Source organism: Aythya marila, assembly GCF_965140915.1.
Source record: "Aythya marila genome assembly, chromosome: 2".
NCBI lineage: Eukaryota > Metazoa > Chordata > Aves > Anseriformes > Anatidae > Aythya > Aythya marila.
Window position 1 is genome coordinate 153,531,940 of NC_139043.1, and position 70,207 is coordinate 153,602,146.

The 70,207-nt window shown below is 51.9% G+C and overlaps 1 protein-coding gene across 2 annotated transcripts; it reads right to left on the reverse strand.

The window, feature by feature from the left end:
• Window positions 1-10,971: 10,971 nt before the first annotated feature.
• PTP4A3 (protein tyrosine phosphatase 4A3) lies at window positions 10,972-48,639 on the reverse strand. 2 transcript variants are annotated; one of them, XM_082753870.1, is made up of 6 exons: window positions 48,490-48,639; window positions 19,509-20,297; window positions 18,020-18,112; window positions 14,590-14,720; window positions 13,933-14,007; window positions 10,972-13,423 (listed from the first exon to the last, which is right to left on the reverse strand). In XM_082753870.1, the coding sequence occupies exons 2-6, from the start codon at window positions 19,611-19,613 to the stop codon at window positions 13,306-13,308; spliced, it is 522 nt and encodes a 173-aa protein (XP_082609996.1). In that variant the 5' UTR covers window positions 19,614-20,297; window positions 48,490-48,639; the 3' UTR covers window positions 10,972-13,305. The 2 variants fall into 2 exon arrangements, with proteins under 2 accessions (XP_082609996.1, XP_082609997.1); XM_082753871.1 differs by lacking the exon at window positions 48,490-48,639 and adding an exon at window positions 46,143-46,291.
• Window positions 48,640-70,207: the final 21,568 nt, after the last annotated feature.

Below are 70,207 nucleotides of genomic sequence, written 5' to 3' on the forward strand. Positions count from 1 at the left end.
TGAATTCAGAGCAGGGCTGGGCTCTGTCAGAGCCATCTGTGGAGGTCTGCAGAGCAGACGCTGCTCTCCATCACTTCTGGGGCTGGCAATCCCAAAAGCTGTACCAGTCCCAAGGATGCTTTATAGCCTCTCAAAAGATCCGGTCGCAGAGTTGGGTTGCAAACCACCAGAGAAGGCTTAGCAAACCCAGCAGGGATGCTGCTGGCACAGCAAGCTGCTTTTACACCACACCCTGGCTTTTTTTTTTTTTTTTCCTTGTTTTCCTAAAGAAGCAAGATTTATGTGAATCATCCTGGGCAGTTTCAACCCAAATGACGCCGAGGCTGAAAAGCCCTCGAGGAGATTATGTTCCCTCCAGATTTTCAGGGGAAAAGCAGCCACTGCCCTTGGGGAGCATGGCATTGAGGGGAACCTTCCTCTGCTTGGCAGGATCAGGGCGAAGCCTCCCTAAAACCACGGGGCAAAAAAAAAACAACAAAAAGCAGTCTGAGCCCCGAGCCAGGCCTCCACATGAGCTGGGGTGGAGCTCCTTGAGCTGGGAGAGGCCAGGGAGGGCTGGAAGGGCAGTGCTGGGCCACCCCGCCCTGTCTGCTTGGCCAAAGCTCTTCCTCTCCCCTTGATCCCATTCCAGCAGCTCTCCCATTGGAAATGCACAGCGGTGATGTTTTGGGGTGCCCTGGCCCAGGTTCCTGTGTGTCACGGTGGTGCCAGGGCTTGCACTGACAGCTCCTCGTGGTGGGGTCTCTATGCAGCATCACACACATCATGCTGGCTTTCAGGGCTCCCAGCTCTCCTGTGCAGGGCTGGACAAGGGAATAAAGTTGGGAATCGCTCCTCTTGGCTGCCCACGTCCTCTGCAAATCATGCCTGTGATTGCACCAGCCTTTTTTGTAGGCACTGATGCTGAAGGAGACTGTGGGACCAGGGGGTTCATCACCCAAAATATCTACCAAGCCAAATTGGCTCAGGGTAGGGTCACCTGCTTGGTACTATGTGTCCATGCTGGACAATGGGGCTGAGCCTATCCACAGATTAACAGGGGACACCTCTGGCATCTCCTTCCACTAGCAGCAGGACAGTGAGGCTGGGAGGAGGACACAAACCAGGTTCCCTGTTTGGTTAGTCCATCAGGAACGGGTAAACCCGGCCGTGTCTGGCGATGGGCAGAAGGGAACTGAAAAGGCAGGATGCTTGGATTCATCTCGCTGGGTTGTCATCTCCCCCTTCTGGATTTATCACCCGCTGCTAATTGGAGGCAGCCGACTCCGACTGATGTGGACAAGCCCTGGCTGCGTGCTCGCAAGTGGGGGGAGCAGGGCTTGTCTCCCCCAAGCAAAGGGCTCCTCGGCCACTAAAGCTCTGCCTGTGTCCTCAGGAGCTCGCAAGCTGAGCAGGACAGTGATGGAGAAAAACGCAGGGCAGCAAAAGCAAAGCAAGGAATTGATTTTCTAGGGCGAGCACAGCCCAGAGCTAAGCTTTTCTTCCAGCACCAGACATTCATAGCGGGACAATTACATTTATTTATTTATTTATTTTGGTGTGGCCCCAACAGACCCCAGAGGGGTGAAAATTAAACCCGCTGCATCCTCCTGGCACGATCAACCTCAAAGACAGCATCTGCTTTCACCTTCCCATTTGCCAGGAGCTGCGGGTCCCAGCCCCCTTGGGTCCCCTCCCTGGACGGAGGCAGAGGAAGCGACACACCCTGGCTGTTGTCTGCCCACCCCGAGGATCACCCCATTGTCTTCCTCCCCCCCCCATTGTCTTCCTCACACCCGGGGAGTCCCCGCGAGCCTCGGTGGGAGGAATCTGGGCTGAGCTTGTAAGGAGCAGGAGGGCCCCGCGGCGCAGTTTGGTTTGGCAGCCCCGTGCGGACAATAAAAGGTCAGGCTGCAGAGGAACTTGTTTTGGGTTTATTCCCTGGCTTTTGTTCAAGGCTGTGTCCTTAAGGACGCTGATTCTCTACCCTGGTGGCAGGCTGAGAGCATGGGTGGGCAGCTGGCTCTTTGTGCCGGCTGCTTTTTAATGTTGTAGATGAGTTTGCTGGAAGAGAAGAGAAAAACTAGGGTGGGTGCGGACACCAAGACAGTGGTGGGATTTGGGCACTAGGATCTGGCTCAGTCTTGGGTCCAGAACCTGAGACATCCTTTTTTATGGACTATGTCTTCCCAAGATTCTCAGGGCAGGGATATCCTCCTCCAGCATCATTTTAGACTCTTGAGTCCAACCCGATCCTTGCCATCCTGCAGACAGTGGGTCAGATCCCACCGCATGCTGCTAACACCCAGAAAGGGCTTTGCAACACCACCCAGCTGCACCTGGAGCATCTCACCATCACCACCACTTCCTCTCCTTGGCAGCTCTACAAAGCCACAGGGGGATGCTGTGAGCCTGCACGAGCCTAGCCAAATTGCACCTACATCCTACCTGGGCTTCCCAAAAAACTTCAGCACACACTAAGGAAACCCATTCTTGGACAAAGAGCAGCTGCTTGCAGCTCAACCCGAGCAAGACTGAAGTTCAGCTCCCTGGAAGATGCAAAAGCTTTAATGAGCAGGCCAGCATCTTCTCTCGGTCTCCAGGACCCATACTAATGTGGTGCTAAGCCTCAGGAGCCTGCTGAACAGCTCAGCTGCCTTTATGGGCCAGACAAGTCTAGGAGTGATGTCAGGCTAATAATAACAGGCTGATGGTTAATAATAACAGTCTGATCTAGGATCTGGTTCATAAAAACATAGAGAACAGTAATATAAAAAATGCCAGTCAACGCGGTTTTATGGCGAAAATATCTCGTTGTACCGACTTGATTTTATTCTTTTAGATCGTAAGATTGGTTCATAAACGTTACTGCATGTGCAACATGCTTGTAAAATGTTTGATTTGTACAACGTGGCATTGCAGGGGAGGGAGAAAAGCCCCACGCAACATCAATAGCACACATGTGAAATGAGCTAAGCATTGGGCAACTGACAGATCTCAAAAAGGATCAATGGGGAGTCGTTAATGGCTGGATCTGTTTCTTCTGAGGAAAATCCAAAGTCACGCAGTATTTCCCACCAGCATGTTGGAAATGAACCCTGAATTGCTCCTGGTGAAGCCGGGAGGGGATTAAAAATAGTGGAGTGGTACGGACAGACAGCCACAGCGAGTGGTTATTCGGATGCAGAGTTCAGCCCAGCCAGGTGGAAATGTTTTATCCCTGGGGAAAAGGACCCCAGTGAAGGCTGGAGGGGTTGAGGGGTGCAGCTCAGCCTTGTTGATGGCACGATGGAGCGTGTGGCAATGGTTGATGGAGCCAGACGTTTTTTTGCAGAGCTTTGTGTTTGGTAAATATGCAAATATCTTAGGAGAAAAAAACCCTCAACTGAAAACAGATGAGAGGTTGAGTATGGGATGTGTGTAGAAAAGTGATTTATCTGTTTAGGATGGTGTCTGGGATTGGGTGCAACGTTTGGGTCTGGTGCTCGCTCTCCATGAGGATGATGATGGTAACAGCAAGAGCATTAGGACTTGGACATCCCACCAGGCTGCTGCAGCTTAACAAATAACCACCCATCCCTTGGACCATGGTAGGCTTGCAGAAAAAAAAAGCTCTCTGCAGCCAAATACAGCTTTAAGGGCTTGGTAAAGTTGTTTCATGGACCATGCTGTGCAGAAAGTCAGATTAGATGAACCTTCATAATTATTGGTTTGTAGGAAGCGTGCAGCTTGGACGTAGGTCCCTCTATAGCTGGGGATGCCTTGACCCTACTACAGCTTGGATCTTGGAGGAGACAGTCACAGCTTCAGGAGAAGGTGCAAGTCCCAAGAGGAAACTGGAATCTCTTGCAGCTTTGTATCCTCTGAGATGTAAGATATACATATTTTTTTCTCTTCTGGGATCATTGTGGGACCCCTGGAGGTCTCCAGTCCAGCCTCCTGCTCAAAGCAGGGTCAGCTACTGGGGTCAGCCCAGGCTGCTCAGGGCTTTGTCCCGAGACCCTCCAGGGATGGAGAGTACAGATATAACAGGCTGCGGAGCTGCAGCCACAAGGACTCAGCCTCACTTCATGTCTGGGTCACTTGGTTACAGGTGGGGTAGATACAGATGTCACAGCAGGCTGTTTTTGTGCTGGTTTTGTATGTTTTATGTACTACCGAATTGTTTTTTCTCCCCCCAAATAAACATATGTGGAAGGTTTGAAACCCAGAAGGAGCCCCAAGACCTTTGCCCCTGGTATTTGGCAGCACCCAGTGAATTGTCATGATCCCTCTTGCTTACAGCCCTGCTTCGGGGTGCTGAGCATCCACACACCAAAATCAAGACTCCTCTCAATGCCTTGAGCCAGGCACCCCAAACTTTTGCCCTCTATCACCCACCAAGAGTCGGTCCTGGGCTGAAGTCAGCAGCGCATCCAGCGCTGCGGTTATCCTGCGAGGCGGAGGCAGCCCTTGCATCGTGCTCCTCCCGGCACCCAGCTGGCAGCTCTCTAATTATCTCCCACCCCCGGTCCTTGGCCTGAGCCCCGGTTTGGCCGTGACACGTCCCTGGAGGCTGCCCGGTTCCTGTGGGAGAGCTGTGCAGCCTCCCCTGCTCCGCGAGCCCCAAGGGAGGTGTTGCAACAGAAACCAGCACCTGCAGCCAGGGATGGGCATTTTCCACAGCCGCTGCTTTCTGCAGGGAACTCCCCGGCTGCACACGTAGCTCTCTGCTGGGATGCGGGAGAGGCTGTCAGTTTAAATTTTTATTATAATTTTTTTTAAAGGATGCTCTGACACAGATCCAGGTGGCTGTTTGGCAGCAGCGCTTTCTCCTTGGCTGCTGACACCGTCAGCAAATGACTCAGCCCTTTCCAAGCTCTGTGCAAGCCTCTTCCCTTCCTGCCACTCAAATATTTTTTCTCCCTGATGGTTGAAATGAGTTCTCTGCCTTCGGGTCCTGCCTGGTGAGCAGGGCAGCATGACTCCCTGGCATGGTCACATCAAGGAGCAGCGATTTGCAAAAATCCCTTCTGAACCATGGGGCTGGTGGCATGTGTCTGGGCAAAGCATTTCTCTTTCCCCTCCTTGCTCTGTTTGCAGGGAAAGCTCCCAGGGCAAAACCCACCTCCGGCGATCCGAGTCCCTGTACCTCTGCCAAGCAGCACTTAATTTCTCACTTGACTTTTTAGCTGCATTTCTTGAGAACATTTTAATTTTCTTCCCAACCCAAGATCTGCCCTACATTTTCGTCCTCAGGAACACGGGAGTTTCCAGATACCACAACGCAAGTGGGGCAGCACCTCCCATCCTCCTGTGCCTGATATGTGCCCCGGCCCCACAAAGCTCCCCAGACCCTGGGGGGATGAGGGACCTTCACCCCTGCAGCCTGCCATCACCTCACAGCCTCTCCCTGATGCTGGTGGTGTTGTTGGTGGAAGTCCCTTTGCAGACAGCTCCATGTCCTCAGGTGGAGATGTTGCGAACCCCAAGCAGTTGGATGGGAACAGTGAGAGAGGTGTTATGCCCAAAACAAGGTGGTGTTGGCTTTGACATTGAAAAAAAAGCAAGGGAAGGTTTTGTCACAGCTCAGCGTGCTGCAAACGGGGGCCAAAGTGGCCCTCATGAAGCATTTTTCATCCAGTTTCATGAACCTGGACCATGGCTACACTGAAGTCCCTGCTGCTTTTTCCTCCATGGCTCTGCTGAGAGCTGGCTTTCTGACGTGGTTTAATAATGTTGGTGGAGTGAGTTTAGAGTTATGGGTCATCTCCCAAGGCTTTGTGGGTCTCCAGCGTGGTTGTCTCCATGTGAGCTGAATATCCGCAGAAGTTTGGACTCTCCCGAGTCTCCGGTATCAACTCCTGACTTGATATCTGCTGACTGGAGAGGTGGGGTTGAGACCACGTGATGGATGCTCACCTTGAGCTGGCTGGATCTCACCAAATTTGGTTCTGTCATGACTGAAGGCTCTGAGATACGTGGTTTTGGTAGGGCTCACAGGTACCCACTCCTCCACCAACCATGGCGTGAGTTGTGAAGAGATCCCAAGACCCATGAGTGACCAACCCAGACCCTTCCACACACCCCAATTTACTGGGCTTCTGTCGTGCTACTCTTGATGACGGGCACGTGGAGAGGCACCAGCCTGGCCCGGAACAGAGTCAGGGGCTGGCCTGCAAAGGGGTGCACGATTTTTGGCGACGGAGGGTGAGGAGGAATGCAGGCAGGTAGGAGACAGCATGTACGGGCAGGAGTGCGGGCGGGTGTTCCTCCAGCACACATGCTTGCGTTCAAGAAGTCCCCCTGGCCCTTCTGGTGGGGAGGCGAGGCAGCAATTAGGCTGATTGAAGGCCCAGTTGCTTATTGCACAAACCTGGAGGCAGTGCCCCTTGCAGCTGCCTGGTTCAAAGCGGGTGGGGAGATAAGGATCTGCTTTGCAGAGCGCTTGAGGAGCGTTGGGGCGAACCAAGGACATCTTTGGCTACGGTGCCCCGGTGTGATCTGACCTGCAATTCTCCCTTCTTGCGAGCCAGCATCTCACCGAAAAGTCTCCCTGAGCCTACAGCAGCGCAAGGGGACTTTCCTTCCCCCTTCCCTGCTTACCCCACCCAAACCCCTGTAATTACTCAGGAGCTCACACAATTAGCGTCAGCCTTCCTTCCTTACCAGTCTGTTCTTGCAAACTCCTGCTCCTTGGCCTCCATGGAGCCTCCAGTCTTTGCCTTCCTGCCTTGGCCATGGGGGGCAGAGTGAAAAACCCAGCTGGTTTCATGAGCAAAGCCTGGTTTTGTTCCCCATGGCTGGTCTCTGCCCATGGTGAAGCACTGAGGAAGTCTCATGTGGGTGAGGTGTGAGCAGTGTCTCTTCTAGGTGGACTCCCGTGTTTCCAACAAATCTTGAGCTATGGTTTATTGGACATATTACTTAGAATCAGAGGATGGCTGGGGTTGGAAGTGACCTTAAAGATCATCCAGTTCTAACACCATGCCATAGGCAGGGATGCCACCCATCAAACCAGGTTGCCCAAAGTCCCATCCGGCCTGGTCTTGAACACCTCCAGGGATGGGACATCCACAGCTTCTCTGGGCAACCTATTCCCATGCCTCACCACCCTCTGAGTGAAGAATTTCTTCCTAAGGTCTTTCCTTTACCTGCTGCTGTCACTGGCCCTGTAGGAACGTGGTGATGTTGGGAGCTCTTGTGCCCTGTGGGGTGTAATCAGTCCCAGTCCCCAGGATTCAAATTATTGGGGCAGAGAGGTGGACAAATGGTCCTTACAAGCCCTGTTTCAAACAGTTCAATCATCAAGACTAATGCTGAGCCATCAATCTGGCAGTGGAAGTGTAAGGAAAACCTATGACACTCCTTAAAGTAGCAATGTCAGCACCCACCTCACAGCAGCTTCCTATGCAGAGAGCCCCTGGCCTGTGCTCCCTGCCCTAACTGGGGCTGAGGCTGGTGGAGATCTGCCCTTGGCAGAGCTTTGCAGAGCACAGCACTCACTGGAGAGGGTCAAAACTGTTCCTGGGCCTGCTGGCCCTGCTAAGATTAGTGGTCTAGAGAAGGGCTATGAGGCTGGTGAACGGCCTGGAGCACAGGTCCTGTGAGGAGAGGCTGAGGGAGCTGGGGGTGTTTGGTCTGGAGAAGAGAAGGCTCAGGGCAGACCTCATTGCTCTCTGCAACTGCCTGAAAGGAAGGTGTGGGGAGCTGGGGGTCAGCCTCTTCTCACAGGTAACCAGTGATAGGACCAGAGGGAATGGCCTCAAGTTGTGCCAGGGGAGGTTCAGGTTGGAAATGAGGAGATATTTCTGCTCAGCAAGAGCAGTCAGGCACTGGGACGGGTTGCCCAGGGAGGTGGTGGAGTCACCATCCCTGGGGGTGTCCAAGGAAAGGTTGGGCCTGGTGTTTAGGGACATAGTTTAGTGGGTGACATCCATGGTAGGGGATGCTTGGACCAGATGATCTTGGAGGTCTTTTCCAACCTCAATGAGTCTATGATTCTAAAGCCCACCTCTTCTGCTGCTCATCTGGTACATCATAGTGACTGGGTTTCTCAAGGAGTCCCCATAGGCATAGCTGAGGGGTCCATAATTTGGCCCAGATGGTGAGAGTGGGTACGTAAAACCCATTTAATCTCTTCCAAAGCTCCTGTCCTGCAGAAAACATTATGAGTCCTGACCATTTCAACCTTCCCCCTCTCCCAGTCGAGGGAAGATATTTTCCCATAGAAAACACATTCCAATTCCTGTAGCAATGCTGAGATATCCGTCATGTCTCTGAGTGCCCATGTCATGCCTAGCTCAGTTATCTCAGCAGTTTTAATTTGTTCAGTGTGTCCTGAGCCTGGAGAGGGGCTGGGCTGACCACAGCTGACCCCAGAGCATTAGCGTGGCTTGGGATAAAAACCACATGGCAGCGGTCATCCTCATGTCCTGAACTTGGATGGGGCAAAACATAAGCCCTGTTCTTAAACTCCTCCAAGGGCTTGGACACCACGGCCTCCCTGCAAAAGTCCTCTTCTTGCCAGCAGACAGCCTGCCCAGACATCCAGCCTGTCTCCTCCTTGATGGTGTGCTGACCAGTCCACCCAGTCTGCCTTCCTGGGTGGACTGAGGTCAACGTGTCTGGTGTTGCTCAACTGGAGGATGCTGCCCCAAGCCTTCAGTCACAGTGGCTGTTCTCCACCCAGTAGATTTAGCTGTTTGACTGGTCTATAATGGGAGAAGAAGCAGGAGAGGGAGAAGCAGCCACCACCTCTCCAACTGCAGTCCCTGCCCAGGCTCCCAACCCATCCCCGGTCATGCTGGTGGGTGATGGTTATTTGGGAGCTGGTTTCTCCCATTGCTGCTTCATTATAGGGCCCAGGGAGGCTGGTCATTGTAGACCCAAGTATTTGGTGTTTCTGGTACAAGGGCTACTCGCTGCACAGGTCACCTCAAGGGTTTTACACAGTATAGTTTAGTAGCCATGGTCCTATGGGCTCTTTCTATATGGGATAAGGCATCTCTGGACCTTACAGCATTAGTAGCAACAGCATTTGTCCAACTCCATCAGCTGAGACATGCTAGGCACTGGATCAGGACATGTGCGTGGGCTTTCCTTATGCCGATTATTTGATGACGAGGCAGATACCTACAAACCATGACATGCTTTGGCAATCGAGCATGTGATTAATCGAGCATGTGCTCTGGGGTCTCAGTAGGTCACAGTAGGTCCTACCCTTTCCCAGCCACCTCCGTTATCTGTTCTGGGAGCCCTGAGGAAAGGGGAGGGAGATGAGACAAGTAAAAATATACCAGGGAATGTAGCTGGGATGCATCTGGGAGGAACAAGAGAGGGCTGAAGATGCCAGCCAAGGACCCCAATACACCCTCCTTGTGCACCCCTCCACCGACCCTAGCAGCATTGCAGCACACAGGGATGTACAAAACAGTGAAACGCTTTTTATTTTGCCGCCGCTGGAGTGAAACCACTGTAATTTCATAGAACTCAAAAAAAAAAAAAAAAGTGATAACTAAAAGGCATACATTTTTTTTTTCCTTTTTACACAAGACATAAGTAAACAGACAAGTTCTTTTTAAAAAAAGTTATAAAGTGTCAAGATCCTATACCTCATCTGCATATTCAAAGTGATGCCGCCTGATACAAAAAGCATTGGGTACAATAACTTAGCTATGGCTCAGACCGAAAAAAAAAAAAAAAAAAAGTCATCTGGGCTTAATCTACATACTACTACGATTGCCCATGGAGTTAAAAAGGAAAATATTCAGTCCTTTGTTGCACAGAAAGAAACAGCGGGGAAGTAGAGGGTTCATTTGGAGATCGTTGTCTAAAGGGAAACCGAGTGCAGAGAAACGCCCCCCTCCCCGGGAATGTCTGCTGGAGCCTGTGAGTGGGATCACAACGGGCCCATGACCCCTACCGTGCAAAGAAACTGGACCCATTTTTCTCCCACCAGCCAGCATCCCATCCAAAGCCACCCGCCGAACTGCAGCTACCCTGCCCGCTGGAAGGAAATGAGATAGAAGCCCCTGGAAACTGTATGAAAGTCATGAATCTCCCCGGGTGTTTCCCCACTGGGACGAATAAAAAAAACAAAAACAAAACAAACATAACAACAAACAAACCCAAGAAAAATAAAATAAAATAAATTGACTCATTCTGTTGTAGCTAGAGCAAGACCCTTTGCATCCTTGGAGAATCTGTTACTCATAAACCTCATCCGATGCTCTCAGCCCAAGCTTCAAGATTAAGAATATGAATTTACAAATGCAAAGTCTGCCACCAGACCTTCCCTAAGCAAAGAGCTGCCCATTTTTAATGGCCACGTTGTCCTTCCAACCATGAATTCCTGCTTGGGTTATCTCCCATGTGATACTGAGCCATGATTTACTCCTGGGCAAAGCCTACGAGCTCTTGGCTTGATGGTTTTGCCATTGCTTGGGTCTCTGGAGACCTTGTAGGAGGTTTGGAGATGAGTCCCTTCGGATGCTGGACAGATGGAGGGTTTCCATGGAGGGGGGATAGGGGTGCAGAAGGCTAAAACCCAATTTGTGCCTTTGCCTCTGCAGATAAGGGCAGGCAAACGTGGTTTCCTTGCAGCCAAAGCCATGGTGTGTTAATTCCCTAGGACTTTGCAAGACCCAATGGAGACAACTGGAGCTGTAACAGGACTGGTAAATGTGTAAATTTTTACCTCTCCCTTTTCAACATGTCTCGGCATCTGAGGTGAGACAGGGATTAGATTACCGTAAAAAGGGACCCTAAAATCAACCCAAATCATGAGCTCTTGGTCACTTGGGACTCGCTCAGGCACTGCATATCTACTGAGCTCTAACTTTCCCCTTTACTGTCCCAAGACATGGAAAGAATTGGGTTATCTGAGATTTCTTACCCCAAACCCAAGTGGAAGTCCCCTCCATTTCCATAGCCTGTTGTTTCTGTAACTGGCTTTGTGTCAAAACATCAAGGAGCTGGTACCTCTGAGGTAGGAGCCCAAGTCCAAAAAAAAAAAAAAGCAAACAACAACAAAAAAATCCCAAATATTTGGCAGTTCAACATGGAGAGGTCTCAAACCCTCCATGCAAGGGTGGCAGCTCCTGGGTGTCCTGTCCACGGAGCAGCATGCGGGAGGTGACAGCAAGTTCCAGGACAGGGGGAACACATCCATTCAAACAGAAAAAATGAAAAAAGGGGAAAAAAAGAAGAAAAAAGTAGGGCAATTAAAGCAGCATGGTTTCTTTCGCAGTGACTCACAAAACCGGAGGACATCAAGGCGCTGCTCTGCCGGCCAGGGGTGCTCAGGATTTGGCCAGGTGGATTTTTCCAGGTCAAGGACTGCTCTTAATGCTAAAAGCTCCCTATTTTTAAGGTGTCGGGTGGATGCTACATGAAGCGAAGAAGCGCCGCCAAGCCTGTCTCCCTGTGTTACCCCCAAAATCTTGCCCCGGGTGATCTGACGTGCAATGCTCCTGTGAGCATGGGTGAGAACATTTCTCCTCCCTTTGCCAGGGCAGAAACACCTCCGTACCCTCAGTGGTGGTTCCCAGTCTTATCCTAAACCTTCCACAGGTCCAAGAGGGATTGGGGTCGCCCTTGTCGCAGTGCTGAGCTCCCTCCTAACACCTCTGGGGTCGAGGCGGCAGCCACAGCACCTATTTTAGCAGCAGGACGTGATTGGGAAAATCAGCAGGAAAGGGATGCTGACTCAGAGGGATTGTTTTAATACAAGATACAGCTTTTATCAGCTCACCTTACCACCTTTCGGCCACCACCACCTTCCCCATGAGATGTGGGCACCGACAGCCTGGAAAGGGGCAGAGAAACCCAAGGGGTCGTGGGCTGTCCCACCCCATGGGCTGTCCCACCCCGATGGTGCTGAGGATGAGTCTGGGTGGCTGTGGGTCACCTCCCGAGCTCTGCAGGGCAGTGATGGGAGAAAGAAAGGCCAGAGGACGTGCGGAAGACAAACTTTTTTTTTTTTTTCCTTTAATTAGCAAATTTCTTCTTACCCTCATCAAAAGAAAAAAAAAAAAACAACACCCCTGTGCCCCCTATGTGCCCACCGCTCCCGCTGCTGCAAGCGTTCAAAGGCAGAAAGTTGAGAGATGTTTCACGTCCCGGCTCGGGGGCAGCTCTGCACCCACCCCATGGCACGCACCAAGGCTTTTTGGGGTGCCAAGCACACACGGTGCAGATGCCACGGGGAAGGAGAGGGGAAAGGCAGGTGCAAAATTTGGTGACGCGCTCTTGCCAGGAGCACTCCAAATCCCCCAGGAAAGCTGCAGCCCGGCCCCTCGGCCAGCAAACGCCGTGCTGGAGGATGTGGATGTGCCCCGAGATGCACTTTTGTGTTCCCAGGGCATCACGGCCAGAATTTGGGTTTGCCCTGTGGTTTGGGGATGCAATGGGAAAGATGCTGAGCAGACGCTCGGTGCTGCAGCATTGCTGCGAGCTCAGCTGGGGGGACGCGGGGAGAGAGAAACCACCACCCTCTACTTTGAGTTTGGAAGCTATAAATACGAGCACCCCGCATCTGGAGGGACCCAGCGCTGACTCTGCATCCCCAAAAGCTGGGTGCCTCAAAGCCCTGCCACGATCCCCAAATTTCCTGGTGCCCCTGCCTTCGCTGCAGCCCTGCGGGACCTGGAGGGGCTGCGAGCCCCCCGCGAGCCCTGCAGGGAGATGGTGATGGAAAGGGGGGCAGGAGAAAGGGAATGGTGCTGGGGGGGCTTAGCTCAGCCCTTCCTGAGGCCACAGGGCCAGCACCATGCTACGAACCCCATTCTTCCCTCCTTCCCATCACCACCCCTATCCCTGCTGCTGCAGCCCTTATTTTTAGGGAAGAGGTGGGAAAGGGTTTTTATTTGGGGTGCCCCGGCCCTCCTGCTCCCCATCCCTCCTTGGCTGGCACAGCCCGGCCCGCATCCCCCAAAACCAAGTGCCCCTGTGCCCATCCATCCCTCCTCATGCCGGGACTTGCTCTCAGTGCAACAAGAGGGGAAGGGGAGGAGGAAGAGGAGGAGGAAGGCGACACAGAACCGGCACCACGGGAACTCATTGCCTGCTAGCACCGGGAGTCAAAGTGGCAGCACCGCCTTCGCTCCTCGGGGCTTTGACTGGACCGAGCATCCTTTTTTTGGGGGGGGATTCCGCAAGGTGAGCGTGTTCTGGGTGCCGGCACACATCGGGGGTGCTCCATATCCCCCCAAAACCCCGACCCCTATTAGCGGGGTCCGCGAGCAGGGCAGTGCGTGGGGTGCGCGGGGCTGGGAGGAGGGAGGGGGACGCGTGCGAGTGCCCGGGGTGTCTGTGTGCACGGGTTTTGGCAAGAGGTCGTTGAGGTTACATGATGCAGCATTTGTTCTTGTGGTTATGAGGGTCCTTAAATCGGAGTCTCTGCTTTGGTCGGTATTTTTCCAAGTACGTCAGCTGCTTGCTGTTGATGGCTCCTCTGCGCTTCCTGCAGGGAATGAGAAAAGAAGGGGGTTGGTGTGGGGCGAGACCCTTCCGAGCCCACCCGTTGTGGGGCCAAAATCCCCTGTCCGGAGCCACAGTTTGGGATTTTGGAGTCTGAAGCTGCGTGCATCCTGCAGGGATGGCGATGGGGACAAACCCCAGCAGTGGCACCGGGTCCCATCAGTGCAAGCTCCTTGCAAGTGCCCTGGGAAAGGGCATGGAGGTGGATTTGTTTGGAGTCACCCTAAAATCCTACGCTGCAGGATGACATGAAGGCACTGCCTCCTGCAACAGGAACCTCCCAAAATCTGAGCTGCACCAGATCTTTCCATTCCCTTGGAGCAGGGCTGCTTTCTCCCTCCTTGGAGACCTTCAGAAGCCACCAGGACGTGGTCCTGGGCACCCTGCTGGAGGCGGCCCTGCTTGAGCAGGGGCTGGAGCAGATGGCCCCAGAGGTCCCTTCCCACCCCAACCAGGTTTGTGTGCTGAAACACCGCTCGCTGGGGCACTTACTGTCGGATGAACTGGATGGCGTCCTCGTACTTCATCCCGCTCTCGATCAAGGCCAGCGCCACGAGGACAGGAGCGCTGAAAGGCAACGGCAGGACGGTCACCCCCCAGCCACGCAGCCCAAATCCAGGAGCTCATGCTCCGTCCTGGGGTGGTGACACCGTGGGGACCACGGGGCTGTGACAGCGGTTTTGTGGGCAGTCGCCAGCTCCGGATTTTAATTTGTAAATTAAAATTTACAGCTGCAAGCGCTGCCCCAAAGAGTGGCTGACCCTGGAGGTCAAACCCACAGGACGGAGCTGGCAGCTTTTTGCTGCTCTTTTCATGAGAGGAAGGATTTCGGAAGCAAATCTTTGTACAAGCAGATCCAAATATACATGCAAAGCACAGCCCCAACCTGCAGCAGGGGCTCCTGCTCTCAGTGAAAGCACTGCAAGAAGATTACAGAAGCAAAACCACTGCTGGGCAATCGCAGCACAGCACCGAGCATCCCCGGTACCCCCCGGTACCCAAAATTAGGAGGCAAGAAGAGCAAGGAGGAGCTCAGGCAGCAGCACATCACTGCCTATTCCCAACATCTCTGCTGCTGCAAAATCCCTGCATAAAAATGGGACAGGATCGGGGAAGCAGGGAGGTTTTTCCTGCTGGGCTCTGACTTACCGCCCCAAGCCGGCCACGCAGTGCACGGCCACGCAGCAGCCGGGGTCTTCGCAGAACTTGGTCTTGAGCAAGTTGAGCCAGTCTTCCACGATCTTGCTGGGAGGAGGCGCTCCGTCATCGAACGGCCAGTCCTGGGGGAACGGGGGAAGGATGGGAAGAAGAGAAAAGCACCGTCAGGTCCCCGTGGGGAAAGCCAGAGGGGATTGCTTTTATCCTGGGGAGACGCTGTGTGCTGGGAATTGAGCTCAGGGTGCAGCCAGCTGGGGATAGGAGTGGGTTTGGGGTTTTGCAGCACTGCTTTGGCTCAGGGTTTTGTGGGTGGATGGTGTTAGGCTCAGGGTCTTCCATTTAGGAACAGGCTCATCCTTCAGAAGCACCTATATAGCCTCCAGCGTGGTCCTGTCCCCACATCCTCCTGCCTCCACAGCCTGTTGTGTGCCTCCTCCAAGCTCATTTGGGGTTTCACTCAAACACATTTGCATTTGGCAGCCACGCTGCGAGCCCCATCCTTCCCCTCACCGGCACACCCAGTGCCAGGAGCACCAAGCCACTTTGCAGGAAATTTAACAAAGGTGATCAGGACACAGCCAACATCTCCCACTTCCAAAATCCAGCCTGCTGTAGAAAGGTGAGGAGGAAGCAAATACACAGCCTGGAAAGGATGCCTGGGCCATCTGGGAGGCTGCAGTTTTGGGGACCCCCTCTGTAACTCTAGCAGAAGCTGAAGGGCTCTGTCCTTCCAGAGGGAGACCCTTCAAATGGGTCCATTTAAAACAGCATCCTTATGGGAAGGCTATTAAGGAACAAAAATGAAAGAAAATTGAATTTCCAAAAGGCTGCTGGGGGCAAGAGCCAAATGGCAGGCTTTGCTCTCACTGCCACATCGTGTTCCTGGCCATCAGAAAAGCTCCTTGAGCTGCAGAGACTCAACATAAGGCTTTGGTGATGTAGCAGGTAAAGTGCTGCTACACTTTCCCAACCAGGCTCTGCTCCTGGGGGGAAAAAGCATCCTCCTCCTTGCCTTTGAATGTGTTTTGGGGAAGGGATGGTCTCTCCCTATGGGCACTGACCACCAGTTGGGGTTGCACATTGCTCCCAAAATGGGGCCGTTTCTATCCCCAAATGTTTTTTTTTTTTTTTGGCAGGAGGAAAGTGGGTTGTGAGGCAGGGGTGGGCAGGAGAGCATCACTTGGATGGGATGAAGAGAAATATGAGCGATGGGAAGCACGGGGACAGAATCATCATGGTTTGATGATATCTATAGATATCACCTCTACCTATAGCTATCTCTCTATGTAAGATATATCTATCATGTCCTACAGGATATCGTAGATATAGGATGTAGACACCTTCCTATATAGGCCATATTTTAGAGAGTGACAGTGATATCCCACATATAGGATGCATACGTAGGGCACAGTCTCTCCTGTCTTACAGACCAAATTCTGTTTTTCACCACATTTGTGGCTGGAGTCCTTCAGGCTGAGGTTCTATACCTGGGAAATAGGTATCTCTCTATAAGATATAGGTATATCTAGGATATAGGTATATCCTATATATAGGATATATAGGTATACATATAGGATATGTATCTCCCTACATCTAGAATGTATCTTATATAAAAGATGCATTTGTATCTATCTATACATGTATCTTACATCTAGGATATATATCTATATATAGAGGGTGTCTTATACCCAGGGTATGTCTATATTGATATCTAGGATTATACCTTATATCTAGGGTATATCTATACTGATATCTGGGATATCCCTTGTATCTAGGATATGTCTATGCTGATATTTAGGACATCCTTTATATCTAGGGTATATCTATATCGATATTTAGGATATCCCTTATATTTAGGGTATATCTCTATTGATATCTAGGATATCCCTTATATCTAGGGTATAACTGATATCTAGGATATCCTTTATATCTAGGGTATAACTCTATTGATATCTAGGATATTCTTTATATCTAGGGTATATCTATATTGATATTTAGGATATCCCTTATATTTAGGGTATATCTCTATTGATATCTAGGATATCCCTTATATCTAGGGTGTATCTTATATAGCGAGAACTCTCCATCTCCCCACACCAGCAAGTTGGGCTCCCCAGACCCTTCCCAACAGGGAGAACACCCTTGTGTTTCAGCTGGGGAAAGGCTGGAGCCCACCAAAAACCACCTGCCTGCTCTGCGAAGGGCAGGACGGGGGTGCCCCATATCCCCCCTGAAAGCTCCTCTGCTGTTTTCCTCCCATTCCTCACTGGCCCCCGAGGCTGGGAAGCGGCTCCCAGCTCACCTGGTGCCAAATCCCCGGCACGGCAATCTCGCCTGACATCACCTCCAATTATTTATCAGCGAGATACAGCTTGGGAACTGCCAGCTCAGCATCCTTGCCTTCCTTCTCCTTGCTCGCTCCCCTTGATTCCCCAGAAAAAAAAAGAGCAAAAAAGCCCCCCGATTCCTAATCCCCCTTAGATAAGGGGTAATGGGATCGCTGAGGGTAACGGGAACGATGTGCACCTTCCACGTGGGCTCGGTGGCTCTCGTGGCTGCTCCCAAGCCCCAGCGCCGGGCAGCGCAGGCAGCTGCGGGCTCGGCTGAATGAGTCACAGTTTCGGCTGCGTGGGCACTGCTTTCTTTTTTTAAAGCACCAGCCCAATTTCAGCCCGACGCCGGCAAGCGGGGAGCTCGCCCGCCTCTGCCCGAGGCCAAAGTTGGGCTTCGAACCCTGCCTTCAAGCTCCGGGGCATGCACACGATCTGTGCCGAAGGAGGGATGCTGAGCAGACCCCGGGGATGGGGTTTGGGGCTCAGCTTTGGAAATCATCCTCATCTCTCTCCTCCTGGTAAGCAAACGCCTGGATCGCTGCGGGCTGGATTCAAAGCAAGCTGAGTTTCTCCTGTTTGGAGCTTTTTTCCCTCCGCCGACCAAGGAAAGCCTGTGATTTTTCATTTGTTTTGAAAAGAATTTCCCCCCGCTTGTTCAAACACTCCCTGCGCCGGCTGCGGGGGGAGCTTTGCTGCAGAAATCCCGCTCAGTGGGAAGCTTCAGCTGCATGGCAGGGAGCCTGCAGCTCAGACAGCACAACCAAACCTCCAAAAGCTCCTGCGGTACCTTGGAAAGGCAGTAATTGCCCCAAACCCACAAACCTCTCCCTCGCCACCCCCTATATCCATCCCGAACACAGCCCAGATACTTCCAGCTTTCCCAGCAAGGAGCTTGCTCATTTTTAAGCCCCTCTTTGTGCACGGACATGAAGCAGAGATGCTGAGGATAAAGCATCATTGTCTGGTGCTACCCTATGGGACTGGGGGGACCCCGAGCTCCTGCGTGTCCCCCCATGGAGCCTCATTGCTTTTTGGAGCCGTGGGACGTGGGGGACACGGACGGGGGTGTCCCTCTGGTGTCCACCTACCATGACGGTGATGCCGTCCTTCTCCAGGGGGGTCTTGTCGTAGGTCACTTCGCACACTCGCACAACCGTGGTGGCACCGTACTTCTTCAGATCCTGGGGAGGAAAGGAGATGAGGGGTCTTAGGATGGGCAGAGCTGGAAAAAATCCCACTGGGATGCACCCTGGTTGTCCCCAACGTGGCCGAGCCCTGTGACGACCACACAGACCCACAAATCCCCTACAACTGCATCACTCCCACCTCTCAGGATGCTAAAGCAGAAATTCTCATGGTCTGCTTGGCCTGGGAAGGAAACATTAAAACAAATCCCAAGGAAACTTTAAACCCCGGGGCACCAAACCCCTTGCATGGGCACGGGGATGGATTTTTAATCTAGAGCGCCAATGGAGCCATTTAATTTTAAAGCCACGAAGGGATTTGGAAACACATCAAATTTCCCATGCAAGCACCCAAGACAAAGACCAGGACCACAAAATTGGAGGATTAAAAGACCAGGACTAAAATAGCACCTGGGATCCCAGCAGCAAGAGCAAAACCTGCAGCACGGGACACGATGCAGAGTTGCAGTGCGTGCCCCAAAGAAAAATCCCCGAAAAAGGGACAAATCCTCCAAAAGAGGTGTTAGTGGTGTTCAGCAAGGTTTAAAATCCCCCTGCAGAAGCGCGTGGAGATGGATGAGGGCTTGGCACACCCCTCTGAACCCACTCAGCATCTTGCCCGGGGCTTCTTTGGGACTGACGAAGGCGTTTTGCTGCCGTACCCCGCCAGTTAATTACTCGAACGCGCTGCGGGCACGCCGGGACTTGGGCTCCTTCCAGCCGGGCTTAGCACCCGTGGCACGGCTTGCCCCTGGATTACGTGCCGGCGTATCAGCCCCGGCTGGGCGCCGCCTGAGATCATCCCGGTGCCTGCTCGTGGCGGGCCGGGGGCTCGGATGATCCCGCTGATCCCCGCCCAGCGCGCGGCTGCCAAACCACGGCGAATCCCCGTGTGCTCAGCCAGAAATCGCAGCGGCTGGAAGGAAGGGGAATTGTGCCACCAGTGTGGGGTGGCTGTTTCGGATTTCTCCCTCGTGTTCACACATGTCCCTGGTGCTCATGTGTGTTTTCTTGGGTATGGGGGGTTTTCCTGTTCTCTTAGAGGTGCTGGGATATTTGGGGTGGGAAATACTTTGTCGAGACGCCGGGGAGGTTGCGTGCGTTTGCGCATCTCATTGCAAAAGGTGATGTTTTGCTGGAGCTGGCAGGGGATGCAATGGGGATGGTGAAGCTCTGAAAAACCCCACACTCAGGGTCCTCCAAAATATCCTGCCCTAAAAAGCTGGTGATGATAAGGTCCTCGTCCAGGATGCCATCGGGATGGGGGGTACCAATAGGATTGCGCTGGTGTCCTATGGATGAGATACCCCGCGATCCATCCCCATTGCATCCCAATGAGCTGACTGCAGCTTTAATCCCCCCAAGAGTGCAACGGGATCACGACCCTTCTTACCTCCAAGAAGGTGCTGAGTGTGGCGTTGGTGGGGTTGTGGGTGATGAGGAACCTCATGTTTTTGTAGCAGACCTCCACCGGCGCAGGGCGGTTCATCCGGGCCATGGTGGGATGGGAGGACGGTGACGCAGAGGTGATGCTGATGGTGGGGGGGGGGTGGGAAAAAAACCAAGAAAAGCGTGGCGTGGAGGGGAAAAGAAAACCCAACACCCCTCTGCGCTTTAAAAAACAAAAACAAAAACGAAAAAACACCAAAAACAGGATCGAGAACTCAATGTACAAACGTTGTGCAAATAATCCCAGCTCCTGGGAGTGCGCCGGCTTCCTCGACACACCGCAAGCCCCCCCGGGGTGAAAGCCAAACGGTAGTAATAATATTAATGATAATAATAATAATAATAATTACAAAAAAAAAAAAAGAACAAAAAAAAAAAAATCCCTTTGCTGTAGTGTCGGCGTCCTCGGCGTGTGCAATGGCGAGCGGCTGTCGCCTCCGGTGCCGCGCTCTAGAAAGGCCTCTGCGTATGGGGATGGTGGTGGCACGGGGGTGGCCCCGTCACGTTACCCCATCGGGGTATGTGGAGTACTTGGGGGCGGCAAGGGGGGCCGGGAGCCTACGGGGCGGCGGCGGCGGTGGCCGGCAGCGGTGCCTGGCTCGGGCAATCCATGCACGGGAGCCTTGAATGGTTAAATCCGAAGGTCGGGACGCCGGGCGAGGCGAGGCGGCCGGGGGCTGCAGTGCTCAAAGCTGCTTCTCGGCACCTCCATAAATCCCAGCGGAGAGCGAGGCTGTAAGGGGAGGGAAAGTAAAAGGCAGAGGTCAGGGCAGCCCCGTGAATCAAACCAAAGGAACCCCCGGCACCGCTCTCCGTGTCTCCAAAAGCTTCGCGGTGGATGGGATGGGGACACGGAGATAAAACCCTATTTGCATCAAGTGGACGGGGCTCGCAGCCCTAACGGCTTGCGCCAGAACCTGCATCCCCGATGAGCATCCCCAGCCTGCTCTGACGTTCGGGTGACACTCAGCGGTGTAAGGAGGAGGATGAGGAGGCTCCGAGGTGGTGAAGGGCGAGGGGTCCTGGCGTTCCTGCCCCGTGGGTGCGGGCTGTGCCGGCCGGCACGTGCTCGCCCCAATCCCTCCGCAGCCGCCCGCCTTTTTACGCAACTCAGCGGCGTTTTCGTAACCACCCCGACAGCACCCCCGTGGGGGCGGCGTGTCGGGGCAGCACCCCGATTTCTCACCCATCCCATCCCTCCGGACCTTACCCGAGCGTCCCGGCAACCTCGGCACTGCGCACAACGTGCCCAGCCTGCCCCTAAGCAGCCACACGCTCCCGGCGCGACTCGAGCGGCTAATGTCAACCAAATGCAACCCTAATGCTCTTAGGCCCACTAAGCCGCCTGCAAATGAGCTTTTTTTTGAGGGGGGTTGGCCGAGGAGGAGGCGTGAGGCGGGTGGTTTTGCTGCTGCTGGGGTTGACTGCTCCTTCGCTCGCCCCGCTGGCAGCACACCGCTGCCCATGGGGTACCCTGGCAGCATGGGGACACCTCTTTGCCTTCTTGTTGGTGATGGGAAGGAGAAAGCCACAAAGTTTGCCTAGAAGCCAGGTCCTTCCCAGCCACAGCACCCTTCCTCGGGGTGTGAGAGCACCCAAAGGTGGGCATGATCAGCAAAATTCAGCCTTAAATATCTCCCTGGCCACCCAGCCTCCTCTCCGTGAGGTTAAACCAGGGGGAGCAAAACCCAATACGACGACCACCAGGCGAACAGCCACAAGAGGATGGATCTGGAGGAAGATGAGGACACCACAAGCCCCGTGCTGGGCTTAGAGAAACCCGGTGTTTTCCAAGATCATCACCCACCGGACTCTTGTTTTGAAGCCTATCCCATCCCTGGGTCAGCGGCTGCTTAGCGCCGCGTGGCCGGAGCCTCAAAATAGAACATAAGCACATAAGTAACCGGAGCCGGGCGAGCACGCGCCCCCTCGCCTCTCCTCTCATCTCCTGGAAAGTTTCCCCTGCATCGTTTTACCCCAAAAAGGCTCCGAGGCAAAGAGACAAAGTGGGGCCGGGAGGTGGCTGAGCACCAGCATCGCCGCCGGGCTCCTCGGCACCCAGGCATCATTTCCAGGCAGCCCACCCGCTTGTTTTCCGAGTGGTTGGAATGAAAAAAAATCAACAGGGAAAAAAAAAAATAAAGCCACAAAGCAGGCGGTGTGGCAAGGGGAAGCTTTCCGACTGAAACGTGCCCGGGTTGGCTGTGCAAATCGCGGATTTTCCCACTGCTGGTGCACTAATTGTTAATTATTTGCAGCACGTGCCAGCCCTGGCACTGCCCCGACGCGCAGCACGGCGCCTGGCCCCGCGAGGATGGGTTTATGGAAAGGAGATTGAACGGGGCCAGGCACCAAAATTGAAGGGGATTTTGGCACAGATCCCCTCTGCAGACCCTGGTCCCACCAAACCAGGTTTTTCTAGCAAGGGATGAAGCAGGAAGGATGTGAGGATGGGAGCGGTGGCACCCACACCACACCGTTGTTTTTTTTGCTGAAGAAAAATGTTCACTTGTCCTGTGGGGATGCTCTGCAAAACTCAAACCCAGCCTGGATTATGGGGTGGTACAGGCTGCAGTGATGGGTGCAGGGCAGCTCCTGTTTCCTGCAAAGCTTCGTTAAAAATGGGCTTGATTTTGGGGCTGTAGGGGTGAGTGGGATGTCCCAGGGGGGGATTTTGCAGCCCTCACTGAGAAAATCCCATTTTGGTAGCTGCTAAGAGGCTGTAAGGTCGGCTGAAGGATGGGAGTGAGGTGAGAGCTGCATTTGGGGTCTGATTCGAGCAGCCTCTCAGCATTTTCTTTTTGATATCCATCTTCACAGACTGGTTGGGGTTGGAAGGGCTTGAGTGCAGCTCTGCACAGCACGTCGGGAGCCGTAGTCTGGTCTCCATCCCACACTTTGTGCTCCATAGGTGAACTTCATATTATAGGGCTTTTTTTTATTGCCTCGGGAGTACTTGCTGCCGGCAATGGAGATTCACTGGGAATTGATCGTGTTTGAGAAAAGCGAGCACTCGTTTCCCACAAGGTCTCATTTCCAGGGGAAGCATTTCAAGTATTTTGGCAACTGCACGTCCCAGCAATTCAGCCCAAAGCCCATAAATTCCTAATGGATTTTCAATCGCAAATCATCCCCGGCCATACAGGCTGATTACCATATTAAGTGCGGCAGAACAATGCGGACAAGGGGATTTCAGCTCATATTAATAACCTGCCAAGTGAATAAATACCCTTCAGCCTCGAGAGCTCCAGGGGAGCAGGAGGAAGCACAAGCAGTAAATCAGCCCTGGAGGAGGATGCGTGGTGGCACGGTGCTGGTCTTCCAGGCTCAAGCTCCTCGGGGTGAAGCCCAATGAAGGAAGGGGAAAAAACTGGGGACTCGCCACGTGGTCCCAAATGTCCTCACCTCGCAGCTCAGCTTGGCTGACAAGACAGAAGAGATTCGTTTTGTGCTGATTTTTTTTTCAATTTGTGCTGAAAACTTCATCTCTGCATGCGTACACGGACTTCAGCTTGCTTGGATGGACAAAGTCTCATCCCAAAAATTCTCTACATGCTTTTTGGAGCTGGAAGAGGATGGTGCTGTCTCTTGTATCAGAGAAACCCAGGAAAGGGTGACCTGCAGAACTCAGACCCAAAAGAGAGCCCTGATCTGGGGATGGCACAAACCTGGCGCAAGTCACCCAGCAAAGCCAAGAGCTGGAAATCTCCAGCTCCTATTTCCCACGGGGATGTCCTTTTTAGAGATTCAAGCATGCAAGAGGTTTTGTAGACAAGAGTCCCACACAAATCCAGGTTAAACACACCCTGGCACGGTGAGGAAGCAATCCCAGACCAATGTAGGTTGGAAAGGACCTTCAAGACCATCAAGTCCAACCACCAACCCACTGAGTCCCACCACCAAACCATGTCCCTTAGTGCCACGTCCACACGTCTCTCGAACATCTCCAGGGATGGGGACACCACCACTTCCCAGGGCACCCTTCCCCAAGCTGCCTGGGGTTGTTATGACCCAAGTAGATGGGGATGCTGCTCCAGGACATGGAGACCACCAAGCCACCACCCCAAGAATACACCTTGGAGTGGAGGGGAGCACCAGGCTCCCTTCCTAATTATTTACTTGCAGCCTGGTGGCTCCATGGTGCACACCATGGCCTCATCCCAGCCATCTGGGCATGGACCCTACAATGGCAGGGATGGGGCTTCTTGTCCTCCCCGTACCTTGACACAAAATAAAGGGCAGATCTTCCTCGCTGCAGCTAATGAAAGGGCTTGGTCGATGAGCAGAAGGCAGGCTGCAGGAACAGCCGGTGTTCGGTGTGGCTGGGGTTAGCGGGATGCAGCTGCTAGAGTCAGGTTTTCCTAAACACAGCAACTCCCTAAGTGAAGGAAAAGGAAGCTCTGCAGAGCCAAATCGTTGCTCCACGTGGGTTTTTTCACTTGGAACAAAGGGCCTTACACACCCAGACAATGCGCATCTTACCCGGACATGAATACAGCCATCTCCCGAGCGCGCTCATCTCACGCTCAACCTTCACCTTCAGAAAAAAAAAAACTAGCAAAACACCCAGCTGTGTTACATCTGCTCGGTGGGTTTCAGCCCACGTAGCAGGACTCCACCAACCTCTTCTTCCACTTATGACCAAGTCCTTCTGCTCCTAGCTGCGGCTCCACCGAGAGCATCTCCATCCCGACACCCCCAAAACAGAAGGCAAGTTTCTGAGGGGTCCCAGGCATTCCCATGTAGTGCTTTTGCACAAATCCACCCCTGATCACGGCGGTGCCAACAGGAGACCCACGGCCACCGTGCCCCAGGACCTGGAGAAGACATGGGGCCATCGCAGGGGCCGGCTGGAGGAAAGCAACCACGCTGAGATTTCCTCCAGCCACATCCACGCGGAAGGAAACGGGAACTCGACAGGAAAGGTCCGGGAGGAGAGAGACAAAAACAAGAAACCCCGCAGGAGCCTGACGGCCACCAGCACGTCCTGCTCCAGGTGTTGAGCTGCAAAAAGTGGATGAGGAGTTCCTGAATCTCCCTCCATCCCCTTTCAGCACATGGTTAAGACACCAGCTCCCACCTAAATTGGCAAAAAAGAACCGCGTGGCCCCTTATTTTATATCCCCGGTTGGGTTGAAGGAGTTTTTGGTGGTATTTAGGAAGGAGGCCAGGATGCTGGCACGATGTCAGAGCAGAGATTCGCAAGCAGAAGGCACTTGGGAGGCAGGGAGGAGAGGGAGGACTGGGGAAGATCAGATAGCTCGGCAGACAGACAGACAGACAGATAACAGCACGGTCCTCCCAGCTGTTGTGCAAGCAGGGAATGCACCCGAGGCCGGGGTAACACGATCAATCGACTCCTTTTTATCTTTTATTTGCACTTTTATTCTTTGAAGAGGCACCTACAGCCCTGGAGGGAACACGAGGTGCTGCAGACATCCCCTTTAGCAGCCCTTTAGCTGCTGTTTGGGGTTTCACCCCACCCTACAACCCTCCCCGAGCAGCCTAAATACGGGGTGTGCAGTGACGGCTTTTTTTTTTAGCCCAACTCCTGCTTGCACCCTAAGAGGCTCAGCCAGTGGGAGACGCTCATCAAAAATGCAAAAAAAAGCACCAAAAATTCAGCATTTGGGGGAAAACGATCCGTCCCCCTCCCCGTGGGTAACTCACGGGCGATGTGATCCTGGTTTTATGATGCGGGATATCCCCTCCACCGCCTTCCCCCACCAGCTCGCGGCCGTGGTGCCGACGTCAGAGGCTTTTCCTGGCTTGGATGTGAAGGGAAAGGAGGAAAAAAAATCCAAAAAATAAAAAAAAAAGAAGTAGGGGGGGGCGAGGCCAACTCTGCAGGGAATGGTAATTGCACGCTGGAAGCTGGCTGCCTCCCAGATATGCAGAGAGGTTTTTTTGGGGAGGGTTTGGCTGATTGGGGATTGCCAGTCCCTATGATCCGGCACCCGACGCACAGGGAGCTCCAAATACTGGGTGCTGGGGCCGCTCACATCCCTCAGGGATTTCTTTTGGTGCGAAGAATCAGAGAAAAAAAAAAAGGAATTCTTCCTCTGTTGGGACATTTCCAGGCTTCCTCGAGAGCATCTACGGAAGGATAAAACCCCAAAGCATTGTCCTCGCCCCAAGGCACAACCGACCCTGGGGTTGTCGCTTGGCCACCACCACCACGTGCCTCTACCACCCCAAATATCCATCGTGGCTGAACGTCTGTTCCTCTGCTCTTGTGCTTTTGAGCAAATCTAATATTCGTGGCAGGTGTCTGAAGGGCAAATGGGAAGCACTGGGAGCGCCAGCAACAGCTCATGGGATGGGCAGGACAGGAAGGGCTGCTGACACCTTCCCATTAAAGCCTGGCTCAAACTTGAGCCAAAAATAGCATTTTTTTCTGCATTTTTTCCCCCGTCCACCCCGTCGGCACCCACACCTCCTGCTCCTGCCACCTCTGCAAGCCCTGACCAAAGGGCAGAGGCAGCCCTCCCTGCGTCACCGGCGTCTTGCACAACCCCACCGCCGGCCGCTTGTTGACGAAGAAGGGGGGCTCCAGGGGACTCAACCTCCCCAACGGGGCGGATTTCGCCCCGCAGGGGGTGTTGCAAGCACACGCTGTCCCGCAACGTGCCGGGGATGGCAAAACGTGGGGTAGGAGGAAACATGTTGGGGCTGCTTTGTGATAAGCCCTATGGAAAGATCTCCTCCGGTGGCATCGAGCCAGCATCGATCAGAGAAGCCGGGCCCCGAAGAATGGCAGCTCCTCCTCCGCGTTAATAGGCAGCAGGCTGAGAGGGATTTCACGGCTCCTCGCTCCCTTTTTTAGGTTTCCTCCACCAGCCAGGGCACATGGGTTGGCAGAAGTGGGTTTGCAAATGCTTCCGAGCCACCGGTTTGTGATGCACGGGGACAAAACCTGGCAGGGCTTTGGGCTGACCCGCTGCTGCTCTTGCGCAAAAGCCCAGCGCCGAGAGAGACGCCGTGCCGGCGTCCCCCACCCACCAGAGCTGGCTGTGCAAATAAAGGTGGTTTGCCCTTAAATAATAAGATCAAAGGGAACAAAATGCTGGAAGTCACAGCCTTGACATCCCGTCAGTCAGGTAGACGGGGGGCCAGACTGGGAGGAGGAGGAGGAGGAGGCAGGATCAGGCATTGCTCTGGAAGAAGGAGCCCACACCAGCAAGTAGATGGTGCTCTGGAAATGAGATGTTTTGCATAGCCACCGGGAGACTTTAAGCACTGATTTCTGTGGCAACCAATCTCCCAGATCCCAGAATCACAGAATTCAGATCAGCAACCGGCCACGTGCATTGGGGTCACCCAACACTGAAAGCCTCCAGGAGCAGCATCCGACTTCATCGGTGGCTTTTAGGAAAGCCAGCCAACACCCCGGCATCTCCGAAAGAGAAATCACAACCGTCTGCATGAGCAAAAAACCTGCTCTGAACGGGAGAGGCCAGAAATGCTGCGGGATGCTGCTGCTCACTCATCTTACCACCTTGATAGAGAAAAAAAGGGGGATGTCGTGCAGTGCCGCACCGCTGGCTGCAGTGCACCGTGCCCAGGTGATTTTGGAGAGCACTGCAGAAGGCTGACGTCTTTCAGGGATGGCAGGAAGGGAAAGAAAGAGGAGATTAAAGCTTTATAGTCAGAAAATCCTTTGCCTACAGTGACAGAGCAGATGCTGTTGCATGTGAACACCGCACCAACTCGGGATGCCACATCCCGCGGGAATGGTGCAGCAAGGAGCAAACCCAGCAGCAAGGCGTTGCTGCCCCAAAGCACCTTTTTCCAGGCTTGTGGGACAACGTGGAGGTGGAGCACTCCTCACCCGGAGCTCTTCAGGCTTGGAGGAGCCCTCGATGGCAGCACACGCTGCTGCTCCCCAAAATGCTGAGAGGCTTGCAAAAGAGCACCTGATTTCTTGACAAAAATCCCCAAGAATTGCTTACTCACGAGCACGCTTTGGCCTCGACTTTCTTTCGTCGGGGCTATTTGCATAAAACCGGTGCTGCCCTTAGGGAAATGCAAATTTCCCTGCAGAACGGGAAGCGTTTGAACGCGCTGGCTGCTGAGCCGCGCCGGGCAGGGCCGCGCAACACTTTTTTTATCACCTGAAAATTAAATCAGGGCTGAGATGCGAAAAGCCTCCCCGCCCTGCTCAGCAGGAAATCTTCCCCAGCTCCTAGGGCCGGATCCGGCAGGGACACGGGACAGACAGGACGCGGCGTTTCATCTGCTCTCTGCACGTCCTCCCCGGCCCCAGGGGGAGGTTTTGATGGCCTGGAGACACGCAAGCTGCTCCGCTCCCCGTGGTTTCAGGGACATCTCGACACCCTGGCGTGGGTGGCATTTCCTGGCCACCCTTGCTGCGCTGGAGCAGGCTCTAAGCAGGCCAAAAGCAATCGAGCTTCCCTGGCTTGGATAAATAAAGCTGCGAGCTGAAATTCATCAGTTGTGATGATGAAGCCAGCAGCCAGCTCCCGAAGATAATAAATATTTATTTTCAGGCCCACCTCGATGCATTTGGGCAGAAAACCTGCTGCAGGCTGAGCTGGGCATCTCCATCACCCTTTTCTGCTTAGGGGAACAGAGGTCTTTAGGAGCGGGTTAAATATTTGGGATGAGGGATTTCTCCCCATCTCTTTTTCCTGCTGCTTCCTAAAAAGCCCGGCTGCAGCAAAGAGAAAATAAAACATAAATCTGCAGGGACCACGCAGAAATACCCAGTACTCAGTGCTGGATCAGTTCCTCCCCTACAAAATCAGCGGTACGGAGAGGCAGCTAAAGGAGGGCATACCTATTAATACACCTGGCTGAAACCCATAGAATTTTAACTGTCTCAGCAGAAAATCCACATTACAGAGCCCTACAGGAGCTGTGCACTGAGTGCTTGCAGCAGCCAGCACAAAGGACGCCTTGCTTCTTTGCAAATCTGTCCCACAGTTTTGGCCCCGCACACGAGAGCAAAACCAGCCAGGGGATGGGCAGCCCAGAGCATTGAGAGGTTCCTGGAGAAACCAAGCACTAAACGAGGCTAGATCCTCAAATTGTGTCCTTTTTTTAGGTTGAAATGGTCTTTTTTTATTCTGCATGGAAAAGCAAAAGGAGCATACCTAATTGAAAACAGCCAAGCCAGCATCCTGCATGGGTGGGGCAGCTCATCCCAGTAATTTCACCTCCTTCTAACAAGGCTCGACCTCCCTCTTCCTGACCCACACGGCTGTGGAGATGAGAAAGTGGCTCCTGGGTTCCCGGGTCCTGTTTAGCATCCCTAACCCTGCACCAGAGCAAGGGGTGAATGTGCTGCAACATCCTTCCCGTGGGGTATTTCCTCTTCCCTGCTGGTAAATCGTGATGAGAGCGCGCTGGATGCCAACAAGGACAGGGGGAAAAGACAAGGATTGGTGAAACCACAACAGCCAGCTTTTAAACACGTGAACGCTTGCCTCATCTATGCCAGATTTCATGCAAGAGTCTGAATATTTTTTCTCCAGCACTGGGGTTTTCCTCCATCCCCGCAGACCCCAACATTTTCTTAGGGGCTCTCGCTGGCAGCTCCCTCCCGGGCGATTGCACCAGGAGCAGATCCCGCCTTGGGGGGTGGAATTAAAAAAAAAAAAAGGTGGATTTTCATCTGGCTCTGTTCCCAGCCCATCTGCAGCTGTCCTGGCACGGCATCGTGGGCAGCACGGGGTTGGGATGGGCGGCCAAGGGTTGCTAAACGAGCGCTGTAATTGAAGGCACCAGCACAGCACGAAAGTGCTGCGTGTTCCCAGGCAGGAATTTCCCCAGCATTTTATCAGCCTCTGGAAGAGAACAACCCTCACTCCACCCCCCCCACCCCCATTTCCAGATCTACCGTAAACGGCATCCATCAGCTGGATGGAGCACATCCTCTCTGCAGTCATTACCCTGCCCTGGGCAGGCATTTACTAGAAACACAGCAGCAGGAGTTCCCCCAAGCTTTACCCATGGGCTGTGTCTGCTCTGCCTGGCAGTGATACCTAAAAGACTTCGGGGACCTTGCCACGAGGCTTCCCTGCAGAAAGGCGGGCGCTGGATTAATGGGATGTGGTCACAGGGCTGGCTCAGGGGTTTTGGCGATGCAGGTTTCTCCTGCTAAGCTGGACCCACAGCCCCTGCCAGCTCAAAGGACCGCAGTGAGCTGCACGTAGGAGCACCACGCAACCTTCCCCTTGCTCCAAGGCAGAGGGGTGCTACCCCAAATCTGCTCCCAGCATACGAGCCTTGTACTGGGGTAGGAACAAGAGATTTTGGTGGATGCAGAGAGCTTTGAACTCACCCATTTTGCTGCCACAACTGCTGATGTAAGCACTGTTGCTGGTACGGAGGTGCAGAGAGGGGACAGGCACCAGGGCCACCGGCAGTGGCACAGCGTCACTAACTCCTCACCTACAGCACACCCCGGTAATCCCTCCAGGTTGAGGCCACAGCCCCAAGGACGAGGACAATTCCCAGCAGCCGGTGCCGTGGGTGCATCCCTTTGATGATAAACCCTGGTCCTTGACCCGGCCGCTTGACTAAAACAAACAGAGCTCAACAAAACCTCCACTGACTTCAGCAGATGGCACTTCCAGCAGTTCGTGGGGGGGGAACTGCTGCCCAGCTGCCTGCACGATGCCTCTCCTGCGTTTCACCTGCAGGATAATGTTCAACATTTTATCTGCAGGAGAGCTATGACAGCTGGAGAAGCATGGAAGACCACTGAGCATCTTTTCCTTGTCCCGTTTCCAAATCCATGCCACTGATCCCATTCACGTTAAGGACGCTTCACTTTCTGACCTACAAATGCCATTCCCCCTCTGCCCATTGAACAGATTTCCCAAATTCCTCTTTCAGTTTTGTGTTAGATTTTAGAGATATATATACTTACATGTCCTTTTAGCTTAAATTATTTAAAAATATAGGGCTGACCCAAAGGGAGGAACCATTAAGAAAATCAGAATATATACCTGCAAATAGTTTTTGGGAATACAGAACAATTTTTAAAGTAAAAGAGAAAATAAATTAATTTTTTACAGGGGAAACGGGTACCCCAAAGGTGTACCATGAAAAAAAAAAGTTGGGCTGCGGGCTGCCTTGTTGGCCTTCACTTTTATGTAGTTCATGGCCAGCCACTGGCTTGGCATCTGGGGGGGAAAGACCAAGCCAAGAAGTTTTCTGCTCATTTGACATCATTTGGATGGGCTTAACAGGCTTTTTTTTTCAACTTTTGAAAGTGCTGTATTGTGCCCCTACATTTTATCCCAGAGCAACAGGACAGGATGCTCAAAAGGAGCTCAGGAATCCATAGCAAGCCACGTTCACGTGGGATTAACCCAGTTCAAAACATCAGCTTTTGAGTCTAACTTCTTGCTTCCAAATCACGCCTTTTTGAATGAGTTCACTTTCAGGAAGCCATCCCATGTGCTCGCCTCGAAAAATGTTTGTCTCTGGCTTGCCTCCAGCAAATCAGATAATTGGGAGTTTAGAAGTTCATAACTTGAGCTGAAGTCAGAAAGTTTCATCTTTCATTTTCCAAAGCTGATTCACGGCCAGCCTGGCCCGAAACGTGGGCTTGCCTCAAGTTTGCTGTCATTTCAGGGTTCATTTGCAGTTTAAAACGATGCTCTGGTTGCACCCGCCGTCTCCCGTGCTATCATCCAGACTCAGCACTGGCACTCATATGCTTCGAAACATCTGCATGGTCCCAACTCATTGACCTTTATCGAGAGAAAAGCCCCAAGATTTGCTGCCTTACTACAAATTCAGAGGAATTTCAAGCCAGGGTTTTGATATCGGGGCTGCCCTGTGCCTGAATCATCATTATCAATGCCAAACACAGGCAGAGAGCAGAAACAGGGCAGCAGAGCTGGGGAAGAACATCTTGGACTTATTTTATGGGCTCTGACGGAGAGATTTGAGCTTTTCCAGTTGCCCCCTCTACTACATCGCTACAAGAACTTAAGCTTCCTAATTTCACTGAACCCAGCTGTATTTCTGGTCTGCAAAGTAAACAAGAAGAGAAGCGAGCTTTTTGGCTCCTGTGGAAACTTTGCAATCCAAGAAAATCAGACGAAACATTCGAATCTGCTTAGGTTTGTCCATCAACAGGCTTGATTTCTTAGGGACCTGACCCTGCGTTCAAACCGACCAACGCTGCACTGACAGCAATATTTTTGGGTCCTGTGTGAAATACGCCTGCAGTGGCCCCACTGCCAAGTCTTGCAAAAGTTCCCAGGCCATGGGGCTGCTGCTGGCAGTAGGGAGCCATCCGTGGAGGTGCATCCACTGCAGAGTTCGCTGGGTTGCCAAAATGTCCTGGGTCACCAGGGAAGGGGCAGAAGCAAGGATAGACGTGCACCACGTTAAATAAATCTTATCAAATCTTATCTTGGTGCCTTTTGAAGATCTCCAAGGAGGAGACCCCACAACCTCTCTGGGCAACCTGTGCCAGTGCTCAGCTACCCACACAGCACAGAAGTGCTGCCTGATGTTCAGAGGGAGCCTCCTTTGCTCCATTTTGTGCTCACTGCCTCTTGTCCTGGCACTGGGCACCAGTGACAAGAACCTGGCTCTGTCCCCTCTGCAGCCTCCCTTCAGGTGTTTGTACAAATTGATGAGATCCCCCCTGAGCCTCCTCCTCTCCAGGCTGAGCAGTCCCAGCTCTCAGCCTCACAGGAGAGCTGCTCCTGTCCCACCATCATTGTGTCCCGTTGTTGGACTCCGTCCAGGAGGTCCGTGATGGATGGACAAAATTCCTGCACCAGGCTACACGGAAATATCTCAGCTGTCCTCCTCTTGGGAAATTAGCATTGAAACTACACATCTAGAGTTAAAGGATATAATTTCCTCTCTCTTTGCCCTGCCCACGGTCATCTGAGGACACAGACCACACGTAGGACATCCCAGCCCATCCTGGAGACACAGGCCTTCCCGCCCAGCAGCTGCCTTCCAGCTCCAAGCAGTGGGACGACAGCACCCAACTCCTCCTTTGAGTGAAGGGAAAAGCACCCCACAGCGTGGCGGTCACCCCAAATCCTCCATGGAGGCTCGGAGGCAGAGCCCATCCGAGGCGCGCTCGTAGCGAGGGATGAGGCATCTGGCCGAGCCTGCAAGGTGGAAAGTTCAAGTGGATTCTGTTTATTTGGCTTTGCAGAGAGCAGGCGCCCAGCCTGAACGTTGGCCAAGCACCTTCCCATCGCAGGAAGTCTTTAAATAACCACCAGTGGTCAGGGCTTTGGTTTTACAGCTCTGCTGGATGGAAACCCGGCCCTTGCCCTACGTCTGCTTCAGCTATTTCCTTGGGTACACAAGGTAGCTGCTCACCTCCCGGCCTCCTAGGCCTTCAGCATACCCACTAGGACTATGGGCTTCATAAAAGTTTGCTAGAAGCAGAAAAATCTCTCTCAGCATAGACATAAAAACATCTTTCCTCCCTTGTGCCAGATAAATTTTACTTGCTTCACTTCTTTTTTTTGTGAGACTTCACTCCTTGGGTCTGCCATTGAGGCCCATGCTTAACATCTCACCACACTTAACATTCCCCCGAAGCTCTTCTGCACCACCATAAGGTGCTCCTCACCAGTTCATATAGTTAAAACAGAGAATGAAAAATAAAATCCTCCCCTGGCTGTTGGCACCCCCTCATTCCTCCACCTCCTCCTCACTCAGGATCACCCCATCCTCCTTGGAGAAACTCCTTGGGGGCAGCCAGCGGGGCCTCTCCCGCGGTTTTTGCCAGCGGGACTAAGAGGCAGAGAACGCCCATCGCCCCTAAAAGGCTTTCTTATGTATTTACCTTGGGGATTTGGAGCCAGAAACCTTGCCAAGACCTTGACTGAATGGGTCACCCAGCAGATCCTGCTCTACAGATGGAAAGTTCCCAAAGGCTTTTCGCTGGGAAGCTGGGCTAGTTTGGGATTTTGGCAGCGCAGCCTTGCCAGGACTCTGGGGGATGGAAATGAGTTTTTTACCTATAGCTGTCATTAACAGATTATCCTAAAATGACAGCTGGCAAGAAGAAGCTCTGTAAATAAGCACAAGAGTTTTTTACAGTCGGAAAACAAGACCTTGCACTGACCTCCTCCCGGGCAGATTCACTGGGGTGCAACAAACCAGGATTTTATTTTAAACCATGCTTGTAAAAAGTTTTTTTTTTTAAAAAAAAGCTGCTTCCTTGACACTCAAGTCAGGTAAGGACACAGTGGGCTATTCTGCCTTATAAATAAGCCCGCTCTTGTGTACACGTGTTTTAAAATAAGCTTATGAAATGTAAACATGCAGGCCTTAAAAAAAATTAATAATTCACCCTCATTGAAACGATTTAATTGGGGCCGAGCCAGGCTTCCTTCTCCGCTTCAGAGCTCTGCACAGGGGATGCTAACTTAGACCCAGGAAACCCCACAAATAACTCGCCCACAAACACACAGCTCCATTTGCAATTGTTCAGCCCTCCCGTCCCTTGAAGGGCTGGCCTGGAAAAACACAAAAGAAGAGCAAAATCAGGTGTTTTTTCCTGAGGACCAACACTGGAGCTGCATTTCTGCCTGAGTTTCGAAGCACATGGTTATGATGAGAAGGGAAAGGGCTCCCTCCAACCCATGTGTAGCATAAGCACTTCCCACGCTGCCTATTTTCTTTGCACTATTAAGATTGATGATTTTTTTATTTGCCCCGTTCCCCTACACCCCACCAGAGGAGACAGCCACCAGGAGGAAATCTGGGCTGTAAAAATAAAACTCACTTTTGGCTTTGGAGGAGCAGGTGCAAGGGGAGAAACTATTTTTAACCCTTCTTTTTTGCAAGGAGGGAATGCCAGGAGCCCTCTGAGCGGGGCTTGCCCGGGTTTACGAGATTAATTTGGAGGCAGAGAAGGGGTCTGACGGGTGGTTAATCTTGGTGCTGGGTGCTCGGGGCCGGAGGAGCAGACATCAAAGCATTCCTGCAGCTGCTGGGGAAAAGGGAGAGGCAGCAGCCGGCAGCTCTGCCTCCTCCCCACGTGGCTGCTGGGGCAACACGGCCCTCCACAGCCAGGGAAAGCTGCTGAGATGTCTGAGCAAACTCCCGGAGCCAGATCTTCCCGGTGGATTTGTCACATTTCCATCCTGCTGCAAGCCCAAGGGGAGAACCAGGAGGAGAGAAGCTGGGGATGCCCAACGGGAAATGCAAGCCCAATGGAGACGCACCACTGCCAACAACCAGAGAAGACGTGTGTTGAGTTTTTTCCATGCCAGCTAGACTTGGACAAACACCATTTACCCTTTGCATTCACTTCTCTAATTAATACAGAGGGCTGTGGAGCAAGCCAACTTCTGGAGGTATCTCCCCATCCCTCATACTAACTACAGCAACAGCATGGGACACCCACATCCCTATTTTAAGAGATTTATTTGCACACATCAATTGCACGAGATGTGAGTTATTTTGGTCTATGCCTCTTCAGACCACCTTTCCACCTCACCAGCTACCACTTGGCACCAGATGTTAACCCAAGTCCTATCCACAACGATGGAGTTCCTCTGGTTCCTTGAGGAACCAGCGTTTTGGTAGGAACCTTGCTGTGGTACGCGTGTATTTAGAGACAGAAAGATGTTGCCAAGACAAAATGTAGTTGAAGGGAGTCAGGTGTTAGGAGCAGACCCAAATAACAGAGACAGAAGAGCACTGCATGGCTAGTTTCACCTCACTCTTGACCAAGTATTGGTCTGGGGGAATACTGCAAGACAAATACTATGATTTGAATAAAAGCTAGAAATTTTGGCTCACTGAGTGCTACTTGAAGTTTTCTTTCATTCACTAGGGGCTCCTTTTCCCGGTTGCACTGACAACCACAATGGTTGGCCATCAGAGGACACAGGTTTCCCACCCCACCTTCCCATCTCTGTGGTGGGACCAACAACCCAGGAGTCAAAGGGCTGGTCCCTCAGCCCCAGTGCAGATTCAGGAAGGATCAGCCTCCTCGATGGAGAAGGCAAAGGGTAAATTTTAGGCATTTGCCCACCACAAGGAGAATACCAAATGCTGATGAGGGAGATCGCAAGATGAGCTCCCAGCAGGGGATGGTTCAAACCACTCATGAGCAGGTTCGGCAGTGATCCAAGAGTTAACATCTGGTTTTGGAGATGAACAGCACATGGAGGGTTTAGCAGGACCTGATATCTCAAAAGGGTGGCTAAGGTGACTCAGCCAAAGGCCGGTGCTCGAGACTTTGCCATCCAAGGAACCAAAGGGCCTCAGACAGGCCGTCCCAGAGGACTTCTGGGTATGCTGCATGAACCTCCAATCTCATTAAAACTCCGGGGACCACAGAATCCAGCTCCTGACCTTCTCCAGAGCAGAGCCGGCAGAACGTTTCCTGTTATTTATAGCAGCAGGAGAGTCTGATGGGAAAACCCCACTTGTGAAATGCGGGCCGCCTGCCATCGTGGCTCTGCGGAGAGCTGCCAGGCTGCTCTGAATTCCTGCCCGAAGGACTGCTCCACCCCTGCGCTGGTTTCACCGTGGGCAAGACCACGTCAGGAGGCTGTGCAAGACGAACAGTGGCACCTCGATCCCTCTCGTTTGGTTGCAAAGAGCAACTTGAAGTAAGGAAGCCGAGAAAAGCCGAGCATCCCAGGCAAGGGAGCTTCAGCTGCGGGGCTTCAGGGACCTGGCAAAACCCTGAGGAGCACATTTCACCCACACCACATCCTGAATGAGGTGGTCTCTAATGTTAGAGACATTTGTCAGCCTCTCAAGGGAGCTGTGGAGAGGGTGCAGCCCCTTTGCCAGGTGCTGCCCACCTCCTCGCAGCACAGTGGGATGTGCGCTGGCATGTTTCCTTGCTGGCAGCCCAATTTTCACCACCCTGGCGCGCACCAAAGGTGCTTTCCAGCTCGCTTAGTCACTCAGGTGCAGGAAAGCTGGCAGCCCAAAGGCAAGCCCTTCCTGAAACGGGACGGGCTTCGCCGCGGGCTCGGCGGGCGAGAGCCGCCCAGCACTGGCCCCGTGCGAGACGAGCGTTTGCTGTCACGCTGTCGAGGAGGAATCCCATAGCTTCTGTTCTGGGCCGGCGCCAGCACTGGTTTCTGCTTGCTTTCCGAGCTGAGGCAAGCGAGCAGATGGGCTGTTCGCTGCCGTGAGATCCTGTGAATGAACTCGCCAGCCGCGATAGGAACAGCCGGCTCCTGCTCTCGCTCGGCTGAGCTGCTCCGGCGACTCTTCTCCGGCTGAAATGCTGCGGGTGCACCGAAAGTAGCCACAAACACCCTGTCGTAGCCCCAAAAAAAACACCAAGCTTGGGGATTGGCACGGGATGGTGAGCATCTCAAAGGCCAGAGCAACAGTGAGTGGCTGCAGAAATTTAGGACCACGCTGGGGCAGCAAAGGTCACACTCCTGCTCAGGGTTACGATGCTACGACTAAGATTCAGCTTGAGAGAAGAAATCTGAATTTAGGGAGCCAAGAGCTTGATTATGGTCTACAGAGTCCTTTTAGGAAACCCTAAAGTGCCTGGTTTCTTGGCTGGCTCCTCCTGCGCTTCTGCCCCAGCTCCACTACTGTGGAACCCCCATGCTCTCGTGGCCACTGCGCAAATCTGAGACCCCTGCACGCCTTATCCTCAGCAATAAAACCCCAACCCAGAGCAGGGGCCAGACCCTAAGCGTGTCTCCAAACACATTATGTCCTTCAGAGACAAAAGCTGGGGCTGGAACAGGACCAGCGAGGGAGCAGGAGACAGCACGGTGTGCTGCAGCATCCCCTCCACCCGAGGTCCAGAGCGCGTTACGCACCAGCCGCCTGGCTTTCGGGGGAGCTTGGCGAGCCAAGGCATCCTGGAGGGATTTCATTCAGCTCTCCGCGGAGGTCTGCGAAGAGCACGGCCAGATTTGCTCTCACGGCGCTGCCCTGGGAGATCTCAGCCGCCGTGATGGACAGGCTCCTGCTGAATATCCTCGGGCCGTTTGCCTAAAACCCCAATTAATAACCCCGTGTTTTGTCAACAAGGTCAGGCCAGCAGCGAGTCCAAGGCTTGGGGCTGGCTAACCTTTTTTCCACCAAACATGCCCAGGGATATTTTGACTCCCTGCCCTCGGGAAGTTTATTTGTGTAGGTCCTTTTCACTTCACAGCTTCCAGCAGCGGAAGGCGCTTTCTAATAGCCGGGGAAAGACTTTACGGCTGTGGCCGGGGCTCCCCGGCGCTGGAGCTAGAAAAGCAGAGCACCTGCCAAAGCTGCCTGAGAGAGTCCAAGAGGCTTGTAATTAGCCTGGGAGAGAAACCAGGGCAAGTGCACCACGGAGCTCTCACCCCTGCTGTGTCAGATGCAATGAGACCTGCAGAGAACTCACAGGATTTCTTCTTGCTGGAGGTAAAATGTGACTGGGGTCCCTGTGCCCCAAAACGAGAGCGATGGGGCACAACAGAGAAAGCTGTCCCCACCTTCAGCCCTTTCAGTGTCACATCATCCAGAAGGAGCAGATCCGGTGCCAGACCAGCTCAACCAACACGCAGGACCTCAGCTCTGCATCTGGTGCTCCCGGTATTTCCAAGCATCGGTGGACGTAAGGAAGGGATCCGAGAAAACAGCCTGAATTAACCTCTGCCTGGCACGGATTTCAGACTTTCCGAACCATTTCTCAAGCCAGCACCCAGGATGTGCAGGATACGTCCCTCACCTCGAGCCCACGGGGGAGAAGGCTCCAGCAGCTCCTCTTGGCGCAGACGCTTCTGCTCCAAGCAGCCCAGAAATGTTTGCGGGGATCCAAAAGGGCTGGATGAAAGGGACTCGGGCGAGCCTCCCGCGCTGTCTGGGCTCTCCTGGAAAATGATTTGCAGATGCTCCAACTGGCTGGCGTGCTCTTCACCCAGACGGAGCAAGCATCTGGCAGGCCCATTATTTAAGAGGCAGTAGTGCCTCGCGCAAAGGGTGTGTCCTGGAGAGCCCCGAGATTTATTGTTCAGATATAAAGGGGCTGAGCTCCGTCCCGGGAGCACCGCGAGCAAAAGCAATGAGCTCCTTGACACAAGAGCCAAACGGCTCCCGCTTATCGCGCCTGCAATTATTTGCACAGGAAGGGGAGGCCAGGAGGGCAAAGGCACCCCAGGGTGACGCAGGGAGGAAAGGAGGAGAGAAAGCTGCGCCTTTTAACAGCAACTGGGACGTTTTCTCCGGCACATTTCTCTCCTTCCAGTAATCTCGTGGCAGCCTGGAAAGATGGGTTGTGAAACCCAATTCCTCCCCGCCGGCAGCCTCACACGAGGATGGGATGGGGATCCACAGCACAACACTCGTAATTAAACTGGGTGGCAAGGAGAAAGCCTTTCCCATTCTTCATCTCCTCCCCAAACCTCCTGCTTGGAAGGGGGCTGAGTTTGAGTCCCCAGGTTTGAGATCTGCACAAAGCGGAGGTGATTTGAACCAGAATAAGAGCAGCAGAGGCTCCCCAGCTGGGTGAGAACCACCAAAATTTCAGACGGATGGTCCACGGAGCTGAGCACAGCTGCTGGTGCATTTTTTCCCGTCAAAGCCACTTGGGAGGATGAGGAGAAAGCAAAGCCCCTCAAGCTGGGGCAAAGGATACGGCCCGCTCCGCGTGGTGCAATATTTACCTCCTCCAGAGATTTGGGCCAGGTCATGCATTTGCATCACCTCGGGCTGTCTTTGCTCAGGGCTAGGAAGTTAAATCCTTCGGGTTTCGGTGCAAATCCCAGCTGGGAGCAGGAAGAGAAGCACGGTGGGATGCACCACGACGGCTCCTTGGGGGACCTGGAGTCTCCATCCTTCCATCAAAGCCCAGCAAAGCCACGCGCCGGCCAGCGGGGCGCAGCCGCGTGCCTCTGCTTTCAATTAAAGCCATGAATATTTTTTTTTTTTAGCAAAAAAAACCCTAAATGGAGCCCGCTAACGGCAGCCAGATGTGCTGCTCCTGGCAGCCGCAGGTGCACCTTGAGATGTGGCCAGCGGGCAGGTGGCTTTGCGGGGAAAACCAAGAGAAAAAAAAAAAAAGAATTTAGGGGCAGCTGCCAGCAAAGCGACTCTTGTGGGTTCGAGCAAACTGCACCGAGCTGGTCCTGGATGCCTCGCGTTTGGGTGAGGCCCTGGGGCTGGAATCGTTTTATTCAGGGCACGCAATAGCCCTTGGCTCCTGTTGCGCTCGCCTCTGCCAGGAAGAGGTCGGTCTGGCTGCATTACAGCCGGCGGCAATTACACGCCGCCGATGCCTCCTCGGGAGCGAGGAGGGACGAAAAGGCAAGAGAAAACCTAAACGGTTCTGGGATGGGATGTGGAAATCGCTCCTGTCTGGGGCGTTTCATAAGCGCCGGCCGTATTCCCCGAAGGACGCCGCTCTGCCTTGCCCGGCTATAAACACAGCCAGCAGCCTTCCCCGCCGCCCCGAGCGCACGGGCAAAACGCAAACCAGATGCTCCCAAACGTCTGGTCGCTGGCTTGAAGACATTTTCTTTCATCTGGTAATCGCTGCTTCCAAGGGAGAAGATCTTAAGCGGTCCTCAAGGCTCTTGAAGGATCTTATTTTTGTCCTTTTTGGACCTCGGAGCATCTTCTGCCTTGGTATCTGAGCCATCCTGCTGTCCCTATCTCCTCTTAGGAGCATCTAAAGGCTGGCTCGAGTCTCCTCGACCCCATTTGCACCCCTGGGGGCTGGCTTACGGCAAACCCACTGCAGGAGGTGCCACCGAGATGGGATGCACGATGCAAAAAAAGCCAGCCAGGAGTGCAAAATACAAACCCGAGCTGTTATTTGCAATAATTACAGTGGGAACACCTCTGCCTGAAGTCACATCAGGAGGAGGTGCCCCCATTCCTGCTGCTCCTGCTCTGCTCCTCTGAGGTTTGATGCGCCCAAGCCTGAAGTTCATTGAGGTACGTTTTTGCGGAGGATTTCCTCTCGTCTTCTTCGGCTTTTCTCGCTTTGACAAATAAACAGCCGGCCCTCCAAGCTCGGGCTCTTTGTTGCTTGCAGTTCCTTCCCCTTGGCTTCTCAGAAACGAATAACGGGAGCGGAAGGGTTGCGAAACACGCCCCGACCACCCCTGGCTTCAAACGCAGCGAGAAATCAAGGAAACGGGGAGAGAGGAAAGAGGAAGAGCAACCGCAGGGAGCAAATGGCCAGCTGCACCTAAAAGAAGTGCTGGATGGCGAGGGAGGCAGTGAGAAAACACGACGCCACCAGCACCACCAAGACCAGCGATGGCAAAAAGCGCAGGAGGCGATGCACAACGGGAGATCTGGGCTGGAGTTGTGGCTGTAAAGGAGCCTGCGGGCTGCTCGGGGAGGATTTGGAGAGTTTAATGCCCGATGTGATGCGCTAAAACCACCGCGGAATAGAGAAGAGGTGCTCTGGGCGGAAACCTACTTGCTATGGGGTTCTGGTTTGCTCCCAGGAATTTGCTCAGCGCTGGGTTGGCACCTAAAATCGGAGAGGAGCGAGGCTGGGAACTGTTACACCAGCAGAGCAGCTTCGCTGGTGAAATGGAGAGCCAAGAATAATCCTGCTAAGAACCGCAGAGCCCAGCTCCTCCACGGCGATGCCAATTTACGCGCGGTTTAACGAGGGCATGGCCCTACAGACGGATGCTGCAATGACCATAAAACCCTGCCTCAAACGGACAAAGGCTGATGCAGTTTAGGTTAAGCAGGATGAAAAAAAAAAAAAAAAAAAACACACACAAAGAAACAACACACGTAGAAATCAACTTTTAAGTAAACGAAAGCTTGGGGAAAATAAGGGAGCTGGCTGGTGGTCAGGAGGATGGAGAGGTTGGGCACCTGGAGAAGATTTCCAGGCAGGGAGGGGAGGAACCGAGCCCCACCTGGCAAGGAGAGGGTCCAAACCAGAAGGAGAAGTTCAGCGTCCCCAGGAATGAGCACAGGGCCTCCAAAAAAAAGTGCAAAAACGCACCCAGCGGCCAAGAAAACCCACAGCAGAGCCGGTGAACGTGGCAGCAAAAAGAAAAAGCAGGGGAAATAAGATGACAAAGCGGGTTTTAACATCCCCATGGGGGGATTTACCACCCCCAGGAGGAAAGCAGAGCCCTGACGGCAAATCCTACATTGGAGCAGGCTCAAATTGTGCTGAGTTTTGCACGGAGCCTCGAGCCTGCTTGGTAAGGTTTTAATCACACCCTAATGAGTCGTGGATGGCCCTAAGCACCCAGAGGGGACCCGTGCTAGGGAGCTGTGTGTGTTTTGCTCTGTTGAAGTTAAATGCCATAAATCAATTCGGGTTGGAGGAAAGCACCTGGCTCAGCCCCGCACGAGCAGGGGAGAGATTAGCACGAGATTAGCACGGCTGGGAGCGAGCCGTCACGTCGCTACCCATGTCTGCAAGCTGCAGGGAGAAGGAAGGACGTTACCAAAGGCTGCTTTAGGAAAAAAAAAATAAAAATCTTCTTCTTTGCCAAAAAGGGTTTTTGCATTGCAAAAGAGGAGAGTGCTGAGGAAAGCAGCTGAGGGCTTCGATTGGGAGCTGGCAGCTGGCGTGGGGCATCCTCCTGCGGGTCTGGGTGGTGTAATGGGGAAATTTGGAGGAAGGAGAAGCTCGGTGAGAGCTCTGCGTGGTCCAAAGCATGGCAAGCATCTCAGCATCCCTACAAATGAACACAGAGCATCCAGAAAACAGAAAATGGGTGGCAAAATGGGGTGGAAAAAAAAGTGGGATGAAACTGGGGGAGCAAACACAAGTCACCCAGTCCATCCCCACGGCAGGGATGAACCCTCCAGCCCGTCCCAACCATATTGGAACCACAAGCATTGTTTTTTTTTTTAGACCTAGGGCTCTGCAGCTCCTTTCCCGGAGGATTTGCCGGGGCCCAAAACGTTGTGGTCGTGCCCAAATCCTGCCCCGTGGCCGCACCTGCCCGAGGGGATGCAAAGCGCACCTCCACCGGGATCGAGAGGGACAAAATCAAATGAAATAAAATAAAGGCACGGCTCTGTTTTTCCAGCTGACGGGAGGAGGAGGGGAGCTTAAACGCTGCCTGGGCTTCAGGCTCCGGGAAATTCGACTTCTTGGCTTCTCTTAAGAGGGCAGCCCCGCTCCCCAGGCACCCTCCCAGCGCTAGCAGGGGGAACGGGACCGCGTCGCGGGGCTATTTGTGTAAATGTTCTGTAGCGGAGGGGAGCCTGGAGAACAAGTCCCCTTTTTATAGCGTGTGGTAGGCTGGCAGCGAGCCTGCGAATGAGAAGGAATTCGGAGAGGAGCAGCAGCAGCAGCAGCAACAACAACAAAAAAAAAAAAGCCTAAGGGGTTGGAGGGATTAGGTCGGGAGGGAGAAAAAAAAAAAAAAAAAAAGAGAGCAAAGTGTGTGGTCTGAGGGATGCCACTTGGGGCTGGGAGTCCGGAGCCAGCCGAGAGCACAGGGGTTGCTCCCATCCGTGCCAAAGCTCCCCCTGGGACTCGCAGGTCTCTGCCACTTCCCTGCCTTAGGAGATGAGTTTCTCCCACCTCCCCGCAGAGAACTAAGAATAAGAAATGAAAAAGAGGAGTTGAGGATTAGTCCAGCAGGGCCAGGCCGACGGACGGCTTGGCGGAAGGATGGGAAAGGAACCTACAAGGAGCCGAGAAAACCTTGAGATGAGGGGGGTATGGGGAGCAAAACCCTGCTGCAAATGGTTTTTTTAGCAGGGTTTTTGCCCCAAATTGGCTTGGTTCATCCCCAGCTCAAAGAGGGGTGGTGGGGAAGCAGAGGTGTGAGGCTGGATACAGCCCCGCTACCAGCAGCCCTTTGGGGATCCCTATACTATGGGGGCTATTTCCAACCCAGCTGCATTTGCACATTATCCTTGTTTTGGGGTACCCAGCCCGTCCCCAGCTGCACTTTTTTGCTCATTTTTTGACCAAAACCCCTGTTTTTTTGCCTTCTGCGCGAGCTGCAATCCGGCACCCACAGAGCCTGGGGAGCGGGGCTGGATAAACCTCCCCTCCGACGCCCCCAAAAAGCCACCTTAAAAACCCAACGAAAGCGGGGGCAGCGGAGGTTACAGCTTTGGTATGAGAATTTTCATGAGCATGAGAAAAAAAAAAAAAGACCACATCGCTCCAAAGTCTTTTTTTTTTTTTTTTTAAGCGAGCTTCAGGGGCTCTGGGAGAGCGAAGCTCGCTGCGAGGTTTGTTTTTCTGTTGTGCCCACAGTTACCAAGCAGTGCCGGCCGAGGAATGCATGGCAAGGGGCACCCAGCCCTTGGGGACGTGTGGGGACAGGTAGGGTGGCACCACAAGGGCCACCAAGCCCCACGGGCATCTCCTGCAACACTTCTGGGGTTTAGGGCAAGCTTTGCTTCCAGCAGCGCTCCGTTCTCGGGTCGTCGCGGAGGGCACGCAGCTAACGAATAAAAATAATGATTTATACATTAAAAAAAAAAACATCTTTTAGGGCTGGGATAATGAAACCCATTCCCCCGGGTCTCTTCTTCGCGGTGCCAAGGGTGCAGCGCGGCAGCCGGCAGCTCCCAAAGTCCTCCCCAGAAAAGTTCAAACCCTCAAATACTTGGAATTGCTCCTCGGAGGGAATTTGATTTGAGAGCCGCTTTCGTGGCAGCTGGGAATTACCACTCCGCTCTGCCATTTCCCAGCTGCTGACCCCGTTCACACGGAGGGGGCCCCTGGGTGGACATCGGGATCGCCCGGACTCGCACCCCCATTTCCCCCCGGTCCTGCTGCATGGGAAAAAAAAAGCTGTAGGGCATGGCAGAGGCAAGGAAAATTAACTCCTGCGCCCAGCTTTGAAGTGTTACCCTGCTTAGCTTGGACACAATGGGGTTTTTTAAGCCCCTGTGCCAATGAGAGCTGAAAAATGCACCCAGCTACGTTGTTTGCCTGGAGCAGGAGTGGGGCTTGGGGGCTGTGACCCCAAAAAACCAAAGCCAAGAGGCTGGGGCCAGGTCTGCTCCGCATCCGCCGTGAACCCCAAAAGTTCCCGAGTGCTTCTCCAGCGATTTGCTAGAAAACATCCTGAATGAAAATAAAATAAAATTAAAATAAAATTAAAATAAAATTAAAATAAAATAAAATAAAATAAAATAAAATAAAATAAAATAAAATAAAATAAAATAAAATAAAATAAAATAAAATAAAATAAAATAAAATAAAATAAAATAAAATAAAATAAAATAAAATAAAATAAAATAAAATAAAATAAAAGAGGCCCTGAGGGGGGGTCCTGAGCAAAATTGGTGGTGGGGAGCCTGAGCTGGTGACAGGTCCTGCCTGAAGCCTGGAAGCCCTGGGAGATGCCACCAAGGGGTTGGGGCCATTCCTAAAGCAAAACCCCGTAGCCCCATCACTCTCCCCATTGCCCCAGTAGGGTTATGGGGATGTTCTCCTCTCCTCACCTATCTCGGGGCATCTCAGCTGCTCTGCTTGGGCTACCTGGAGGAGAAGGAGCCCTATGGGAGAGGCGCAGGCAGGTGGGATGGGTCACCAAACACCCTCGAGGGTGTAGGAAGGGGGGGCCCCAACCGCAGCCCACCTGCACGGCTGCATCCCCAGCTGATAGTATCAGCCCCTGTGGCCCCGTGCTGCTTTTCTTCTCGCCCCTGTCACACTCGGGCAGCCGGCTGTGGAAAAACACAGCGGCGAGGAGAGGCTTTGAGTGGCAGGTCGGATAGGGAAGGAAAGGGCTCGGCAGGGAGGGCCAGGCTGGAGGGACGCGGGCGTTCCCATTTCGGTGCGCGGCTCCCCAGGGTGCCGCCGGGAAGCGTTTTCTTGCCCAGCTCGGCCTCCCCTGTAAAACCCTTGGCCAGGAGGGAACGTTTTTGCGTCTCGGTGGAAATAGGGAGATGCTTCGTTAAGTCTGTAATTAAGCAGCGCCACGCGAGGGGCTCCCGCAGGGTGCTGGGGGTGGCGCTGGCTCCGCGGGTACCGCCACCCGCGTGGGGAGCCCGGCCATAAAAAAAAAAAAAGCCATCGGGTGTCTTCACGTAATGCTTTGGGGTTAAAAAATAAATAAAAATAAGGAGAAAAAGGTCCGGGTAGGGAGATGGAGGCTGCTTAAAAATCAGGGAGGGCTCTCGGGTCCTTGCCTCTGGCAATGCAGCAGGTGTAGGGGATTGCGCTGCTTCCCTTATTATTAGCAGGAAAAATAATAATAATATTTTTTAAAGGAGAAAAAATAACAGATGCAAGGAGGATTATTAAGGGTGAAGAACATCGGTTTGGCTCCGCAGCCAGCTCTCCCCGGGTTGAAAGGCTGCCTCGATGCCATCCCCCCAGCACAATCCCGTGTGGGCGCCCGGTGTCCCCCCCCCAAAGGCTTTGCGAGGCGCTCAGAGGCAGCGGCGCTGCCAGCTCCCACGTTCCCCGTCTGATTAACTGCACTGACGTCAAGAGGAAATCGCCGGGAACTATCGCAGAGATGACAGGGGACGGAGCTGCCATCGATCGGGCGCGATACCGCAGCGGGGAGATCCGCGAGGGCATAAACCCCCCCCCCCCTTCGATCCCTCCTTCCCCCACCCCTGGTCCCCACAGCCCTCCTCTGATCCGCCCGTGCCACGAGGAAGGAAAACCGACACGCAACCAGCACAGAGACGAAGGGAAAAGGATCGTTTTTAGATAAAAAAAAAAACTCGCCTTCCAGGAAACCATTTGGATGCGGACCCCGCGCAGCTGCAGCCGGGCTCCCCCCCTGTCGCAGCCTTGGGCTCGGAAAGCAGGCGGAGGACGGAGAAAGAAGGAAGGGGAGGGGAAGAAGGGGAAAAAAAAGAAGCGCTATCACGGCCGCCGAGCTGCGAGAAGAGCCTGTTGGCAGAGTGGTCCAGCGATCAGCTGAAATGCAGACGGTCACGTGCGGAGCCTGTCTGCTCCGCGCCGGGGCGAAGTGCACACGCAGCGCTTCCCCGCGCCGCCAGCACCCGGTTTCCCCCACCCCAAGCTTTGGCCCCGCAAGGTGACCCACGGCTCCTCACCGGGGACGCCTCACCGAAGGGGATTTCCCCAGCCGTGCTTCTTTATTTTTTATGATTTTTTTCAATTTGCACCCCAGGCACCATCTCGCACCCAAAGGGATGCTCCGGGCTCCACGCGCGCCGCCCCACGGCACTGCCGCCCCACCATCCCAAAAGCTACCCCATTGCAACCCTCCTGCCATCGCATCCCGCTGCGTTTCACCCTAAAACACCACCTTTACACCCATTTTTACTCGTACAGAAATCAGCAAGAGGCATTGGAGGCTCCCGGCCGGAGACGCGCTGCATTGCGCTCAAGTCAGGCAGATACAGTTGGACTAAAAAAAGAGCGTGAGGCTTTTATTTATTTATTTTCTTTTTAAATTTTTTTTTTTTGAAGGTGGATTGCCTTTCACGCTGCCTATATTTATAGGTAGAGCTCTTGAAATTTTAAGGGCTCCTTGCCACAGGAATCCGGGCCCTTCTCGTGTTCGCCAAGTGGCGTAAGCGGGTAAAACCGAACCCGTAACGGAGCGGCGGGCGCTGCTCGCCTCCATCAGTTTTGGAATAAAATCAGAGGGAAAAGAACTCCCCCCAAAAAAATCTGAGTGGGTTTTTGTGGAGTATTAAGGTTTGATAGCTCCATCCAACCCTTTCTAAGATGCAATCGGGGATGCTGCACCTCCAAAGCTGGGACAACCCAACACCCACGTGGTGCCCAAGTTCCATACTCCCAACCCCAAAATTTGCCATTTTCTTCCCCAACAACACATTAGAGATAACCCCCCATATTTTTTTTTTCCCCACTGACGCTACAACAACACGCTACGCCCCGTCTGGATGCTAAACCTGCACTTCCCTACGGCGTGGCAACGCACATCTATTTAAGACGAAACCCAACCCGTCATTAAGGTTATCGATAGGAACCCGTGTTTAGTGCCGGCTATTTTAGTACCAAGCGCCACTGGGTTTCAAGGCACCGATTTCCACCCCTCGCAAGGGATGATTAAGCTGGAAACGGGCCTAAATGCGGCTTTTTTGGCTGTCTTTACAGGCACGAGGCAAAGAAATGCACTTTGCAGAGGATGCTTCTGGTGATTTGCAGTCATCGAGGCGCACGCAAAAAATGAGATTAAATCGGTGATCAAGGAAGGAGGGTGGAGGAAGCCGACCTCCAGAGGTCTCCTCCCAACCTTTAAGCACGGTGTTATTCCCCGAAAGGTTTCGCCTTTTGCCAGCGGGGCCGAAAAGCTCGTGGGGCTCCGGTGACACGGCTATTTTGGGCCTCGGGCGAGGGAGCACGAGGATCGCTCCCCCGGGGGGAGCGCAGGGCATTCCCCAAAGGGTAAAAGTTGTTTCCTCCACCTGACCCCGGTGCCACGTGTGACGGTCCCTGCTGGGATCTGACGTCCCCCCGGGCCAGGGATTTGGCTGCTGGCACAGCCAGCACCCGGGCTGTTAACTCTGAAGCCTACTGACAACACAAGAAGCAGCTCCGGGGTGTATCCAGGTACCCGTGCTGGATGCTGGCGGGCGTGCAAAGCCCCCAGCTTTACCTACACCCGCCAGCATTTCACAGCACCCTATTATCAATGATCTGACCCCAAAAAAACTATATAATCCGACCAAAAATAGCAAAGATAGCCACAGCGTGCAAGGCATGCACCATGCAACGTTGCTCGCCCTTCTGTGCAAGGCTCTGAGCACCGTGCAAGGCTCTGAGCACCGTGCAAACCTTATTGCACCCTGCAACCCTAATTGCACCCTGCAACCCTAATTGCACCCCCCCCCAAAAATTTCCAGGACCCCCTCACCGTGCCCCCCCCTCCTTCCCACCGCCCCCTCCCGGCTCTCACCGCACCCACAGCCTCTCCCACGCGTGGAACCACCCCGTGTCTCCCCCCGCACCCATTTCCCTTTTTTTTAACCCCATTTCCCCCCTTTTAACCCCATTTCCCCCCTTTAAACCCCATTTTCGCCCCCCAAAACCCCTTTAATCTCCCTCCCCGCCGCTCGGTTCTCCCGTTACCGACCTGCTCGCCGGCTCCGGCGGTTCCGGCAGCTCCTCCCGGCTCGGCCCCAAGCCGTCCTCGCCGCCCCCCTCCCGCACATGCGGCCCCCGCCGGTCCCGGACCCGCTCCCGGTGCCGCTGCCGGTCCCGAGGCCGCCGCCGCCGCCGCTCCGCTCCCGTCCCGCGCGCGCGCCGCCGCCGCCGCTTTGGCCACGCCTCCTCCCGCTTGGCCACGCCCCCCGCCCCGCGTCTCGGGCCACGCCCCTCCCTCGTCACGTGGCGCCGGCGGCGGGGAGCCAACGGGGATGGGGGGGAGCGAGGAGGGAGGGGGCGTGGTTTAGGCGGGAGGGGGCGTGGTCATTGGGTGGGCGGGGTTATGGGTGGGCGGGGTTATGGGTGGGCGGGGCCAGCTGAGGAGAGGGAGGGAGGGAGGCGGTGAGGGAGGGGGTTTGTTGGCCTCTTTTTGCCCTTTTTTCCCCTTTTTCACCCTTTTTGCCCTTTTTTCCCCATTTATTGCTGATTTCTCGCGGGCTCCTCCTAGCAAGGTTCATTGTGGAGATGCTGAGGGCGTCACAAGTGTTGAAGGAGTGGGGTTGTGGGGCTTTTTGGGGGTTCAAAAGGTGTTGTGCACAAATAGGAGCTGGAGGTGGATATCGGGAGAGCCTCCAACACGCTTCCAGTTCAAGGCTGTGTTTTCCCCAAAGGATGTTCAGTCCCACAAAAGCACTAAATCTTCATCCAGAACCATCTCACAAGGCTGGGTATTTTCTGAGAACCCACCTTGTTCAAAGGGACAGGAGGCCACAGCCTCCACTCGTCCTCCCACAAAACCTTTGGATGTTTGATGCTCAGTGCTTCCATATGAAAAAAAAAAAGGAGATGAAAATAAGGATTCTGAATTTATTAAAACAGCACACACACACACAGAATTAGTAAAGAAAAGTCAGTTTTACCAATCTTAATGTAATGAGTATCTGGATAAGTACAGAAAAGTGAGCTTTTGCTGAATTTTTCACTCTATTGGTGAATTTCAGAGGATGTTAGAGATGTTCAGTCCTTGTAAGCGTGAAAACAGGCAGCTGGATAAAAGGGCCATCCATCGGCACGCCAAAATCCTGCTTTTTCCTCTACAGGGAGAGGAGAAGCATCTACAGCATCAGCCTAACCTCGATGAGACAGCAGCAAACTCACACCTTGCAGTGGAGCCCTGCAGAAAACAGAAACAAAACTGTGACTTCCTTTGCTGCCAACATTTAGGTTTTGCTCTTTGATTCCCCTCTGTGCTTTCTAAGCAAGAAAATGATCTGCTATTCATGCCATTTTTTAAAATGAAATACTTAGAGCACGTCTTTTTGGGGTGCTGAAATCATTCTGGCAGAGATTAGCAAAAGCTCCAGAGGCTGCTGAGGCTGCTGATGTAGGACTGACTGAGAAACCCACTTGCAAATGCTTTCTTTTAAAGCAAAGAACTGAAAACTGAAAAAAAAAAAAAAAGAACAAAACCACGAAAAAAAACACCCCAACCGTCCCAAAAAAACAGCAAAAAGAAAAGCAACTTTGCAGCTGCTTTACTTGGTTGGGTGTTTTTGGTGAAATCCTTTCTGGCTGAAGCAGCTCGACCCTTTTTCCTTCCCTGGGGTTTCCCAGGTGTGATGGGGAACTGCTTTAGGCTCTGTGGGAATGTATTTGTTTTTCTGTATCCTTTACTGTGTGTGAATACAAAAAAATTGATCGGAGGAACACCTTCAGGTCTCCTGGCGAACCCGAGTCCATCTTCAGCCAAACCCTGCCTTGTTCTCAATAATATTTTAGAAAAAAACAGGCAGAGAGAAATGTTTCCACAATCAGGTCACTGCCTTAAGAGGATCACATAGGCTTCATGTTAGCTGTAATTTCCTGAGTTTGAATGGATTTGCAGCACAAATATCGACAATATCCTGTGCGTGGTAGCATCCTTGAGCATGGTTTTCAGTGTAAGGCACTGAAAAGCAAGGTGGAAGGATTGTAACCTCTGTGTGGGTACTAATCCCAGGGGCAAGCAGCCATACACCTGCTTTGTCTGAATTTCTGTAATATTCTTTTCTTTTTTTTTTTTTTTTTTTTCCATGGTCCTTTCCTACACCTTCTGTCGCTTCCATTTCAGCCAAATGCAGCTTTCTTTGAGCCAGGACGCTGTAACATCGAACTGATGGAAAAAATTACTCTCCTTTTTGCCACCTGCAGGGAATATTTCTTGTGGCTGCTGGAGGAAAGGGGCAGAAAAATGATAATTCTCATTTGGGAAGGCTGCAGGAGGAACCACTCCACCGGGGTAGGAAGTGAAACATGGATTCCTGGTATGTCGGTGTTAGTGTTTCAACACAGATACTCCTTTTTCCCATCCACTAATTATTTAAACTGAATGAGTCCTCCACCGAGTAGAGCAGGTAGTTTTCAGCTCCTTTGGTGGAGCAGTTACCACATCATGTTCCTCGGGGATTTCAACAGCTGGATGAGGTTTCTGGTTAGCATTCCTGACAGACGTCACGTTCACCTGCAGCCTGGCTTTGTCCAGCTTGCAGAGCTCCTGGAAGCTGCTGGGCAGTGACTAGTAAATACTTTTTTCTGGGAGAACTGAGAAAGTTTAGGGAAAAAAAAAAAAAAAAAAAAAAAGCAAAAGTTCTGATTCACATTATTATTTTTTTTAATTAAGTTAGCTTTTCCTCCAGGATAGGCTGAAAATAGAGCATTTACCTCTTCCTGAAGAGTCACTTAATAGCTGGGCCAACACTTGGGCTTCACTTGAAGGCACTGACTAATTGAGTTGCATTCAGCACGGGAGCGAAACTGAAGTTCACTCAAACGTGGTATCGCCTTTCTTGTTCCCACACTCATCAAAACCTTGCTTGCATACTTCACGGCTTCCCCGGGTATTAATAGCTGACAAAGACCAGAAAGAGCTGGGCCCAGACCCTAAGAGGCTGTATTTGCATGGACGAGAGATGGGGGAGGCCGTACAGGGATCATCGCTGAGTAGCAGTAACAGAAAACCATTTGACTTCTATGAGTTAGTGGCTGTCCTGGTGATGCTACGTGCTGTGGTCCTCAAGCTTTGTTCCTTTTTTATTGCAGGTGGTGTAGTGGCCCTTTGATTTAAGGAGGTTGGTGGGGGGCAGCTGGTTGCTCCATCCATACCCCACTTCATCTGGCACTTGGAAACCTTAGTATGTGCTGCAAGAGCCCTGCTCGCTGCCAGAAATTACCTGCAGCCAACCTCAGGGACGCATTCAGAGCCTTCGTTCTCCTCATTAAAGGACATAGTTGCATAATTTTCTGTGTGCGATAAGCAGCAGGGCCTACTTTCTGTCTCACACCCAGACATCCAGACTTAGCCAGCCCTAAGGAAAGGACTATTCTGTGTAACCAGCTCTGCCTGGGAGTGCAGACACATCCTAAGGGCACGATACTATCGGTGCGGAGGGGAGAGGGTGTGCCCCGGGCATCCGGCAGAGACGAGCTCTGTGGCTGGTGCCGAGACAGCGACTAGAAGAAAAAGAAAAAGATGGAGCTCAGAAATATCTGTGTGCCTCGGAGGAGCTTCCTCCTTGATCCCATGAGAAAAAAAAAAAAAAAAATAATAATAACAGTGCTTCATTATTTTTTTTTTGGTTGGGGTGAATGGGAAGGATTTTCAAAAGATGCTTCTGGAAGTTGACCAAGGGAAGGGAACTGGTTCACCTTCGTCTTAACATCAATGGTGACGTGTCTGGATTACCAGATGAACCCCAAATAACTTGATCTGGCACCATTCAAAGCCAGCAGAGCTGTATTCGTGGCCTGGGCTCTAATTCCTTCTCCTACAAGATCTGTAGGATCTTACAAGGCTAGGCACATGTTCACTCCATCATGGATGCTCTTAGTCTAGATGAAAGCACCTTGCTGTGGTTCAGCTCAGACCTCTTTGGCAATAGATTAGGTGAAATCCGGAATTTTAGTACAAAAGCTGAGCACCTGGAGCAGGATCTGGCCTTCCTGAGTGGGGTTTGGCTGTGCTTGGTGAGGGATGTGAAGGAAACTCATGGTGCTTGGGGTGGCGGAGGCAGGGGAGGGATGAATCAGTTTGCAGTTGCGAATGTGGGAGCTGTTTTTCCCTTGCAGAAGTGCCTCCGTGGCAATCCACCACAGGTCTGCACTGTTCCAGGAAAAAAAAAAAAAAAAAAAAAAAAAAAAAAAGAGCGACTGTTTTTTAAGTATAAACTGGAGAAGTTTCTGCTTTCGGTCCTGGTGGGCCTTGCTTTGATAATGGCAGCGGCAGCAGGGAGACCAGGCCTCCCACAAGTTTCCTTTCCATTTCACAGAAAGTGGGGGCAGGCAGAGGTTAAGGGGCTTTCCCAGGGCCGTGTAGGAAATCAGTAGGGCAGCAGGCTGGTCATTAGGACATCCTTTCTCCAGAATATTAAAAAAAAGAAATAAGGCTGGGCCTGAAGAAGGTTGTGGGACCATCCCACCTCCTCAGGCACTCGGCCTGGCAGCAGGATTATCGCATACTTCCCGTGCCTCCGCTGCCAGAGGTGAATGGGAAAGGGGGTGTGGGGGAAACGAGCCGGTTGCTATTAATTCAGTTGAGCTTGACTGGACATGCACAGGCAATCCGGAGAAGGAAATAATTCTAGTTCTGTCTGGTTCAGCAGAAACTCCACCCACTGAAGCTTTCCGGCAGGAAATCAAGTTACAAACATTACATGATCTGAGCAAATTCTCATACACTGAGCCTACCCTGGGGACAGGACACTTTTGCTGGCTGCTTATTGAGGCTGAAGTTTTAGACATCTTAACCCTTTCTGGAGGAACGTCACAGTTTCTCGTGCTGGCCAGGCTGGGGAGTGAGAAGGAAAATGGTTTTGTGATATTTGGGGTCACGCTTTGGCAGCAAAGAAGCCCCGAAAGCTGTCTTTACGTGGAGGGAAGAAGGGGAGGGCTGGGAAGTCTTTCTTCTGCTTGCTTTTCCTACTGAAAAATCGAGCTCTGTCAACAATATGTTTCCTGGAACACCCTAAAGATGACCAAAAAACGTGTGGTTTCTGGCACCGGCCTGACCGTGCAAGTGAAACCTCTCAATGGAGAAAGGAACCAAATGGGACTTGGACTGTTTCACACCCATTGTTTTCTATTAGCAGAAAGGCCTGAAAGACAATAGCAGAAAAGCTGCCATGGTAAAAATTTTGGGCACCTACAGCTTCTGTGAAGGGTTAAGAGAAATTGCAACCTGCACGTTTAAATGATATAAGGAGCCTTAAGGAAGTAAGCCTTGACGCTTGCAAGCAGCCCTGAGAGTTAAAATGAAAAAGCATAAGGAGAGAGCCTTTCTTTTTGCCTCCTGGGAAGCAAAAAAAAGCAGCACAGCTCTTCTTTCTCCCCTTATCCAATTACCAGCAGAGCAGACGAATGTCTGAAGGTGAGAAAGGAGGAAAGGTGGTAGCTGCCTGCAGTGACAGCAAGGCTGCTTTTCGCCTGCTGGCCTTTTTAGGAGGACTTGCAGCCTCTCGATGTGATGCTGGAGGGTGGAAGGTGGCGATGGCCCCTGCTAGCATCGCTTTCCGCCCGAGCACGCCGTGTGTCGTGCCTCAGATTTCCTTTTTGTTCGCCTAAGGAGCGGAGCATCTCCCGATGAAGGTCACAGCTTTGATCCCCACAGCTCGCTCTCGTGTTTATGGATGGCCATTATTAGTAACAGAGGCTAGTGCCTGCACTTCTCCGCGCCTGCCCTTGGCTGGCTGCAAGGGAGCAGGGGCAGGATAACAAAAGAAAGTATAAATAGAGCCTTTTTAAAAGCCTGTTAAATAGAAATAGACTTTTAGGGAGGAGGGAGAGGGAATGAGGCGTGTTACCATAGTAACTGCCAATGGTTTATTTAAAAAGGGCAAAGAAACAAACACCACAAAAAGGCAAAGCCGAGAGGAGCTGGAGATTTGCTGGAGGAATCTGTCGGGGTGCAGACGCCGAGGGGCCAGGTAAGAGCAGTGAGCTTCTGCCAAAGCCCTGCTGAAAAATCGCATCCAGCTTCACCTTTTGCAAAGCAATCTGGAAAATGTTACTTTGAAAGGTGTGCTTCCAGTTAGTTTTTTTTTGGGGGGGGCTGGAGGATGGGGAAATGCATGAGGAGAAATGTCAGACTGGTGAGATCATCAGGAGCAAAGGGCCCTTACCTCTGCCCAGCCTGCACTCCCTGGGGGCAAAGCCCAAGTCGTGCTTTTGGTCAGCTCCATGTTATGGAAATAGCAGAGGATGTTCCCTTTTTATTATTATTATTCCCACAGGTCCAGATCCACATTCAGCCTTGACACAGGTAGATCTGCCAAGTAGGCACTACTGTGATTTTCATCCCGCTCCTGTGTGCGGATCAAAGATTTTGAAGGTTTTGCTTTTCTTTCTTGCATTTTCACTCTTGCATTTCTGCCTCCAAGGTCAGGTTGTTGCAGCAGGCAAGAGCGTTCGGGCTTCCTCACTCATTCCTCCATGCTCCCAGACCTTAAAGAAAGGTCAAAATAAGCTTTAATCATAGGATCGGGGACATTTGGTGGTGGAAGAGACCATCTGCAGCAGAAATGGAGGTCAGAGCCATGCGGTCCCCCCATCCTTCTGGATCTGCTTTTTGCACCTGCAGAGGTGAGGGCCACATTTTTTCCTTTTGTGCCATGCCTCAGAGATATAAATTCTGGGAGCCCTGCTTGCTCCAACAGCACTAATCAAACTGGGAACCTGGGCAGAGAGGGCTTTCAGGGGCTCCCACAATGTCTGCTACTAAAACCAGCACCCGAATGTCTTTTACTGTATGCAGGCTGTGGTTTGACACAGGCAGAACTAGAATGATCTTTATTGCTCTTTTTTTTTTTTTTTTTTTTTTTTTTTTTTTTTTTTTTTCTTTATGTATTTTTTTTTCCTGCAGCAAAGCTCTCACCGGGTCAGGAGCTGATACAAAAGCTGAAAATGCCGGCAGCTGTGGTGGCCAAGGGTGCTGGCTGCCTTCCCTTATCCTGTCTGCTGTCTTGCTTTCCCCTCAGATGAGTATTTCATAGGTGAAGCAGCTGACTGTAATGATTTTCATTCATTCCCCTGTTGCCCAGGAGGCTGCTTCCTGCTTGAAGACTGCCTTGTGCTAAATTCTGCCTATTCACGGGACAGGAAGATGCTTTCTGCCCCAGAGAGCTCATAGCACGAGAAAAGAAACAGCAGATGGAAAAGCAGGTGTGATGGTGCCCAGCAGCACCGCGATGGGACCCTTCCACTCTCAACACTAAAGGCTCGAAGACCAGAAGCAACTTGAAAGTCCCCGCATTTGGTTTGTCTTTGGCTGTTTTGTTTTGAATCTTGTAGTTTCTAAATCAGTGTAAGGATTTCCCAGTGCCTGACTCATGACTTTGAAAACCTCAGGGCTGGTACTACTGAAAGGGTTCAAATGGCAGAGAAGCCACAAAGAGAGAACGAGCTGCCCTGTGAGGCGAACTCAGAATTGCGAAAAAAAAAATGCTACTTTCTTCAAAAAACCACACCAGCAGCTTTATCAGGGAAAGGGAAACAATTGCAAAGAGCCTCCAGCCTCTCTGCAGACACCACGGGCTTTCCCATCTTATTTGGCTTCAGGACACAATTTAAAACAGTACCATCTGTACTCATATAACCGGGAGGGAGACTGTCGCACCAAGAGGGTTACATATATTTAAAATCCCTGGATTAGGAGCTGAAAGCCCCATTTGTCCCTGGAGCAATCTAAAAAAAGGGTCGGTTTCCTTCTCCGACACCTCTCCGCTCACTATGTGCGATGTGGTGGTGGCATGACAGCTCCTGCTGGTCCCCAGGATGAAGCTGGATGCACAGCCTGGAAGGCTGATGGCTCTTTGAGCCCATCAGCACAGGCATGTTGGCCAGGGGATGGGAGTGATTTCATCCAGAAAGGGCCCTAGGTTACCTCACTCAGGCCAATTTTTTTGTGCAAAACCAAACCTGCGGGTGGTGTCTTTATTTTTAGCTTTGGAACCAAATTCTCTCCTTTTTCTCCCCCAGAGCAAGAGGCGAATCAGAACCCGACAGCTCCCTCTGTATCCGTTCCCCTGACCCTATGGAGAGTCATCCCATGTGCCCACCCAGGCATGAGAAATTCAGGGTGAGCATTTTCGGAAGGTTTCACACAGTCTTTGATGTCTCCTAGCCTGGGAAATTGGTTCCCCTCCTGCTTCCCAGCTTGGAAGGTCTCCCTGTGGTATCTGCAAGAGATAACGCTCCCTTTCACTGTCTGAGCTCTGGGCCAGCCTGACTGCTTGCCTCTCCTCTCCAGGGCTGCAGAAGGGACATTTCCCTCCACATATTGCAGAAGGACCCTTTCAGAGAGGCTGCTCCGCCTGCAGAGCCGGGCAGTCCGAGCTGCTCCTCTCCATTCTCACAGAGATTGAGTTATGCCAGGCTTTGACCTAAGTGAAACTGCTGACGGTCACAGGGATTTGACTAATCTCCTTAGTTCGCTGTGAAATTTGCTATTCCTTTTAGGGAATAGATTTTTATTTTTTTTTAATGATTTTTTTTCCCTTCGGGCTCACTCGCAATGTAAAAATAAACCGAAGCCCATGGTGGGAGATTAATTTCCTCCCAAACTCAGGAAGGGCAGGCAGTCAACGCAAGATCCTCCTGGCCCATCCCAGGAGGATGCTGCTCCTGGATTCATTCCTGGAGACAGCTGCTGTCCGACCTTGCCGTAAGACTTCCTTCCCCAGTGCTCTCCTCCTGGCCCTGCTGCAGCCCCCTGGGGTCTGAGAGCAGCCCATGGGCACAGCCCAAGCCTTTTCCTTCCCTCCTCACTCTGCTGTGCCTCAAATTCCTGTGCAAGCAACACTTCTGGGGGTGGGAAGCTGAAATGATGAGGTCCTCGTTTCTATTCCTCTATGATCTGTCTCCTAACGGAGAGGGAAACCTCATCTCCCCAGGGATCCAACCTCCAGGGGCTGAGGAATAATTTACCTCCATCCATGTGGCTTGTGGTGCTGTAGGATCCTCTCAGCTGAATTGGGTCCTTTTGGGGGGAAAAACGCACTCCCGTGGCTCTCCCCATCACTCCAGCTGCCACCAAGCTCCTGTCCTTCCCGGAGCACAGGAGGATTTGCACCACACTTATCATCTTTTAATTAACACATCTTTTAATTAACCAGCATTACCCTGTCTTTCCTGGCTCTCCAATCCCTCCCATCCCAAATGACATTTCAGGGCAGATTCCTTATGTATTATAAACCCCTCAAACATATAAACTCCTCAAACATCCCCAAAACCAGCAGTGCGTTGTGCCTTTGCACCTGAAATACCGCAGAAACAGCAGAGCACCTTCCATGTGGAGCTTTGCACGTGGGTCTTTGTGACAAAGAAGCCTCTGTAGGCTCCCTGGTGCCTATAGCTGCTGCACAATGCTGGCATTTCTCAAATAATAAAGGATGGGTTGCTCACACAAATGCCAGAGCTGGGCTCCTTTTTGCTGGGCTCCAGGGGTTCCTGTTTCTAGACATTCCCATGAATTAAGCTGAGCAAGCTGGCAGGGGAGGAACGGTCTCTGAATGTTGGCATGAAAAGCCCAACCACAAATTCAACTGTCATTGTCCTCCTGCTTTGAAAGCTTTAAGCCCTTCAATTAAGGAGAAATGACAATACCCAGAGTGGGATTCCTTTGCTCTTAGTTTGGCACCTAAAAGTGAGATGTCTGACTTGAGATGAACTAGTCACCGTCGGCTCCCTTTATTTCTGATGCAGAGGAATAGGAAGAACCAGAGCGTGATTCAATCCTCAGCAGTATCCGAGAGAGGTCAGATGAATCACAGGCTATAAAAGAAACCGAAGTCGTGTGGCCAGGCATAAAAGACTGCGCTTTAGGTGCATAAACTTAACAGAGATGAATTCCTCTCCTGTGACTCAAGTGGTCGATCACACGATGCCGTGACAAGCTGACCATGCTGAGTAATGCTGCTCTGATTTCATGACTCGCCTTCATCCCTGACTCTTTTTCCTGCCAGTGTGAAGGTGCAGCACGGTGCTGTTGACTCATTTCCTAGCTCTCTGTGGCAGGACTGTGCGAGGTATTATCTAGCTGGCCACCGAGCATGTGCTTGACTTCTGGAGGAGCAATTGTGGCCTTACCTCGTGCTTCCAACTTGCTGTCCTTCCTGTCCTCCGAGACAAAGCATCTTTGAATGAATGGAAGTGCTAAGGGGCAAAATAGCTCAACCCTGTGATGCTGAGAGGTCATGATGTGATGCTTGAGAGCTCATGCTGACCGGGGAAGCTGGAGAAGAGGCCTTGTGAGAGGAGCAAGGAGGGGAATAGAGTAAGGATGAATCTGTGAATTTGAGTCCTTTCAAAGACAGAAATCATCTAGCACAAGGTAATGAGGAAATCCTAGAATCAGGGGAAACGGGGCTGAAAGGTAGACTTGGAGAGATTGTGTAATCTATCCCAGAAAAGGGTCTGGTCTGGTCTGGTCTGGTCTGGTCTGGTCTATTCTATTCTATTCTATTCTATTCTATTCTATTCTATTCTATTCTATTCTATTCTATTCATTTTCTAATGCCAATCATTGAAAGAGAGATGATTTTTTTAGAAGGATGTAGAGAAGCTCCTGCATTTTTCCTGATGTTTTGGATCCATGTCCAGTGGTTCACGTGGTTTATTGTGCAACGAGCAGCATTAACGCTGGGGAGTTTCTTCTCCCAGTGCATTACTAGAAGGTTTTTTGAAAGCTTTCCCTAGAATTCCCTGGCTAGGTTATCCCTAGAAATTTCCAGCTGGGAAATGGGACTAATAAGCAGTCGGGTCCTCCTCCTCTGAACCTCAAGGGCACGTCATTGACGCCACGCTGCCCTAGGACCCTCCTTCACCAGTGGGAATCTGTTTCTTGTTCCCCGTGATATGTGACAGTCGTCTGAATTTGAGAGCTGAAATAGATGTGGCAGACCGTGACGGGGAAAAGCGCCTTGGGCAGGGCAGATGGGAGGGAGCCAGCAGGGAGCAGAGTCACAGGCCGGCTCGTGGCCATGTCTCTACCTTCCTTGCTTCTTTTATCAGGCAGGGAAGGAGGGCTGTTGGCCAGGGCTGTGCTTCTTCTGAGCTGAGGACATGGAGAAACCATGCACGTGCCTCTGGGGATGCACGTGCAGGTAAGACCAGTGTGCAGAGCTGGCACATGATGGTGCTTGCTGTAGAGGAGAGGGCAGCAGAGCCTGGCTAGGTGATGGCAGTGCTAGGTAGCATCATCAAGGATGAGAAGAGAGCTGTGTGGCCAGAACTAACCCTGCCTGCTCAAAATTCACTGCTCAAATTCAGGTGTAATGCACTCAGCAAGCGGCCTCTGGGAGGACGGGGACCCCTTGGTGCTGAGCAGTGCACAGAATTTCAGGTGGGATTGCAAGTGACCTCTCAGGTCCCTAAGCCCTGTCCTGGCTGGTGCTGGCACTCTTAATGCCAACATTAAGCACCTGAGATGCACCCGAGCTGCTTTGCCCATGGTCTGGGCCAGATACTGCCCAGAAACCCTAAAGTCATCTGGCTTTGAGTGCTCAGTGCTGCGACAGGGCTTGCTGGGCTAAAACGCTGCTACACCCATCCCCTGGGAAAGGTCCTTAAAAAAAAAGACTTGTTTCTCTTGCAAAGCCTGAGAGACCTTGAATACTTTAAATCACATTAGCTATTCGTACAGCAATAATTAAATAATGCCGAATGCTCCAGAGGGATGTGCTCAGTAGCTCCATGACCTTACTGGCAGAAGCTGTCCCCTCCTTTCTGCGTGTAAGCACCCAAGGGTGTTGCTCCAATTAACCTCTGAGCTCCTGAACAGATCCCCATAATCCTAAAGAGATATTCCTGCCAATCTGGTGGAGGCTTATGGGAAAGGAACAGTGCCTCGAGTCGGTTGGGGTGGGAACAAGTCCTTTCCATTTCCTCATTCCTCGTAGCTTCGAGGTTTTGCGTGCTTGGTCTAAGCCTCCCTTGTGCGGTGCCTTAGCCCGTGGTGATGGCTGAACTTTATTCTGACATACACGAGGGGTGAGAGGAGCATTATTCATCCCTACATGCCGTGCCTGCTGTGGGCACACCTTGTTTGGTTAGCGTCAGGGAAGGGATTTTGGTTCTGGAGGTTAGGGTCAGCCTCGCCTGAACTGTTTTGTGGTTTCACTTCAGTCACCTGAAATACTCCCTGCTCTTGGGGTGCTGAGAGACCAAGTGCATTGAGAAGCCAAGCCTTTTTACTCCATCTCATGGCAGACAACAAAAGGATTGAGGTTCTCTGGAGGTCTGGTCCCCGTGTCCAAGTGCTCTGGAGTCCACAGGCTTTGGGCATCAAAATTCTGCTCCAAATGTCCTCATCCCGCACCGCTGCAATCCATGTGACTATTGCTGGAGCTGCTTTGGTGTCTGAGAGCCAGCAGGATTCATCTTTCAGGGACAGCTGAGAAAACCACCTCCACCTGAAGGCGTCAGGCCGGGTGGAGGAATTAATCTGGCAGGAGGATTGCCCCGGCGGGTCAGGCAGAGAGGCGCACGGGGAGGGCTGGATGGGTTCAGACCACGCTCTCGTGTGTTTGCGTCTCCCCTCGGTTCCCACGCCTCTGCACTTCCTTGTTTAGCCCAGGCCCGGAAGCAAAACTGCTGAAATGCGAGGAGGAAAGTCATTCTCATGGTGTTTCCAGCTCAAACCGAACCAGGAGGGAGAGAGGAAATCCCATGAGAAAGCCTCGCGGATTGCCAGCCCGCTCCCGCTCGGGGCCGCGGTGCTCTCCCGGTGTCTCCTCTGAGCCCCTGGGGCCCGGGCTCTCGCCATGCTTCCAGGAGCATGGAAATCCCACAGCACCAGAGTGACAGCGATACTGGGGTCTAGAAACTTCCAGCAGCCCCATGGAGCTTTGCTTTTCTCTGCTCCAGCCTGGAGACGGAGAGGAGCAGTGGGTTTGCTGCTTGTTCCCACCGCAGTTGAAGATGATGATGGTGGCTTCTGCAGACCAGAGCTTTTCCTGTTGATGCCCAAGGGAGATGGAGCTCCTTTTGGGCACTTCATGCTCAGGTGGGGTATTCAGGAGAAAATTAGGGATTTTGAGTGGGAAAGCAAGCTCAGAATGGGCACCAGTAGCACCAGTATCCTCAAACGGATCCACATTTCCTCACACGAGGCATGAGATCCACCAGGGAAAGGAGGTCAAATTTGGGCACCACTGTAGCCTCTATTGACACGGTGATGCCCCATCAGTTGCAGATGCCCCATCAGCTCTGCGGTGCGGATGAGGCCACCAGACTACACGGGAGAGGAAGGTATCAGGGGTTAGGATGGATGCTACAGCCAGGCATCATCAAAAATTGCGCTAGGATGTGGTAGAAACAAGAAACACCCCCCGGTACCTGGCTGCTGCCTGCTGATGCCACGAGAGATCCACTCTGGGCATCGCTCCCCCACCTAACACAACCCTAACGAGTGGCTGGTCCCATTCATCCCGATGTCCTTCCCAGCAGCGGGCTGTGCCCGTTAACCACAGACCGTGTTAAAACAAAAAGCGTTTCCTCACCTATTTACTTTTACATTTATCAGCCCTTGCTGCCGCCGAACGATGGCGGTAATTAGGAGTTTGCTGCATCCCCAGCTTTTGTTCCGCAGCGCAGCCGATGCAGCAGCAATTAATCTCCCGGCAAGCACAGGGGAGGTGAATACGGCAGCGCTGGGGCCAGAGATAATCTTGGGATAATTTATAATTGCAAAGCCATGCCCGGAGTGGGAGAGACCTCTGGGAGTTGCCTCGCTTTTCGGTTCAGAGAGGAGGCTGAATGACAGAGGGCTGGCGCTGGCCGGCTTATTTGTCCCGTCGTTTGCATTGGAACCCTTCCATCTTCTGGCACCGAGGGCTTTGGGATGGATTTTGTCTCCCTTCAGAAGAGCTGAGCAGCCTGAAGCAGGTCTCGGCTGAAGGGTGGGTGGAATGTAAGCTCTGATTCCTCCCTGTCGTGACTGAGAATAACTTGCCACAAAGGAAGAGAAAAAAAGGGACAAAAAAAACCACCATAGGAGACAGGGTTCATGCTTGCTATCTTACAGATCCTTAAAGAAGCTCCAGGAGTGATGCTCTGCCTCTTTTTTTTTTTTTTTTTTTTTTTTTTTTTTTTTTTTTGGTGTATAAGGACCCTAGGGAGCCAGCTTTTAAGCATCAGTGCTTCAGCTGAGTGTGTTTGAAATCCACAAGAGGCCCCAGGTCTCTGGCACATCACCAGGTACCAGGCAGCTGATGCACCCCACAGATGGGGGGACAGTGGCACCTGCAGCTCCTCCACTGCACTCGTACGTCCCCTGCGCCTCTGCCCAGCCTTTGTGGGAACGGTTTCCCTCCCAGGAGGACAGGGGTATGAGCTTGGCTTGGAAGCACATAAGAAATCCCAGGTTCCTGGTTCTCCAGCAAGAAGGACAGGAGTCATTCCCAGCGTGGATAAAACACTGTAACCTATTCCCACTGCTTTTTCCCTCCCTGGGGGCTGACATTGCAAGGACCAGTGGAGGGTAGATAGGGAACTTCTGGTAATCCTCATCCAAATTTCCTTAACCTCCATGAGAAGTGCTTCTTCTGCATCACACCTCCAAGCTGGACCCGGGTGGTCTTGGGAGAGTAGACAGTGTCCATAGGCACCCACTTAGCCTTGTCCCTTATTTTCCTTTATTTTTTTTTAATTATTGGGGAAGGGGGCTTCCAAGAGCATCTTGGGGAGGTGGGTGGGTAAAAGGAAGGCGCTTTGCTGGCTGCTATCACAACCTGTCACAGCTGAGAGCCCCAATTCTGCCCAGCCACTGTGGTCTGACCAGGACTCCGGAGCCTGAGAGCAGAATTTGGCTCACGTGCTTTCCCTTTGGGGCCTGGAAATCCTTCATCGGATGCAAATCCATTTTACAGGTGTGAAATGAATTCCCTGTTCCATTTCCCAGCATCGCTGGCTATTTTTGAACCCGCAGATGAAGACGTTGAGACCCGACAATGTTATGGGCCGGAGCCAAAGCTACATGAGCCAGTGGTGAAGCTGGTGATGTGTTGTGTGCTTTAAGTTAAGGGTTTTCTTGGGGTCTGATGGGCTGGGGTTAGGAAGGAGACCCCAACACTCTCAGTGCTAATATTTATCATAGAGTTGAACAGGGTTTTGGGCAGGTTTTTTCCTAGTAATGGGGCAGTTTCGTGCTGAGGATCAGGGATGGTGAGGCACAGTGCCATTAATACGAGGTGTACAAGCACAGTAAAATGAGTTTAACAGAGCCAGCAGGGGAAATACAGTAGGAAACATACAGCTCTACAAAGAAGAAGCAAGAAATTGGGACAGGCCATCAAATGACCTCTTTACAAATAAATGATAGGTACCAAAGAGATGGGTCTGGTCAAGAAGAAACTTTGATTTCCATCAAATTCTCCTTGTGAGACTCCTTCTGGAAAGAAGAGAAGCAGCAGATGCCACGTGCCTTGGATCCAGCAGGGCTTTCATCCCTGATTTTCTCCTAAACCATCTAAAATGTATGGCTTGGATGCTCATTAATGTGGCCTCCAAGAGGGGAAGGAGAAGGTGATTGTGGCTCTGCAGGGTGGATGAGCTTAGAGAGGAGCCTTATTTGATCTGAAGAATGTGAGGAAGACTGGGAATGGCACTGGAGGATGAAGCTGGGATGTAGGGCGGCTTCAGCTCGGGGGAGGAATAGCCAAAAAAGACTAGAGTGAGCTTCAGTCAGGAGAGACACGGGGTGGAATAAGGCAGCAGCAGCTGCACAAATACAGAATGGGGAACAACCGGTTTGGGCAATGGGTTACCAGGCGAATGTGAGTCAGGAAATCCACCCTCTTCTAGAGGGAGCAGAGAGCATGCTGAGAGGTGTAAACAAGCACATAGCCCAGCCTGAAAGTCAAAGTTACGTGCTTGGAAGTGGGGCAGTGCATTTCTGTCACCGTGCTCTAAGTCGGGAAGGAATGATAGAAAGTCTTGGGAAATCTAATGTAGGAGGAAAGGTTTGAAGAACTGGGGTTTTTAGCTTAAGGAGGAGAAGTCCAGCCCCCCTGCGTTATCACAGAGGTCTTTGTGATGTAAACATTCACTGTAATAGAAAAAGAAATGTTGGCACAGCTTGCTGAATTTCTCTTACAAACACATCCTGAATTCTCCTGAGATTAAATACGGCTCAGTTAATAGGAGAGGCCATTCTTCTGGGAACCAGCATCACATACAGATAATTAATGATTACGAACGCTGCAGGATGTGAGAGCCTGAGCAAAATTTTTGACTGCAAGGTGCTCCAGCAAGTCTTAACTCACTGTGGACATTTGGGATTTGATAAAGCTGTTGCCAAAAAGGAGTGCGGAAAAGTACTAATTATATAGACTACAGCGCAGCAACGATGCCAGTATAACTCTTATTCCTGCCTATATTCAGTATGATATTCATTGTCAGCTGAAATCTCTTGGGAACTTTGCTCTTTTCTTTTTATTGAGCCTGGCTGTTTAATGGCTATTAAAACCGAGCGGTATTATTCATTCTGAAATAGCATGTCCAGCAAATGAAGTTATATTTTTCTTTCGCTCTTAAATCCAGTCTGTTACAGATTAATTTGCAGTTCCTAATGGCTCGAGCAGCATGAGGTAATATTTCAGGAGGTGGGTTGTTTTTCTGCCTGTCTGTGCCCCTGCAGATGTGAACAGATAAATCAGGGTGTGGAGTATCTGTCCTCGCTCAGCAAGTCAAATGGTGAGGACAGGGAGTGCTCCTCCAGTGAATGTTGAGCCATGCTTCCTTTTAGATATGATGAGGGCATGGTTTTTGTGGTCTTCAGGGGTGCAACCAAGGTCATGGTCTTCACCAAGGATGCAAACAAGGCCATGGTCTTCATCAAGGATGCAGCCAAGACCATGGTGTTCATCAAGGATGCAACCAAGGCCACCCAGAGCTGCCAGCAGGAGGTCCCACAGTACCTGGCCCCAAGAGCTCTTTGCCAGTCCCAAATACGTTGATTAGGATGTCCAGTGCCCTCTGATCAAGCAGGAGCATCTTCAAGCCCTCTGCCCAAGACCTTGGAAGCCTTAATGGGCAAGAGGCATCTCAGGGCTGGGAGTGGTGGCTGCAGCAGCAGATCCCTCAGGTTCTCAGTCTGCTCTGCTGCCAGCCCTTCAAACACTGGGAGAACCAGAACCATGTAAGGCAACAACCCACAGGTGAGTAAACAGGAATGCAACAAATAAATGGCATATCCAAATCAGTTCAGGCTGATTTTAAGACAAATAAATACCAGTTTTCTTTGCTGTGAGATGTTTTGTTTAATTTACAAGGGTCTGCCCTCAGCTGCCAGCGCTCCGGTTTCTGAGCAAAGCTACCCTGGCCGTGCTCAAATAGCAGATGTGGGTGGAAGAACAATGAATTTCCCAGGTGCTTTTGTCTCCTTTTGCTGGCAGCCTTCACCCTCTGAGCTACTCTGAGATAAAACAGTGAGGAGAAAAGGATTCAGCCCCTCCTGCTTCTCACATGGCTCTGCAAAGCAGCAGCGCAGTGCTCTGGCTTTCGTTTGCCGGTGGCAGTGGAAAGGAGCTGACAGAGCCTTGGCCTCTTCCTCTTCCTCCTCCTCCTCCTCCTGCTCTTCATCCCCAGGAGCTGGGACTTCCTGTGGTTTGGCAGGAGCTCTGTAAACACGCTCCCTAAAGTGCCTCCCCCTCGCCTGCCACCACCGCAAGCCCTTGCAAGAGAGGAAACACCGCTGCCGGGAACGTGGAAGGGGATTTCCATGAGGTCGGCCTCCTTCAGTCCTCTGCAGGGCTGGAGGATGCCAGGATTCCTCCCACCATCCCCAGATGATGCTGGAAGATGTCCCAGTCCACCCAGTGTAGGGTTGGGACAGCACCCAAACAGCATCGGGGGGGTTGCAGCTGGTTCCGTCCTGGTTTTGGAGAGCACCCCACTTGCCTTACAACATGGGGGTGAGCCCCATGTCCTCACTGGCTGTGATCCTGTCCCTGGAACAGCTGATACCCGTACAGTTTCCTGCTCTTCTTGCTGAATTTGGGGTGCCTCCCAGCGGGGTCCTGTCTCCAAACCCTTCAGTCCCCATCAAAGGATGCCAGACATGAGCAGTGCCAGCTCACAGACTTCATGGAGAGGTAAATATCTGGGCTGTTGACCATCTTGTGAGCCGAAATCCCATTTCTATTGGGTTATAGCCGCATACATCCTGCTGCACCCCAAGGTTTAGGGCCATGGCTTGAGGCAGTAAGTTATCCCTTTCCCATCCCCTCTTCCCCCTTGAGCCATCAGCACGTCTGCTGTCGGGACTATCTCCAGGTACCTGGACCATGAGACCTCCCGAGGGCCACCCCAACCTGAATCACTCGATGGTCAGACCTCAGATTTTGGGGAGGGAAAGGGCTTTTCCATGACTTTCCAACGTGGGGACCAGGGAAGGACAGGCAGTAAATGCAGTGCATGGGTGACATCTAATGTCATTTTGGGGTAACACAGGCTGCTTGTTCCAAGCTTAATCCTAGTAATTGCAGAGGCTTTGGTGTGAGAGGAAGGATCGAGCCCATCAGGCTCTGAAAGGGCACTTTTTTTTCCAGGGGAAAGGAGAACATTCACAACGTTTCATATCCAGCTTCGCACTGTGGAGTCAAGACACCAGGCTGCTCTGCGCCGCTGCTATCCTGCTGGGATCTGCCCCAAATTCCCCTGCCAGGGGACAAATTGCAAGGGGGAGACCATCATCCATCCTCGGTGGAGGATCAAGCTGCCCCTTCCTCCACATCTGCCCCATGTCCCCGTTCCCACAAGCCCTGAGCCTCAAAACTGCAATTAGCTAATTTTTCATCAACGCTAATCCCTCAATGCTAATTTTTCACTGGCAGAAAACACGAAACTTGTTTCTACATCAGGGGAAGCTTGTTTCATAGGAAGAGTGGGTTTGAATGGCTCGCCCATCTCCAGAACATTTTGGGGGGATAGGAAGGGAATTTCAAAGTTCTGCTTAAAAATTTTAGGTTTTGGGTCTATAAGAGACTTTGCACTTAAGACGTTCGGTCAATTTGCATTTTGAAATAAACCATTTTTAAAGCATTGAAAGGGAAAATTCAGGACTGAATACATTTTGCTTGGCAAGACCAGACCCACTTTTCAAATACTAATATTTGACATTTTGCTTTGCTTTCTGAGAATGTGTGTGTGTCTATGCACATATACAACATATGGGAGTTCTTAAAAAAAAAACTCTTGCAAAAGACGAAGGAGCTGGGAAGGAGGACTCCTCCACTACCACTCTGGAAGAGGTCCATGTTTAGGACTATTCCCATCTCCCTGCTTCGTTAGGTCCTCACAAATAGAAGCTAATCAGCAAGATTATTTCTCCCCACTTGTCTATTAGGAGAAAGCAATTAAATAAGAGCTGTGGTTCCCAGTGTACACTTAACCTGACTGGGGCTATTTCTCTTTCCAACGTGAAGAAAGCCTTTAGGTCTACAGGCTCTGGGGGTGTCAGGGTCTTGGGGGATGCTGTCTCTGCCCATCTCTGGCACATCCTCCAGGAAAGGGAGGGATGAGCCTGCTCCGGGGGCACAGCTCCACATGGCCCTGCTGTTACTGGGGTGATCTAGCAGGGTAGTTTTGAAGGAAAAGGTTAGACAAATCAAAGGATGGAGACAGACAGCTCAGCCTTGGCCCTTTATCAACCCAAAATAAGGAGAATAATAGAGTATTTGGCTCATCCCTAACGTGTCATGCTGTGTGGGGGCCGGACCCTCTGCTTTCCCGGAGTGCCAAATTAATTTGCTGCTGTTTATATTTGCAGAAACTGTTTCAGAGCCTTGGGGAGCCACTTACAGCCCCATCAGTGGCTTACCGAACCCAGGAAAACACAAGCCATTAGGACCAAAGCAAACCCCAACTGTTCCTCTCCTGCCTAATGATAGCAATTAGCGCTTGATGACACTCTGCAAACATTAGTTAATTATTCCTCAGAGCTTCCTCTGGGAGGAGAGAGGTTATTTTTAGCATGTTTTACAAGGAGGGAAACTGAGGCAGGAGACATGAGGAAGGCATGGAGATGGGGAAAGAGGCCAGCACTGTGGCTGCAATCTTGAACATGCCCCCTGCTACTCTGTTTGCCCTAAGTGCATCAAAACACATATTTCCTAATGCCAGAAGGCTTGTTTGGATAGGAAACAGCATTTTATTTTTATTTATTTATTTTATTGTTTTCAAAAAGGGGCATTTGCCTTAACCCACCAAGCAAAACATTTTTTTTTTTTTTTTACCTCCAAACTGGCCATTTTTGGAGAACGAAAATCAAGGATATTTTTGGCTTTCCTGTTTCTGCTTCTTCCTGCTCTCTCTCTCACTCCGCCTTTTCAGGGCAAAACTGAAAAAACTGAGAAAAGCAGAAAACTTAAGATGTCAAAATGCATGCCCAAAAAGAAAGGAGGGCTAAAATCCCTTTGTGTGTAGAAATTAGTTAGGAAACTTCTCAACTCCTCCCTGATGGTGTTTAAGCAGCTCCAGTATTTTACATGGCATGATTATTATATTTTTTTTTCTTCCAAGCCAGTCATTTATTACACTAATTCTTTTTTATCTATTTATTTTTTAATTTAATTTAATTTTATTTTATTTTTCACTGGAGGTTTACTGTCTTGTGAAATCCCTTAGTTGCTGGAGAGGACAGATATTCGGTAGGTTTGTCTAGGTAGGTGAAAGGAATATATATAAGCCTGCTTCATAAAGATGCCAGGCACAACACTGGTGTCAAGTCATGTAACTTTATTGTTAGTTTTGCAATATTTGAGGTTTTCCCTGATATATCTAGCTCCTGGGACCCTCTAACATATGATATTCTCAGGTTTCATGATCAAAAAGTGAATGCTGGCTGGGAAACACAAGCTGGGAATACAGCCGAAGGATGCCAAGGTTGTTGCTGCTGCTGCTGTTGTTATTATTATTCATAAATGTCAAAGTCTCTTGCGGGTTTTGAAGCCAGGCATTTGAGTTTTAAGGGCTGACTCAGGATTTTTCAGTGTCTGGAATTGGCTGCAAGTGCCTCTGAGTGCCAGCCACCCCAGTGGGAGCCGTCAGCACAGCTTGCTCCGATGTATAGCGTGGGTACTACTTTCTATCAGTTCATTTCTTCATTTCTTCAGCTGTAGGCTGATAAATAGGACATTGCTGAGCCTTAATAAACTATCTGAAGCCAAGGGTTCATATAATCAGCTGCAAAATTTCCACTGACCTTGGTTAGCTTACAAAACACTTAAATAAGAGTATGCCTTATTTCAAAAAAAAAAAAGAAAAAAAAAAAAGTAACAGATTTTCTATTATGAGTTTGTTTTGTATAAGTTTGTCATAAGATTAGCAGGTTACAGCATTTTGCTGAAATTATTATACGTGTGACACCCCCCCTCAGGCAAATATGCTTAGGATTCAGCACAGATATATCTGAAAATGTGCCTCTCTCCTTTCTGTGATCTCCGTATCTCTGGTGCATAGCTATCAGCCCAAACCCTTCAATCAAACATCTGCCTCCACCAGGAAAATCAAGGCCAAGCAGGGAGCCAACTGTTTAATTTTCTTTCCAAGTGACCCATCTCTTTCCAGTGTGCTCTGAAAAATCCCTCAGATTTGAAGGCCTCTGGGGTGCATTCCCAGATTGTGATCTAAATCCCGAATCTTTGAAGATTTGACCCCGTGGGGTGTTGGGAGAGCCC

Excerpts from the sequence above, each read along its gene's own strand:
- PTP4A3 (XM_082753870.1), bottom strand. The coding sequence starts at position 19,613 with ATGGCCCGGATGAACCGCCCTGCGCCGGTGGAGGTCTGCTACAAAAAC. Across the intron at positions 18,113-19,508 it reads CACTCAGCACCTTCTTGGAG|GATCTGAAGAAGTACGGTGC; the intron begins GTAAGAAGGGTC and ends TTTCCTCCCCAG. Across the intron at positions 14,721-18,019 it reads AGGACGGCATCACCGTCATG|GACTGGCCGTTCGATGACGG; the intron begins GTAGGTGGACAC and ends CCGTTCCCCCAG.